Source organism: Salmo salar, chromosome ssa14 (genome assembly GCF_905237065.1).
Source record: "Salmo salar chromosome ssa14, Ssal_v3.1, whole genome shotgun sequence".
NCBI lineage: Eukaryota > Metazoa > Chordata > Actinopteri > Salmoniformes > Salmonidae > Salmo > Salmo salar.
Genome location: NC_059455.1, coordinates 16,995,217 through 17,067,305, shown reverse-complemented (window position 1 = coordinate 17,067,305; position 72,089 = coordinate 16,995,217). Strand labels below are relative to the sequence as shown.

Sequence of the window (72,089 nt, the reverse complement as noted above, 5' to 3'; positions counted from 1 at the left end):
CCTTGACTTTGTTGTCCTTAAGCCATTTTGCCACAACTTTGGAAGTATGCTTGGAGTCAGTGTCCATTTGGAAGACCCATTTGTGACCAAGCTTTAACTTCCTGACTGATGTCTTGATGTTGCTTCAATATATCCACATAATTTTCCATCCTCATGATGCCATCTATTTTGTGAAGTGCACCAGTCCCTCCTGCAGCAAAGCACCCCCACAACATGATGCTGCCACCCCCGTGCTTCACAGTTGGGATGGTGTTCTTCGGCTTGCAAGCATCCCCCTTTTTCCTCCAAACATAACGATGGTCATCATGGCCAAACAGTTATATTTTTGTTTCATCAGACCAGAGGACATTTCTCAAATGTCTCCATGTGCAGTTGCAAACTGTCGTCTGGCTTTTTTATAGCGGTTTTGGAGCAGTGGCTTCTTCCTTGCTGAGCGGCCTTTCAGGTTGTCGATATAGGACTCGTTTTACTGTGAATATAGATACTTTGTACCTGTTTCCTCCAGCATCTTCATAGGGTCCTTTGCTGTTGTTCTGGGATTGATTTGCACTTTTCGTACCAAAGTACGTTCATCTCTAGGAGACAGAACGTGTCTCCTTCCAGAGCGGTATGACGGCTGCGTGGTCCCATGGTGTTTATACTTGCATACTATTGTTTGTACAGATGAACTTGGTACCTTCAGGCATTTGGAAATTGCTCCCAAGGATGAACCAGACTTGTGGAGGTCTCCATTTTTTTGAGGTCTTTGAAGGTAGGCCTTGAAATGCATTCACAGGTACACCTCCAATTGACTCATATGTCAATTAGCCTATCAGAAGCTTCTAAATCCATGACATAATTTTCTGGAACTTTCCAAGCTCTTTAAAGACACAGTCAACTTAGTGTATGTAAACTTCTGACCCACTGGAAATGTGATACAGTGAAATAATCTGTCTGTAAACAATTGTTGGAACAATTACTTGTGTCATGGACAAAGTGGATGTCCTAACCAACTTGCCAAAACAATAATTTGTTTGAAAAACGAGTTTTAATGACTCCAACCTAAGTGTATGTAAACTTCAGACTTCAACTGTATGTAGCCTGCTGTATTTATCTTTTCATACAGTCATCTCAGTTTTTATTTGAAGCATCTTATATCCTTCACTTGTTTGTACCAATTGTAGTCACATTCGTTCTGAAGTAATCGGTGTTCAGAGAATTGTGTGCTTAGCTGAGATATTGGGTGAGTTGCACCAACATGGATTAACTCTTAAACTGGGTTAAATCAAGGTTTATCTATTAATCGTGTTGCACCAAATTTTAAACCTAGTTTTAAATTAATCCTAGTTATATTAAATCCTTCCTTTAATCTAAATTTAGTTTTCACTTGAAACCTAGATTAATTTTAAGCCTGTTGCTCAATGAATAAAAAATAAATATATAAACTTAGATTTTGGATGAGTTCTAAACTACCACTTGAGGTGGTTTAACTGATAGAATGGCAACATGCTGTAACGGGCCTGATAACGGTAACATTGTATTGAAGTACAATTTAACGTTTGTTTTAACGTGCATAATAGGCATTGATATTTACCCGTTATTTATGCTTACTAAATATTGGTGGGTCAAGTTGTCCGTCGTCACCATGAGAGTTATGGAGAGGGGCAAACTGCTGGAGAACCATCTCGCATATCTTCTGGGTGATAGGATCAATTCCCTTGGACGGAGGCCCCCCTCCGGCTCCGGTCTGAAATAGCCCCCGCCTCTCCTCTGCTGCATCCTTTTTGGCTTTCGCTTTGAATTTTTTTTCCAGCAAGCTTTCATCTGATTTGGGTCCCTGTTCTCTTTAAGCCATTACATTTGTCGCATAAAATGGCCCAGGTGTCTTGGTTCTTTTTGACAGTCGTGTTGTCTGTCTTTATCTTCCAGTACGTTACTAAATTCCTCCATCTTCAGCTCCGACAAGAGTTTTGTTTCATAAGCGGAGAAATGTGAACTTCTTTGATGTACCATGATCAGGTGGCAAGCGGACAAATAAAACATGGTTAAATCACTAAGTAATGACAATAAGAAATAATATTGTATGCTAGCTAGCTTGGTTTATAAACTAGCAGTACAGTAGCTAACGTTAGCTAACAAATTCGTTTTCTGTCTAGTACTGGCAAATAACAGATTTTATTTCACATCAGCCAACCCATGAGAACCTTTTACGATGGAGTTGCAGTAGTTCTAACGTTACATTTTTATAATTTTATGACAGCAACTTTGTGGTCTCATTTGTCAAGTAGGCTAGATACTTAGTTTCAACTCACGAAGTACCTCATATATTGGTGTAACATGTCACTAATCATAGTTTAAAACCGTTAATCATAGATTTACTGATCCAGATTTAAAATGAAGTGGTGCAACACATCTCTGATTAATTATAAACCTAGATTTACAAAACCTAGATTAGCTCTAATTTACACCATATTGGTGCAACCCACCCTTAACGATGTTCCTACAAAGGTTCTAATGATGTACATAGCCTTACATGCTGACCAGACCGGACATGTCGTGTGCGTGAGCGTTGCAAAATAAATGTAGAAATCTATGTTATTCAATTATTACACCCACACTGCTCGCGCGCGTGAGCGTTGCAAAATAAATGTAGAAATCTATGTTATTCAATTATTACACCCACACTGCTCGCGCACGCCAACGAGTGTCTGTGTTGCCAAGGGCTAAAATAGAACTCCTTTCTATTTCTGATGCAGATCGAGCTGCAAGTCCTGCCTCTCCCATCTCCTCATTGGTTTATAGAAGCAGGTACTCACGGTGCCATCTCCTCATTGGTTATACCCACGTGGGTGATTGAAAGACGAACTGTTTTGCAGGTTGTCGTGGTAATACTATGAAAGTGTAGATGGATCACCATATAAGTTCAAAGATGAAAAAGCCTGGAAGGAGGAGAAATGACTGGAAACGATTCGGTTGGCCGTTTTATGTGTGGATTAATTGTCGGAGTAGAGGACCTTGTGCATTTCAGGTAAAATAGCAACTCAATGTTTATATCCCAGGACAAATTAGCTAGCAACAGCAAGCTAGCTAAATAGGACAAATTAGCTAGCAAGTGCAAGCTAACTAGCTAAATTGCCATACATATTTAATGCTTTTCGAACTGTCAAATTAATGTCATTGGTTCAGAGTTTGTTTTGATATTTTAACCTGCGTGTCGTGATCGCATTTTGGTGTAGGGGGACAAAATAAATGTATGCACGATGGCGCACGCGCGCAGCCGGTTTGGATTCTGTGTTAAAGGCCCTTTCTCACCAAGTCCGTCATTTTCGGACAAAAACAATTCTAACCAGAACATGTTGAGAAATATCGTCCTGTCGCAATCCTTCAATAATTTATTCGGAGCAGGTTTCAGTTTAGGATATTCGCATGCAAAAATAAGCAGTTGATCAATAGAAATTGTTATCTGGGTCACTGACATAGATCCTGGCTGTTTCAAGTCAAAATAATTGCTGCCCCTACTAGAATAGTCCCAGTAAGCAAAATGACGCTGAAAATACGTCTAAAATAGGTATTTCCAGACATTGAAGTTAAGTTAAATTTAGATTCTGAATGAAAGGTGAAAGTTGTATTTTCCAGATGTTGGAAAGACAATTTTATGTGACCTGTCCTGCTTTTAGGATATGTTGTTAGTTATTAACGTTAGCACATTTTTTTTATTTGATTGAGTGCCATTTAGGTTAGGTTCTAGATTAGACTACTGCAATACTCTACTTTCCGGCTACCTAGATAAAGCACTAAATAAACTTCAGTTTGTGCTAAACACAGATGCTAGAATCTTGACTAGAAGCAAAACATTTGATCATATTACTCCAGTGCTAGCCTGGCTTCCTGTTAAGGCTGATTTCAAGGTTTTACTGCTAACCTACAAAGCATTACATGGGCTTGCTCCTATCTATCTTTCCGATTTGGTCCTACCATACATACCTACACGTACGCTACGGTCACAAGACGCAGGCCTCCTTATTGTCCCTAGAATTTCTAAGCAAACAGCTGGAGGCAGGGCTTTCTCCCATAGATCTCAATTTTTATGGAATGGTCTGCCTATACATGTGAGAGACACAGACTCGGTCTCAACCTTTAAGTCTTTATTGACTCATCTCTTCAGTAGGTCCTATGATTGAGTGTAGTCTGGGACAGGGGTGTGAAGGTGAACGGAAAGGCACTGGAGCGACAAACCACCCTTGCTGTCTCTGCCTGTTCCCCTCTCTCCACTGGGATTCTCTGCCTCTAACCCTATTACGGGGGCTGAGTCACTGGCTTACTGGTGCTCTTTCATGCCATCCCTAGGAGGGGTGCGTTACTTCAGTGGGTTGAGTCTCTGACGTGATCTTCCTGTCTGGGTTGGCGCCTCAGGTTCGTGCCGTGGGGGAGATCTTCATGGGCTATACTCCGCTATGTCTCAGGGTAGTAAGTTGGTGGTTGAAGATATCCCGCTAGTGGTGTGGAGGCTGTGTTTTAGCAAAGTGGGTGGGATTATATACTGCCTGGTTGGCCCTGTCCAGAGACGGGGCCACAGTGTCTCCCGACCCCTCCTGTCTCAGCCTCCAGTAATTGTGCCGCAATACTTCATGTGTCGGGGGCCTAGGATCAGTCTGTTATATCTGGAGTATTTCTCCTGTCTTATCCGGTGTCCTGTGTGAATTTAAGTATCCTCCCTCTAATTCTCTCTCTCTTTCTCTTTTTTCAGAGGACCTGAGCTGTAGGACCATGCCTCAGGACTACCTGGCCTGATGACTCCTTGTTGTCCCCAGTCTACCCGGTGGTGCTGCTGCCCCAGTTTCAACTCTTCTGCCTGCGGCTATGGAACCCTGACCTGTTCCCCGGACATGCTACCTTGTCCCGGACCTGCTGTTTCGACTCTCTCTTTCTACCGCACCTGCTGTATCTGACTCTGAATGATTGGCTATGAAAAGCCAACTGGCATTTACTCCTGTGGTGCTGACTGTAGCACCCTCTACAACCACTGTGATTATTATTATTTGACCCTGCTGGTCATCTATGAACGTTTGAACATCTTGGCCATCTACTATTATAATCTCTACCCGGCATAGCTAGAAGAGGACTGGCCACCCCTCAGAGCCTGGTTCCTCTCTAGGTTTCTTCCTAGGTTCCTGCCTTTCTAGGGAATTTTATTTGTGTCCCTGTCTTTGTCAAAGTGGGCACTGCTTATCACAGGGCGGCATCAGCTCTCACCTAAAAAGCTCATATGCCACTGGTTGAAAGAAATTGTCATTGTTTTTGGGCAGAATTATGTGATGTTTTATGTGTTGTTGGTGTGTCTTGGTCAGTTTAGCTCAGAAAATGTTGTCCTGCCTAATTATTTGGCCCGGCCCTGCACTGACAGGCAGCGCACTGCCAATGACAGATCTGTTTCGTTGTGTGAATAAATAAATTAATACATTTCTCTTTACCTGTTTTTTAAGTTTCAATGCATCAGTGCAGAAATGTAGGCCTTTCAATTTAGCCAATGTCATCACATCACACTATACATTGCTCTCGCTATTCAAACTTGCTGCCAGTTCATTACTCTGTAGCCTATTTTAGCCATTCAGTAAGCAAGAGGATCAATCGATGCTTCTCTCTTCGAATAGGCATAGATCTATTAGTTTGCTCTAAATAAGTTTTAAACTACACTACCGATCAAAGGTTTTAGAACACCTACTCATTCAAGGGTTTTTCTTTATTTTGACTATTTTCTACATTGTAGAATAATAGTGAAGACATCAAAACTATGAAATAACACATATGGAATCATGAAGTAACCAAAAAAATAGCCACCATTTGCCTTGATGACAGCTTTGCACACTCTTGGCATTCTCTCAACCAGCTTCACTTGGAATGCTTTTCCAACAGTCTTGAAGGAGTTTCTACATATGCTGAGCACTTGTTGGCTGCTTTTTCTTCACTCTGCGGTCCGACTCATCCCAAACCATCTCAATTTGGTTGAGCTCAGGTGATTGTGGAGGCCAGGTCATCTGATGCAGCACTCCATCACTCTCCTTCTTGGTTACACAGCCTGGAGGTGTGTTGGGTCATTGTCTTGTTGAAAAATAAGTGATAGTCCCACTAAGCCCAAACTATACATTGCTCTCACCAAGTTAGAAGTTAGGCTATATGAATGATGCATTCATATATTAACTATCTATTAGGCTATATATTATAGGCATGCTAAACTGAATCCAGGCAACAAAATAACAAAAATATAGGCAATCCTAAGACTGGGAAAAAAACTATATCTGCAAGTTTACCCTTATCAATAAGTGGTTGCAGATTTATATAAAGCACTCAAATTAAAATGTAGTGTCAACATAACCCCCCATTGCTTCACTAAAATGTATCAATGGCTGATCATTAGGCTATATTAAGGTTGCTTGCATGTGTTTCTATTTTCTAATTGTTGTCAATTTCATCTTCATATCCTATATCACAGCTGTCCATCTCCCCCTTAAAGCTTTCCTCAATTTATATGAAAGGCTACATTGATTAAGCATGTATCCTATAATGTAGAATAGGGCCCTGACTGTTTCTGCATTGCTCTTGGACTGATAATCTATTCATCGTGTTTACTTGGTGATCAATGTTATGTTGACCAGCGAAAAATAACATAATCAGCCCTATCCAGGCAGGTAGAAATAGTGAGGTACTGGAACCCACCAAATAGAACCAGGAATAGATGCAGGCAGCAAACTTCATCATATGGTGAAAATGGCGCCGACAGAGAGGGCTGCCTTGCTTCTTGCTCTTATGAAACTTTGCAGTATTTCGGTTTTTTATATATTATTTCTTACATTGTTAGCCCAGAAAATGTTTTGTGTTATTACATACAGAAGTGGTAATTCACCAGCACTACCAGCATCACGACCAGGAATACGACTTTCCCGAAGCAGATCCTTTGTTCGCACCCCCCAGGGCAATTGAACTGATTCCAGAAGCCGACCCAAAACAACTCCGGAAAAGGAGAGGTACTCGGAGTGGTCTTCTAGTCCGATTTAGGAGGCGCGCACACCACCCACCGCTTCCGAGTATTGTACTCGCTAATGTTCAGTCTCTGGATAATAAAGTTGACTGAGCTCGGGTCTCTTTCCAGAGAGACATCAGGGATTGTAACATACTCTGTTTCACGGTGTTGGGTTCTAATTCTCAGAGAAAAAACGAAACAGACACTATGAAAGCTTAACCAAGTTTAATTCTTCCCAGAGGATCAATACAGCTGCATTAGACAAAATGTTTCCACCAACCCAAGTATATATACTCCAATCTAAATGCACTCCTCCTTCTCTCCAACCCTTACATCTTTTATGGTTCGACAGGAAGACGGTCACATGTGCTCCCTCTCCGGCCTCTAGGTCACCATACAGCTCGTTATGGCGCACACCTGTCACCATTGTTACGCGCATCAGCGCATTATGACACTCACCTGGACTCCATCACCTCCTTGATTACCTTCCCTATATATGTCACTCCCTTTGGTTCCTTCCCCAGTCGTCATTGTTTCTGTTCCTATGTCATGTCTCTGCATTGTTCGTGTTTCTTATTTTGTATTATGTTGTGTTTATTTATTAAAACACTCTCAGCGCACATCGTTACAAAGACGAAGTGATGGGGTAATAAACCGTTCCTTCTCCTTTAAGGTGATCTGACCTGACCTCAACCCCCTTGATGCCTAATTCAAAGCACTCCACCCGTATCACCTATAGCAATCCTGTGACTGCCTCCCCTCTACCCAGCACATTCCAAAGCCATCTGGCTCCTACAGATAACCATTAACTTCTAATGTAAAAAACAGTCTCTATCACTCCTCAGATACTATAGTATTACTTCTGATGTATCATGTGTCTAGTATAACAATGTTCCAAGTTTAACCCAGAATCTAACAACGGAAACATGGCTCTCTCAGGATATACTGTCCGAATCGGTCCAGCCAGCTGGATTCTCAGTTCATCTCGCAGACAGGAATAAATATCTCTCCGGGAAGAAGAAGGGTGGGGGTGTATGTTTCATGATTAACGACTCATGGTGTAATTGTGATAACATCCATTTGTTCGCTCTGGATAAGAGTGTCTGCTAAATGACTAAAATGTTCACCCGATCTAGAATACCTCACAATCAAATGCCGACCGTATTATCTCCGAAGAGAATTCTCATCGGTTATAGCCACGGAAGTGTATATCCCCCCTCAAGCTGATACCACGACAGCCCTCAAAGAACTCCACTGGACTTTATGCAAACTGGAAACCACATATCCTGCGGCTGCATTTATTGGATTTTAGCAAAGCAAATTTGAGAAAAGGATGCCGAAGTTCTATCAACATATCAACTGTAGTATTCGTGCTGCCAAAACACTCGACCACTGTTACCCCAACATCCGGGATCCCTATAAGGCCCTCCCCCTTCCTCCTTGCGGCAAATCTTCCTATAGGCAGAAACTCAAACAGGAAGTACCCATGCTAAGGACGATTCAACGCTGGTCTGACCAATCAGGAATACACGCTTCAAGATTGTTTTGATCATGTGGAATGGGATATGTTCCAGGTAGCTTCTGAGAATAACATTGACAAATAAACTCAGTCACCGAATCAGTGTATCAGGAAGTGTATAGGAGATGTTGTACCCATTGTGACTATTAAAACTTACCCTAATCAGAAACCGTGGATAGATGGCAGCATTCGCACAAAACTGAAAGTGTGAACCACCGCATTTAACCATGGCAAGGTGACTGGGAATATGGAAGAATACAAACAGTGTAGTTATTCCCTCTGCAAGGCAATCAAACAGGCAAAATGTCAGTATAGAGACAAAGTGGAGTCGCAATTCAACGGCTCAGACACAAGACGTATGTGGCAGGGTCTAGAGACAATCATAGACTACAAAAGTAAAACCAGCCACGTCGCGGACACCGACGTCTTGCTTCCAGACAAGCTAAACACCTTCTTTGCCCGATTTGAAGATAACACAGTGCCACCGACGTGGCCCGCTACCAAGGACTGCGGGCTCTCGTCCTCCGTGGCCGATGTAAGACATTTAAGCGTGTTAACCCTCGTAAGGCCGGCGGCCCAGACGACACCCCTAGCCGCTGCCTCAGAGCATGCGCAGACCAGCTGGCTGGTATGTTTACAGACATCTCTCCCTATCCCAGTCTGCTGTCCCCACATGCTTCAAGATGGCCACCATTGTTCCTGTACCCATGAAAGCAAAGGTAACTGAACTAAATGACTATCACCCCGTAGCACTCAGTTCTGTCATCATGAAGAACTTTGAGAGACTAGTCAAGGAACATATCACCTCTACCCTACCTGTCACCCTAGACCCACTTCAATTTGCTTACCGCAACAATAGAGCCACAGTCGATGCAATCGCCAATCCTACTGCACACTGCCCTATCCCATCTAGACAAGAGGAATACATATGTAAGAATGCTGTTCATAGCTCAGCATTCAACACCATAGTACCCTCCAAGCTCATCATTAAGCTCGAGGCCCTGGGACTGAACCCCGCCCGGTACAACTGGGTCCTGGACTTCCTGACGCGCCACCCCCAGTTGGTGAAGGTAGGATACAACACCTCCACTTCGCTGATCCTCAACACTGGGGCCCCACAAGGGTGCGTGCTCAGTCCCCCTGTTCACCCATAACTGCGTGGCCAAGCACACCTCCAACTCAATCATCAAGTTTGCAGATGACACAACAGTAGTAGGCTTGATTACCAACAATGGCGAGACAGCCTACAGGAAAATGTTGATACTATTTTTGTCATTTTTGCATTGTAGCCCATCACCAATCATAAATATTTTACTTTTCATTTCAGTTTAGGTTCACAAGATCATGATAGGGTATTTAATCTGTAAATGTCATGCATAATGTATTTGATAATGGTATGTACAGCTAACTGCCAAAATAAAGGAAACACCAACATAAAGTGTCTTAAAAATGGACCAAAAGATTAATGCTAAACAACATTTGACATGTTTGAACGAACATAAATAGATTATTTACTAGGTTTTTTTAGCTTTTCGGCGTGATTTTACCAGCCCCCAACCACATTTTGTGGGAGCATAATGAACGCTAAGTACTTGGTGTTATTTGGACATAAATTATGAACTTTGTCAAAAGAAACCACATTTGTTCCGGACCTGGAATGCCTTCCGGACCTGGGATCCTGCCTTCTGATGGAGATAATCAAAGGTAAGGGGGTATTTACAATGTTATTATCGATTTTAGATGATGCTAACTGTATAGCATAGCCTGTTGTTCTTAGCATAGCACCCCGTTTATTGCAAAATGTGATTTCCCAGTAAAGTTATTTTGAGATCTGGCCATTCGGTAGCAATTACGAGATGATAATATATTATTCTTTGAATGACAATATTATAATTTACCAATGTTGTCGAATAGTAATTTTGTTATGTTCACCGGAAGCATTTCAGAGAAGAAAAAAATCTGAATTTCACGCTACTGTAAAATGCTGTTTTTGGATATAAATATGAACTTGATGGAACAAAAAATGCATGTATTGTATAACATAATGTCCTAGGAGTGTCATCTGATGGAGATTGACAAAGGTTAGTGCATAATTCTAGCTGGTTTCTGCTTTTGGTGATGCCTGACCTTGAATTGAAAATGGATGTTTGTACTTTTGTGGCTATGTACTGTCCTAACATAATCTAACTTTATGCTTTTGCCGTAAAGCCTCTTTGAAAATCGAACAATGTGGTTAGATTAAGGAGATGTTTATCTTTTAAATTGTGTAAAATAGTTGATGGTTTGAGAAATTGAAATTATTAGATTTTTGATGTTTTGAATTTCCAGCCTTGTTAGCAATCCCGACTCGGGGTTTATTGCTAACCTGTAGCCCCAACAGGTTAATAGCTTCAATGCACCTAAAAAGATCACAGTTTCGAAACTGCAGTAAAAGTGCAGTAACTGCTGTTGACTGCGGTATTTTGGATGCAGTAATTTCATAATAACTGCAGTTGAACTACAGTTATACTGCACTGCAACTGCAGTTACACAGCAAAGTTACTGCACTAAAAAAACAGTGTTATTTTGGACAGTATTTGCAGCATACTGCAGTTGTACTGCACTCTAACTGCAGTTATACTGCAGTGTACTGCAGTAATATTGCACTCTGACTAATATTTTTCATAGGGGCATAGATTCAACAAGTGTCTGGCATTCTATTGGAGCATTGCACTACAGTGGTAGGCTTGATTACCAACAACGACGAGACGGCCTACAGGGAGGAGGTGAGGGCGCTCGGAGTGTGGTGTCAGGAAAATAACCTTACACTCAATGTCAACAAAACAAAGGAGATGATCGTGGACTTCAGGAAACAACAGACGGAGCAGCCCCCTATCTACATTGACGGGACAGTGGTGGAGAGGGTGGAAAGTTTTAAGTTCCTCGGCGTACACATCATGGACAAACTGAAATGGTCCACCCACACAGACAGCGTGGTGAAGGTGCAGCAGCGCCTCTTCAACCTCAGGAGGCTGAAGAAATTCGGCTTGTCACCAAACACACTCACAAACTTTTTCAGATGCACAATCGAGAGCATCCTGTCGGGCTGTATCACCGCCTGGTACGGCTGCTGCTCCGCCCACAACCGCAAGGCTCTCCAGAGGGTAGTGAGGTCTGCACAACGCATCACCGGGTGCAAACTACCTGCCCTCCAGGACACCTACACCACCCAATGTCACAGGAAGGCCAACAAGATCATCAAAGACAACAACCACCCGAGCCACTGCCTGCTCACCCCGCTATCATCCAGAAGGCGAGGTCAGTACAGGTGCATCAAAGCTGGGACCGAGAGACTGAAAAACAGCTTCTATCTCAAGGCCATCAGACTGTTAAACAGCCATCACTAACATTGAGTGGCCGTTGCCAAGATACTGACTCAACTCTAGCCACTTTAATAAATGGAAAAAAAATTCAACTTATCACTAGCCACTTTAAACAATGCCACTTTATATAATGTTTACATACCCTACATTACTCATTACATTACATTTAAGTCATTTAGCAGACACTCTTATCCAGAGCGACTTACAAATTGGTGCATTCACCTTATGATATCCAGTGGAACAACCACTTTACAATAGTGCATCTAAATCTTTTAAGGGGGGGGTTAGAAGGATTACTTTATCCTATCCTAGGTATTCCTTAAAGAGGTGGGGTTTCAGGTGTCTCCGGAAGGTGGTGATTGACTCCGCTCTCCTGGCGTCGTGAGGGAGCTTGTTCCACCATTGGGGTGCCAGAGCAGCGAACAGTTTTGACTGGGCTGAGCGGGAACTGTGCTTCCTCAGAGGTAGGGGGGCCAGCAGGCCAGAGGTGGATGAACGCAGTGCCCTTGTTTGGGTGTAGGGCCTGATCAGAGCCTGAAGGTATGGCGGTGCCGTTCCCTTCACAGCTCCGTAGGCAATCACCATGGTCTTGTAGCGGATGCGAGCTTCAACTGGAAGCCAGTGGAGAGAGCGGAGGAGCGGGGTGACGTGAGAGAACTTGGGAAGGTTCATATATTATTCATATATTTTTGTACATATTCGTATTCATTCCTTTACACTTGTGTATAAGGTAGTTGTTGTGGAATTCTTAGGTTAGATTACTTGTTAGATTTTACTGCATGGTCAGAACTAGAAGCACAAGCATTTCGCTACACTCCCATTAACATCTGCTAACCATGTGTATGTGACAAATAAATTCGATTTTGTGACGCCATTCTTCCACAAGAAATTCCATTATTTGGTGTTTTGTTGATGGTGGTGGAAAATGCTGGCTCATGCACTGCTCCACAATCTCCCATATGTTCAGTTGGGTTGCGATCTGGTGACTGAGATGGCCATAGCATATGGTTTACATAATTGTCATGCTCATCAAACCATTCAATGACTACTTGTGCCCTGTGGATGGGGCCATGTGGGCATAGCCATGGTGAAAGCACTTGCTTTCAATACACTTGGTAACCCCTCATTTAATCAACTGTTTCCATTATTTTGGTACTGGCAGTTACCTGCATGTATGTATGTATGTATGTATGTATATATGTTTGTTGTTTACAATGATGTATGTAATCAAATCTGAAGGTGGTAGCTAATTCTTAATCTTCTACAACATTTGGTTAGAATAAGGCCAATATAACGTGTTCTTCTGCCGTACAAGTCTAACATTACACGTACAGAAGTCATACAGATGATTTCAGCGCGATTTGTACTTTGCAAAATATGCCAGTCTGCAAATATTATTGGCATATGGAGGGCGTGTTCGTAAATTCAATCTGGAGTGCCAGAGAGCGCTCTGAGCGTTAGTAAATTCAGAGCGTTGCCAGATTGTCCATTTGTAAATTCAGAGCCACACTGGACCCTCTGGCCGAGGAGTAGGATTGATCCGAGATTTCCGCTGTGTCTACGGCACTGCATCTCAGTGCTAGAGGCGTCACTACAGACCCTGGTTCGATTCCAGGCTGTATCACAACCGGCCGTGATTGGGAGTCCCATAGTGCGGCGCACAATTGGCCCAGCGTCGTGCGGGTTAGGCCGTCATTGTAAATAAGAATTTGTTCTTAACTGACTTGCCTAGTTAAGTGAAGGTTCAATACAAAATAAATAAACAACGGTACCAAAGCTAACTGGCTAACATTGGCTAGCTACTTCCAGACAAAAATACTCGCCCTAGCAGTGCTGGTTAGGCTGTTTTCATGTTATCCAGAGAGTTGGTGACTGTAACTGTGCTGCTGGCAACAATTTCATTACGCTTCTTTGCCAACGTTTACTGACACAACCATATTCAACTGGTGTTGAGCGTTCGTAAATTAATCAGTTGTTCTGCGCTCTGACACACTCAGACCAGAGTGCTCTGAAATCGGAGTAGATAGCCAGAGTGAATTTACGAACGCGCCTGCATACGGGTCTTTATCGGGATATGTGTTGTCGTCACCCATTCTCAGCCATCTTGTTGAAACGGAGAGAGCCACACACCTCGAATATAAACCCTGTGCTGTCAGTAAAAGCAGAGGTAAGACAGCGAAGATTAATTGCACAGTTTTGCTATAAAATAAAGCTAAACTATCGAAACAAGCATTCACGATGCTAAAGAGCCCAGTTTTAGCGATTTGAATGCGTTTATGAGGTTGTTATAGCAGCATGTTTGCTTGGCCTTGAGGCTTGGGACTCAAGTATGTGGGAGCACCGCATTGGATCGGAGCGAGGTGGGAGGTATTTCAGCGTTGTGGCGGAGGCCGCACGGAGGTTTGGGGGTTAAGGATTAACTTGTCAGTTCATTACTTCTGTGCGATTTGGTGACAGTATGCCTTTTTGATTGTTTTCCTTTCGAGAAACTTAGCATTTTTGTAGAAATGACTGCGCATTAATGATCGATTGTTGCTTAAAGCTTTGTAAAACTAAGTTCGCTAGCTGGTTAACAGTAGTTATGCTAAACAGTTAGCTACTATAGCTAGCAAACTAACCTCACTAACCTTATTGATATAACGTTAGTTAACTATTGGACCAGCTAGCTAACTGTCTTTATAATATTTGAACATGGTATCATTATTGGTGGTTAAATACAGTAGCTACAACGTCAATGATTCTGGAAACTGTTTGATTATCTACTGTACAGTAGCTGTCATGCTGTTACTTAGCTAGCTAGCATGTTACTACCTATTAAGCTAGTTTAGATACGTTAGTTTGCCAACCAATTTGGCAGCACAGTTGCACATTGACTAACTACCTAGCTAGTTACCGATAGTTGTTTTTAAATGTTAACTGTCAGGTTAGTTGCACTAACATTAGCTAATTAACAGCAGTATTGCTAGTTAGCATCTAGCTAAAGTTACGTATGGGGAACGTGCGTGAGTCAGTCGGATTAGCAAGCTAATTATGGTCAGCCAAATGGGAAGTTGGCTAGCTACTGTAGTTCATGTATCTGAAAAGAAATGACGGTGCGTTGTGCAAGTTTATGTAACTAGAAAAGTTTGTTGTTAGCCAGGTAGCTAATTTGCGAAAATTCCTTGTCTTATAACAACGTTATTATACAAAATTAATCAGACATAGACATGCATATAAAGTATTTTGAGCCTAGTACATTGTGTCGGCATGAAACATTAAATCCAATAGTATTTATTGGCTACTTGAAATGTGTAGGTTGAAACTTTAATGTTTTCCTTACAATTCCATTGGCCGCAATTTGTTACTTTTCACAACCAGGCTACAGTACTGACAGGGACATACTGTTTGGAATATAATAAATCATTTGTGACGGGTGTTTTGGTGTAGGATAATTATTTTTTTTTTTTTACAGGAGTTGGCAGTTTCTTTTGTTTCTTGTCACTATAAATAATCAATCAAATTCGAATGTTGATTGGATGTAGCCTGCACTTGGCTTGCAACAGGCGAAAAGTCCATCCCATGCACGCTTCCTGTTTATCCTATAGCCAGACAGATTGCAGTTTGAACATACCTTTAGGTAGCTGACTAAACGCCACAGTGAAGGAAGTTTCTGATCAACTCCACCAACAACGGAGTGGCACAGAGACCAGGCTTTGTGGAATTCAGATCAGACTACATTGACTGAACCAAGGTCAATATTTTAAAAATTCTATTATGAAAGCTCACCTTGTACCTATGTTTGCTGAAATCCATACTTTTTCTATAAATGTTAATCAAATACAACCACCGCCTGTTTCCTTGTTGATTTAATTGGCACATGCAAATTTGTGTGGAGTTGCAATTTTAGAGCAACAGCAATGAGCAAACAGCCAGTGGTTGCATTTTATTAAAGGAATACTTCGGGATTTTGGTAATGAGGCACTTTATCATCTTCCCCAGAGTCAGATGAACTCACGGATACCATGTTTATGTCTCTGCGTGCATTTTGAAGGGAATTGCTAACTAGCCCTAGCGCAATTGCTAACTAGCGTTGGTGCAATGACTAGAGGTATATGGGCATCTGCTAGCATTGAATCTGGGGAAGTAGATAAAGGGCCTCGTTGCCAAAATCCCAAAGTATCTCTAACATTTATTGGAAAAGTATGGATTGCCGCAAACAAAGGCACGCAACTACAGAGGAAAAACATACTGTAGGTCCAAGGTAAGAGTTTCATAGTTAACATAATTTGAAGTGTTGACCTTGAGCAAATCGATGTAGTCGGAGCTGAATTCCACAAAGCCTGGTCTCTGCTCCACTCCATTGGTGGAGTTAATCAGAAACTTCCTTCACCATGGAGTGGAGTTTATTCAGCTAACCTAGGGCCATTATCTAACTGGTCTGTGAACTTTAACTAGGTAGCCTGTATACAGCATACAATAACTTGTTTGTTATTATGGACATTTGCATGCAAACATCCAAGTTTATTGTAGTATTTCCAGAATAAAGCCTGTCTGGGCAGGGAAAGGGAGACAATGTTGTCAATTATTGCTGTCTGAGGAGCCTTTTTCCTAACTGGGCAACTTCCTAAAATGGCTTCAGTCAATTGAAATTGTACTCCTTGTGTAAGGGAGGGATGGGGCTATCCTCTGGAATGAGTTGGAGTACCACAAACTCACTGTAAGATCCAATCTGCCTACATCTAAAACATTAATCATTTAGGAAATTGATTGGCTGATGCAATATTTGTTACACCATCAAAACATTTTTTTAACATAATTTGGGTCTGTAATCTTTGATGACTAGAAATTGATATACGATTTTCAGTTGCATTGGCAGATCGATTACTGAATACATCTCCAAGAAAAATATTCAACCTGAAGTTTGGTGTTTGTTGTAATAGGCTAATAATGTTGGCCCTTTCCTCCCCATAGAAGTTCTAGAAAGAATGGCAGAAACTCAGACACTCAACTTCGGACCAGAATGGTTAGTAAATATGAATTCTTGTTGAGCTGAAATGTTGTATCAGGTTGATTAACAGGGATCTGGGTTGTTAGGCTGGTTTTTCGTTTGACACCTGGTGCAGTAGAGCCTCGCATTTTGTGGCCTGTCAGTTGTCCTCTAAACTTCACTTTTGTCTTTCTCCTTCTGTCCTTTTCCTATTCCTCCCCTCCCCCTCTCCCTTTTCCCCAGGCTCCGGGCCCTGTCTGGGGGTGGCCATGGGGGTGGTAGCAGCAGTAGCGTTGCCACCTCACCACCACTCTCTCCTGCATTGCCAAAGTATAAACTTGCGGACTACCGCTACGGGAGAGAAGAAATGCTAGCACTTTATGTCAAGGATAGGGAGGTGAGGCATATGAATTCTGATGTGTTCTAAAAGGATACAGAAATATGATTGCCATACTAATAAAGTGACTTGTATCGGCATGTTCTAAAAAGTGTGACATTTAGATGCATCCTTTTGTGGAGTAATTCATTTTTTTTTTTACATTCAAATATATAATGTCACTTTCCTGTAATTTGTGTATTAACCTGACATTGCAATGGCTCAGACTTTTTTTCTCCTTTTCATCTCCTTATCAGATCCCTGTAGACCTACATGATAAGGATTTTCTGCCCATTTTACAAGAGGAGCCCCTGCCACCGCTGGCACTTGTAGCTTTTACAGAGGAAGAGCAGGTTGGTGCTTTCACTGTTCATATAGGAGGCCATGCTAGAATGAATATGCAAAATTACAACTATGCCTTTCTCAGTGTTCTTACCCATTTTTTTGCTAACCAAATAAGTATAATTGTTGGCCATAGACATGTCTTTTTAGTCTTGTCAGTCTCCCTCTCTTTCTTCATCCCCCTCTATCTCCCCCCACAGAGAAATTTCTCCATGTCTGTAAACAGTGCAGCGGTGCTCAGGCTGATGGGAAGAGGAGGGGGTCCGGTGGGGCCAGGGGCACCGAGGGGTCGAAGTACTTCACGGGGAAGAGGTGAGGTGGAGTGTCTTGTTGTGTCAATGTGTGCATCCCAATAGTCTAACGTGACTTTGCTTGTCTCTTCTTCATCTGAAAACAGTCTCGCTGAAAGTGGTATGTAGAAGGCAAAGCATACAGTTGCTTTCAACTGTTAAATTATTTTAGTCAGTGCTGATTTTAAGGAAAGGAGAGGAACCCACTTTAGATTATATTGACTGAGACCCACCCTTAAGAATGTTAACAATCTTGTGCCAGCTGCACAGAAGGGAATTAACAGTATCACTCTGTTTCTACGCTTGATTATGCCTCTGTCAGTAGAAGCTATCGCAGCTGGTTGAATTCATCATCACCAGCTAGCGCCAACATTAAAGTGTTGTGTGTGTGTGTGTGTTCTAATCCTTCTCGAGTGTAGTGTGCTTTGTGGATTCCAATAAAGTATTTAAAATGTGTATCTGGCAGGACGGGGTAGAGGAGACGGAGGGTTTTACCAAAGAAGTTTTGATGACGTGGAGGGAGGCTTTGGCCGCGGAGGCAGGGAGATGCACCGCTCCCAAAGCTGGGAGGAGAGGTAATGGACTACCCTCACTAGAGACACAAGCGCAACTGGAATTTTACGCACATTAACCTTTGACTTCAATGGATGATATATGCAAATGTTGAGTGGGTGCATCTTAAGTTGGTTTCCAGGCTAGTGGAATGAGAATGGTCTGGACCATGGCTTTCCAACCCTGTTCTAGGAGATCTACCATCCTGTAGGTTTTCACTCAAACCCTATTCTAGCCTGATTCTAATAGTTAGCTGGTTGATGCACAATCAGGTTAGTTACAACAGGAAGGTAGCTCTGAAGGAACAGGGTTTAAGAGCCCTGGTCTAAACCCATTTGTTTTATGAGATTTACATATTGTCATGTTGCTTTGTCTGCTTTTACCTGCATGCTCAGTCATCCTTTTTGTCTTTTTTCCTTTTCTTTTTTCAAAGTCACGCTGAGTCTATTTTCTCCCCATCTAGGGGAGACAGAAGGTTTGAAAAGCCAGGAAGAAAAGAGTCAGGTTTGTGTCAATACTTTCTAATAAAGTAATCAATGCAGTATGAATGTAATGTACTTAAATGTCACTTACAGCATTTACAGGTAATAATTTATTTTTCTTTGTCGCTCCTCTGTCTCCATTGACTTGGCAGAAGTTGCTCCTGCCCACTTTCCGATGAATCATAGTAAGTTTGCCCTCCACGCCCTTGCACTTATACACGTCCCTTTCTTGTCAAGGGGAACTAGATGCTGTTTCTCCAAAGAATATAAACTCAGCAAAAAAAGAAATGTCCTCTCACTGTCAACTGCGTTTATTTTCAGCAAACTTAACATGTGTAAATATTTGTATGGACATAAGATTCAACAACTGAGACATAAACTGAACAAGTTCCACAGACACGTCACTAACAGAAATTGAATAATGTGTCCCTGAACAAAGGGGGGTCAAAATCAAAAGTAACAGTCAGTATCTGGTGTGGCTACCAGCTGCATTAAGTACTGCAGTGCATCTCCTCATGGACTGCACAAGACTTGCCAGTTCTTGCTGTGAGATGTTACCCCACTCTTCCACCAAGGCACCTGCAAGTTACCGGACATTTCTGGGGGGAATGGCCCTAGCCCTCACCCTCCGATCCAACAGGTCCCAGATGTGCTCAATGGGATTGAGATCTGGGCTCTTCGCTGGCAATGGCAGAACACTGACGTTCCTGTCTTGCAGGAAATCACGCACTGAACGAGCAGTATGGCTGGTGGCATTGTCATGCTGGAGGGTCATGTCAGGATGAGCCTACAGGAAGGGTACCACATGAGGGAGGAGGATGTCTTCCCTGTAACGCACAGCGTTGCGATTGCCTGCAATGACAACAAACTCAGTCCGATGATGCTGTGACATACTGCCCCAGACCATGACGGACCCTCCACCTCCAAATCGATCCCGCTCCAGAGTACATGCCTTGGTGTAATGCTCATTCCTTCGACGATAAACACGACCATCGCCCCATGTGAGACAAAACTGCGACTCGTCAGTGAAACACATTTTTTGGTAGTCCTGTCTGGTCCAGCGACGGTGGGTTTGTGCCCGTAGGCGACGTTGTCGGTGATGTCTGGTGAGGACATGCCTTACAGCAGACCTACAAGCCCTCAGTCCAGCCTCTCTCAGCCTATTGCGCACAGTCTGAGCACTGATGGAGGAATTGTGCGTTCCTTGTGTAACTCAGGCAGTTGTTGTTGCCATCCTGTACCTGTCCCGCAGGTGTGCTGTTCAGATGTACTGATCCTGTGCAGGTGTTGTTACACGTGGTCTGCCACTGCGAGGACGATCAGCTGTCTGTCCTGTCTCCCTGTAGCACTGTCTTAGGTGTCTCACAATGCGGACATTGCAATTTATTGCCCTGGCCACATCTGCAGTCCTCAAGCCTCTTTGCAGTATGTCTAAGGCACGTTCACGCAGGGACCCTGGGAATCTTTGTTTTGGTGTTTTTCAGAGTCGGTAGGAAGGCCTCTTTAGTGTCTTAAGTTTTCATAACTGTGACCTTAATTGCCTACCGTCTGTAAGCTGTTAGTGTCTTAATGACCATTCCACAGGTGCATGTTCATTAATTGTTTGGACAATCTCATCACTTATTTATTGTCATCAGAGACAGTATCAGGCTAAAAGATTATGTATTGCTACATATGTAATTGAGCAAAAATAAATAAAATGTTGAACTTGATGTTCCCCTTGTTATGAATTAAATTCAAGTTATTCAATTGTTTTCCCTCTCCAGTCCGTGCTAACTACGAGGACGTTGGGACCGGCGTGGGAGGCCTGCCTGTGAGGAAGCACGATTTTACACGCTCAGAGAGCGAGAACTGGCGCACGTCCCGCGACGAAGCAAATGGTGAGGACGGTGACGAGGGGGGGCTGGCGCCTGGCGGGTGCCTCGCGACGCGACAGCGACCGGTGGTGCCCCCCGAGTCCAGGTGTGCCCTGTAGTGATCCTACACTGCTGCCACCATATTGTCCCGTTGGCAGGCGGTGGTTTTAATTGCAGGCCTAACGCGCTACAGGTTGATTTTTAAAAAGGCAGTCTTATTCTGAACTCTTAAATCACAACGTACACCTCAAATCATACTACAGTCCCGTAAAATAGCTTGTCAATATGTCTCTTGTTTAGGACACCTAAGAGAATGGGTTTTCAACAGGGAGTTCTGGAATCCATTCAGACACACCATAACATCCCTCCAAAAAAGTATCACATTGATCTAAAGTAGTGGGCTTCAATGTGAGAGAATGCCTGGGGTAAAGCTGAGTGACAGGGTCTCTAAACCGCTCCTCTCCTCAGACGGGCTGCGGTCGGCAGTGCGGCGAGAGGTGCACCCGGTGGAGCAGCCACGGCAGCGCCGGTTCCCGTTCGACGCCAGAGAGGACGAGCGCGGCTACAGGCGTCCCCGGTCAGGCAGTGGCAGCCTGGAGGAGGATGGGGGCAGCCTGCCAGAGTGGTGCCTGGAGGACGCTGAGGAGGAGACGGGCACCTTCGATTCCTCCGGAGCCTTCCTCTCACTCAAGGTTCGAGTGAGTGTGAACTCCATATAGTCAAACAAACATCACTTGTTAAAGGGATGCGTCGGGATTTTTGCAATGATGCCCTTTATCTACTTCCCCAGCATCAGATGAACTTGTGGATACCATTTTGTATGTTTCTGTGTCTAGTATGAAGAAAGTTAGAGGTAGTTTCGTGAGCCAATGCTAACTAGCGTTAGCACAATGACTTTACTTATTGTAATTTTATTAGAACTTTTATTTAACTAGGCAAGTAAGATAAGAACAAATTATCGAACCAGGGTCTGTAGTGACGCCTCTAGCACTGAGATGCAGTGCCTTAGACTGCTGCGCAACTCGGTAGCTGCTAGCAGATACCCATAGACTTTGTCATTGCGCTAACGCTAATTAGCAACTTCCTTCAAACCACATGCAGAGACATAATAAATGGTATCCACGAGTTAATCTGACTCCTGGGAAGCAGTTAAAGAGCCTCATTGCCAAAATCCCATAGTATTCCTTTAATGAGTGCTGGGACAAATAAAGGTTGAAGAAATTAAGTAGGACCTGCACACATGTTTGAGGTCTATTGAGTAGATATGCAATGATTATTTGTTTTCCCCGATGGGCAATTTGTTTGCAGCTATTACAAAAAGTATGGCACACGGAGCACTGTGGCACATGGAGCACTGTGGCGCACTGTGGCACACGGAAACACTGGCACACGCACTGTGAATGAAAGGCTGCTATGCGAAGGACATATGTAGACTTTCATGACAATTGGTGTGTATACAGTATATATTTCTCTTCCACAGAAAGCTCCCAAGGAGCCCATCCTGGAGGAGGCAGAGCTGGACTTCAGACCCCTGGAGGAGTGTGACGAGGGCCTTGAGGAGGACGGACAGCCCCGGGAGACCAAAAACCCAGACGGAGAGGCAAGGAGAGACCCCGACAGAAAACAGGGTGAGTTAAGAGGAGTAGAAACTATGTCCGGCATACTGTATATTTTTTTCTCTCCCAGTAGTAAACTGTGGAGAGAGAACATCAATGAATGTATCTTGTCTTGTTTTTTTTCCCCAGATGTGGGGAGAGGGGTAGTGGAGGCGCCGCCTGCTCCCTCGCCTCCAGAACCCCGGCCCACCGCCCCTCTGCTGCCCCCCAGCCAGCCCGACAGAGCAGAGGAGCCTGAGAGGCCACTTGAGCGACCCCCAGCCCCGGAACACAGGCCAGAGGCCAACAAAGTCCCCCTGCACGTCCCCATGTCGATGCCCATGTCCAACACAATGCTGGAGTCCCTCCCCATCCCCCACACCGCAGCACACACTCTCACAGGTAGGCTTACACAAGAGCAGGGGAGGAGTACAGTCAAATCTGCCACATTTGTGCCCGCTAAAGGCTGATTGATGACACATTGTAATTGACAATGGGATTTCCTCCAGTAACCTTGTGCTTCAAATATACACACTCAGGATTGCATGTAGTTTGAGGTTGTCACCTGCACATAGTATCTAGAAGCTCCACCTCCATCTGTGACAGACTAACCCTACACCCTCTGTCCTGTCCAGTGTCTCCAGTGTCAGCCCCGTCGTCCACCATCCAGATGCAGCAGAAGCCCCCGGATGTGCCCGTGGCTATGCCCGTCCCGCTGCCCTTCAGCACCAGCCTCATGGCTCAGAGCACGTCTATCATGACCCCCAACATTATGGCCCCCAGCACGGGCCTCATGGCTCCTATTGGAAGACCCACGGTCATGCCACCACACCACACCATGGTTGAAGATGAGCGACTGAAGCTCTTTGAACAGGTAAGTAGACAGACAGTAGGCAGGTTTCTATTGACCCAGGTTTATTTGACAAAAGCTGTGCAGCAAGTAAAATTATTGCGACATTTGTAATAGACACGGCAGACGTAGGATCATTTTTCAGAAGATTAATTTATTTTGTTTAAGTTTATTGCGACAAATGATGGAAATTGTGTTTTTCTAATAAATTGATTGGTGAATAATTATGAAAGTAAGCGGGGCACGTGATGTTATCACATAACTATAAAGCTCCACCACATGTAATTATAAAAGCGTGTTGCTTGCAAAATCCATTTATTAAACTATAATAATGTTTATTTGCTAGACGAGGATTGTCTTGACTTTCAAGAATGCCTGAATTGCTTTGAATTGCAATTTGAAGTTTGACCATCAAATTGTTTGAGATCCCTACTATGACTGCATGTTACACTATGGCACAGACTCTGGCCATAATAAGTAGGCACATGAGAATTATTAGAATAAGGTATGGCAAATATTAGTCAATTCCTGCATTCTATCCATGCTGGCTTTTGCAGGCTATTGAGACATGAAACAGATGGGTGGGCAGGGCATATAGGCTGTCACTTTATTAATAAACTATTTGTCTATATGGATAGTGGAAACACTTCAACCACTTCATTTTTATTTAAATTCAGTTATTTTTTGCATATTTTTTTTAATTTTAGGTGTGACATCCTTACGTCCAACTGTTTTGATCTACATGACAGTTCAATGGAAACTCACTGTGGCAGCCAATTGGCACATCTACTTTCCATCCGGACTTTCTAAATGTTGACGAAAGAAATTACTGGACAAGTAAATGGAAACCTAGCTAATGGCGGTTTCTAGTAGGAGTTAGTTGGTTGCAGAGCTGTGTGTTGAGCAGGGTAGGGAAAGTTAACAAGCTGGTTTTGGTGAAACTGAATTTGGAGCATCTCTGGATGCTCCAAATTCTCTGGATATGAAAAGTGCAGTGTGGGTTCACCTCTGAAACACGCCAAGAATACGGAGAGGATGTTCATTGAATTGTAATGAAATGGAAAACACGCTTCCATTTCCGTTCTGTATATTCCTCTGGGATAAGCTGAGCTAGTGGTGTTTGTTTTGTGATACTGTATACTATCATGATGCTCTACAGGACTAGACAAACATTTTTGGATCCCATGTAAAATCTCCTGCTGTTGTGCTCTTAAGCAAGGAGCTTTACCCCCATCAAGTAAAATAATTGCACTGTTAGGCTACTGTATAAAACACGTGGTCAAGCCATCTGGAGAGCTACTGGGTGTACAGGCTTTGGATACAGCCCTGCTCAAATACCTGAGTCCACCTATCAAGGTCCTGTTGAGCTGCTGCTTTAAAAAAAAAAATGTAATAATGAGTGGGGCACGAACAAAAGCCTACACACCCAGTAGCTCTCCTGGAGGATGTAAACATTACAATTACCAACCAAATACAATGCAATAATCAATGACAATGTAATACTCAGAAAAACCCTACGAGAAATAAGAAATATGAAGGACACTAAGGAAGCATGGGTCAGTTCCAATAGCAGATTTACAGTTCATTCATAAAGTATTTAGACCCATTCACCTTTTCCACATTTTGTTACGTTACAGCGTTATTCTAAAATGAATGTTCTTTTTTCCCCCTCAATCTACACACAATACCCCCAATACAGGTTTTTAGAAATCTTTGCAAATGTATTAATAAAAAACAGAAACCTTATTTGCATAAGTATTCAGACATTTTGCTATGCGACTCGAAATTGAGCTCGGGTGCATCCTGTTTCCATTGATCATTCTTGATGTTTCTACAACTTGATTGGAGTCCACCTGTGGTAAATTCAATTGATTGGACATGATTTGGAAAGGCACACACCTGTCTACATAAGGTCCCACAGTTGACAGTCCATGTCAGAGCAAAAACCAAGCCATGAGGTTGAAGGAATTGTCCATAGAGCTCCAAGACAGGATTGTGTCAAGGCACAGATCTGGGCAAGGGTACCAAAAAATGTCTGCAGCATTGAACGTCCCCAAGAACACAGTGGCCTCCATCATTCTTAAATGGAAGAAGTTTGAAACCACCAAGACTCTTCCTAGAGCTGGCCGCCCGGCCAAACGGAGCAATCGAGAGAAGGTCCTTGGTCAGGGAGGTGATCAAGAACCTGATGGTCACTCTGACAGAGCTCCAGAGTTCGTCTGTAGGGATGGGAGAACTTTCCAGAAGGACAACCATCTCTGCAGCACTCCACCAATCAGGCCTTTATGGTAGAGTGGTCAGATGGAAGTCACTCCTCAGTAAAAGGCACATGACAGCCCATTTTGGAGTTTGGCAAAAGGCACCTAAATGACTCTCAGACCATGACGAACAAGATTCTCTGGTCTGATGAAACCAAGATTTGAACTCTTTGGCCTGAATGCCAAGCGTCACATCTGGAGGAAAGATGAACAGAGCAAAGTACAGAGATCCTTGATGAAAACCTGCTCCACAGCGCTTAGGACCTCAGACTGGGGCGAAGGTTCACCTTCCAACAGGACAATGACCCTAAGCACACAGCCAAGACAACGCAGGAGTGACTTTGGGACAAGTCTGATTTGTCCTTGAGTGGCCCAGCCAGAGCCCGGACTTGAACTATATACATGCATGCATACATGGGGGTACCGGTTAGTTGAGGTAGTATGTAGAGTTAAAGTGACTATGCATAGATGACAACAGAGAGTGGCAGTGGGGGGGTTGCAAATAGTCTGGGTAGCAACTTGACTAGATGTTCAGGAGTATTATGGCTTGGGGGTAGAAGCTGTTTAGAAGCCTCTTGGACCTAGACTTGGCACTCCGGTACCGCTTGCCGTGTGGTAGCAGGGAGAACAGTCTATGACTAGGGTGGCTGGAGTCTTTGACAATTTTTAGGGCCTTCTTCTGGTGTAGAGGTCCTGGATGGCAGGAAGCTTGGCCCCAGTAATGTACTGGGCCATTCGCACTACCCTCTGTAGTGCCTTGTGGTCGGAGGCTGAGCAGTTGCCATACCAGGCAATGACGCAACCAGTCAGGATGCTCTTGATGGTGCAGCTGTAGAACCTTTTGAGGATTTGAAGACCCATGCCAAATCTTTTCAGTCTCCTGGTTTTGTCGTGCCTGCTTCACGACTGTCATGGTGTGCTTGGACCACGTTAGTTTGTTGGTGATGTGGACACCAAGGAACTTGAAGCTCTCAACCTGCTCCACTGCAGCCCCGTCGATGAGAATGGGGGCGCGCTCAGTCCTCTTTTTCCTGTAGTCCACAATCATGTCCTTTGTCTTGACCACGTTGAGGGAGAGGTTGTTGTCCTGGCACCACACGGCCAGGTCTCTGACCTCCCTGTAGGCTGTCTCGTTGTTGTCAGTGATCGGGCCTACCACTGTTGTGTCATCGGCAAATTTAATGATGGTGTTGGAGTCATGGTGTGCCAAGCTTGTAGCGTCATACCCAAGAAGACTCGAGGCTGTAATCGCTGCCAAAGGTGCTTGAGCAAAGTACTGAAAAAAGGGTCTGAATACTTATGTAATTTTGACATTTAAGTTAGAAACCTTTCTAGAAACCTGTTTTTGCTTTGTTATGGGGTATTGTGTGTAGATTGATGAGGGGGGAAAACTATTTAATCCATTTTAGAATATGCCTTTAATAACAATGTGGGATAAGTGAAGGGGTCTGAAGACTTTCCAAATGCACTGTATTGATGAAAGTAATATATTTAGAGCCTATACATGGTCCATATTATCAGGCAGGTGTAGTCTTTTAGCAATAAGCATTAGCCTATCACATGTATCCTGATGCATCATAGTGGCTACATGACTTAAGCATGGTGTTGCTCCTCTGCATTGTTTACAGCAATGGGCTAATCATTAGTGAGATCGGTGTTTCCCTAACTGTGGGGCGCGTCCCTCTTGGAGGGGTCTCAGTCTGGCTTTTAAACTTACTCTTGAAAGTTGTGATCATAGAAAGCACAAGGTGCACATTCGAAATTGGGCACTGCATCATCAGTTCTCTTGTCATGTCAGTCAAGTTTGGGAACTCCTGAGTTAGATCAAACTCTAAATATGAGCTTGTTGCTTGTTTTTAATGTGCTTAAAAATAAATACCACTGGCACTAATAAAATTGTGATTTAAAAAAATAAAACAAATGTATTTACAAATAGTGTAATTGTGTGAATTTTACACTGGATATAGGCCTACCCTTTATTCAGTTGAATGGCGAATGGACGATGAGCCAGGCACTGATTTGTGAAACGCTGCCAATTGCTCAGTATTTGGAGTTGAGAAATAAATCATACAGCACTGGAAAGCTGGGATCCCGTTCTTTTCAAGTGATGGCGGTCTCTTCCCAAGATTGCATTTAGGAATGTTGCGCAGTGACTGGACTTAGTTGAACACATTGCTTTCCACGCAACAATCGGCTATATGAGGAGTTGCGCTCTCTTGCCGCACGACAGTTGACGTTCCGCTCGAACTAGGCTATATGTGCGTGTGATAAATAAATAAAATAGCTCATTAACATCTTCGGGAACTAATAATAGTTTAAAAAACAGATTAAGACTACAGCCCTCAAACTCCACTCTGGACCTTGAAGCCAGTTCCACTGCATTTTATTCATTGTTCACCATTGTTAGACCTGGGACACCAGGTGGCGTGTGTGTAATTAATTATCAGGTAGAACTGAAAACCAGTAGGTTCCGGACCTCGTAGGGTAAGAGTTGAATACCCCTGGACTAAAGAAGAGCATCATTACAATATATTTTTTTTCTCTGGCCAAAGCGGTGCCTGTCAATACAATACATGATTCTACTCCGATGCGCTCTGCAGATATTGGGAGAACAGTGCACAACACATTGCATTCGGAGGACACCTTTTGATACAACTCTGATCGAGTAATTTATATATTTATTTTAAATGTATAACTTAAATCTATATTCTACTTGTCCAACAATTTGTTTCACTTGTCCCGGACAAGTGTTAATTAATGTCGAGCCCTGCTCTACATGTACCCTTTGAATGTACAATAAAGGTGTCTACCCCCATCTCTTTCTCACTCTTCCCGTTTTCACTCTCTCTACTTGTGAAGGAAGCAGAGAAGATGGTGGCGTATCTACAGGACAGTGACGACCGGCTGGCTGCCAAGAGCTCAGCACCCAAACCAGCTGGCCTGCCGCTCACACATGAGGCTGCTCTGAAGTGGTTCTATAAAGACCCCCAGGGAGAGATGCAGGGTAAGACAGAGGGAGAGAGTAGAGGGAGAGAGTGAAGGGAGGGGGGGGCTTCTTTGAATGAAAATCTGCATGCTCTGCAACCAGTATCATTTCAACTAGTCACCACTGCTGGAGAGAGACTGGGTTCTTTATCGATTATCAATGGCGCGGACTGTTCAGAGTGCATACACGTGCATTTCATGGTATAAAGTAAATTATGAATCTGATTCGAAGGGTTTGTACAGCCCTGGAATATAATTTGAAATAGTCAGACTCAGAACAACTTTCATTTAAAACATAAAAAAAAATGTAATGGAGAAATGTAAAAGTGACATTTGTTAAATGTAATCATCTCCCCCTCTCCAGGTCCGTTCAGTAACCCGGAGATGACAGAGTGGTTCCAGGCAGGCTACTTCACAATGACCCTGCTGGTGAAGAGAGGCTGTGACGAGGTCTTCCAACCCCTGGGGGAGATCATCAAAATGTGGGGCAGGGTCCCCTTCGCCCCTGGACCAGCACCGCCACCCTTACTGGTAACCATCACACACACCTGAGCTCCATCTAGCATTCACTACTTTGAAATATTGTCAAATAATCTTGATAATAAACACTTCTGCGAGCAGGCCTTTCTAATCGACCTGGCCGGGGTATCCTGGAATGACATTGACCTCATCCTGTCAGTAGATGATGCCTGGCTATTCTTTTAAAAGAGCCTTCCTCACCATCTTAAATAAGCATGCCCCACTCAAAAAATGTAGAACTAGGAATAGATATAGTCCTTGGTTCACTCCAGACCTGTCTGCCCTTGACAGCACAAAAACATCCTGTGGCGTTCTGCATTAGCATCGAATAGCCCCCGTGATATGCAACTTTTCAGGGAAGTTAGGAACAGATATACACAGGCAGTTAGAAAAGCCAAGGCTAGCTTTTTCAAGCAGAAATTTGCTTCCTGCAACACAAACTCAAAAAAGTTCTGGGACACTGTAAAGTCCATGGAGAATAAGAGCACCTCCTCCCAGCTGCCCACTGCTCTGAGGCTGCTCTGAGGCTAAACACTGTTACCACCGATAAATCCACTATAATTGAGAATTTCAATAAGCATTTCTCTATGGCTGGCCATGCTTTCCACCTACCCCTACCCCGGTCAACTGCCCGGCACCCTCCACAGCAACGCGCACAAAGCCACTACCATTTCTCCTTCAGCCAAATCCAGATAGCTGATGTTCTGAAAGGGCTGCAAAATCTGGACCCATACAAATCAACCGGGCTAGACAATCTGGACCATCTTTCTAAAATGATCTGCCGAAATTGTTGCAACCCCTATTACTAGCCTGTTCAACCTCTCTTTCGTATCGTCTGAGATTCCCAAAGATTGGAAAGCTGCCTCGGTAATCCCCCTCTTCAAAGGGGGTGACACTCTAGACGCAAACTGCTACAGACCTATATCTATCCTACCCTGTCTTTCTAAGGTCTTCGAAAGCCAAGTTAACAAACAGATTACCGACCATTTCGAATCCCACCGTACCTTCTCCGCTATGCAATCTGGTTTCAGTGCTGGTCATGGGTGCACCTCAGCCACGCTCAAGGTCCTAAACGACATCATAACCGCCATCGATAAGAGACATTACTGTGCAGCCGTATTCATCGACCTGGCCAAGGCTTTCGACTCTTGTCAATCACCATATTCTTATTGGCGGACTCGACAGCCTTGGTTTCTCAAATGATTGCCTCGCCTGGTTCACCAACTACTTCTCAGACAGAGTTCAGTGTGTCAAATCGGAGGGCCTGTTGTCCGGACCTCTTGCAGTCTCCATGGGTGTGACACAGGGTTCAATTCTCGGGCCGACTCTTCTCTGTATACATCAATGATGTTGCTCTTGCTGCTGGTGATTCTCTGATCCACCTCTACGCAGACGACACCATTCTGTATACTTCTGGCCCTTCTTTGGACACTGTGTTAACTAACCTCCAGACGAGCTTCCATGCCATACAACTCTCCTTCTGTGGCCTCCAACTGCTCTTAAACGCATGCTATTCAATGCATGCTATTCAATTGATCATTGCCCGCACCTGCTCGCCCGTCCAGCATCGCTACTCTGGTCGTCTCTGACTTAGAATATGTGGACAACTACAAATACCTAGGTGTCTGGTTAGACTGTAAACTCTCCTTCCAGACTCACATTAAGCATCTCCAATCCAAAATTAAATCTTGAATCGGCTTCCTATTTCGCAACAAAGCATCCTTCACTCATGCTTCCAAACATACCCTCGTAAAACTGACCATCCTACCGATCCTCGATTTCGGTGATGGTATCTATAAAATAGCCTCCAATACCCTACTCAATAAACTGGATGCAGTCTATCACAGTGCCATCCGTTTTGTCACCAAAGCCCCATACACTACCCACCATTGCGACCTGTACGCTCTCGTTGGCTGGCCCTCGCTTCATACTCGTCGCCAAACCCACTGGCTACAGGTTATCTACAAGTCTATGCTAGGTAAAGCCCCGCCTTACCTCAGCTCACTGGTCACCATAGCAGCACCCACTCGTAGCACACGCTCCAGCAGGTATATCTCACTGTTCACCCCCAAAGCCAATTCCTCTTTTGGTCGTCTTCCCTTCCAGTTCTCTGCTGCCAATGACTGGAACGAACTGCAAAAATCTCTGAAGCTGGAGACTCATATCTCCCTCACTAGCTTTAAGCACCAGCTGTCAGAGCAGATCACTACACCTGTACACAGCCCATCTGTAAACAGCCCATCTACCTACCTCATCCCCATACTGTATTAATTATCTTGCTCCTTTGCACCCCAGTATCTCTACTTGCACATTCATCTTCTGCACATCTACCATTCCAGTGTTTAATTGCTATATTGTAATTACTTCGCCACCATGGCCTATTTATTGCTTTAACTTACCTCATTTGCACTCACTGTATATAGACTTTTTGTTTTCTTTTGTTCTACTGTATTATTGACTGCATGTTTTGTTTATTCCATGTGTAACTCTGTTGTTGTATGTGTCGAATTGCTATGCTTTATCTTGGCCAGGTCGCAGTTGCAAATGAGAACTTGTTCTCAACTAGCCTACCTGGTTAAATAAAGGTTAAATAAAAATAGTTCTATAGGCAATTCAAAATTATTCGGACGCACCGTCGACCACTTTAGTCTTCTCGTTGTCAAGACAAAGCAAGTTTGTGTTGGCCGCCTGCACTTCAGAAGGAAAATCTTGTGAATGTTGAAGTTATTTATTCTACAAGTCAGAGGCGTGTTAGCTGTACATGTATTGCGCTCCACAACGTTTTGCCATGTTGAACGCATCCAAGGTGGTCGTCCGCTTGCCGATCCCTATGTCTAACTCCCCGTCTGTGTTCACAGGGTGACGCTGGGGACCAGGAGCGTCTGAAACTGCAGCAGGAGCTGACTGCCCTCAACCTGTACCAGCTGCAGCAGCTGCAGTACCAGTACCTGTTAAGGCAGCAGTACGCCCAGGCGCTGGCCCAGCAGAAAGCCCAGGCCCTCAGCTCAGCACCACACCAGCAGCAGCAGCAACAGCAGCAGCAGATCAACCTGCTCCTCCAGCAATACCAGGCCCTGAAGATGAGGTCAGCGGAACACACGTAAGCGTACCCGTGCGTACACACCTCTACTGCAGTACCAGGCCCTTAAGATGAGGTCGCGGAGCATACTGTACGTAAGAACAAACACACACCTACAGTAATACCAGTGTCCGAGAACATGTCAGGCACACATTAACACAGAGTAGGGTGAAGTTGCCCCTTGACACTAATCTTGGGTCAGTATAGCATTTTCCCCACTAATGGTTAAGTTTAGAATTGTGGGAGAGGAAACTGATCCTAGATCTGTAGTTAGGTGAAACGTCATCTTGTAGAACCCTCACACACACACAGCAATACCTGAAGCCCTCAAGATGACATCACACATACAGATAATGCAATGTCGATCGTGTTAATGTTGGTAATGTAACTTGTTTCTCTGTCGGTCTCCCTGTCTAGAACATCCGAGAGTCTCTTACCTCCGGTGACGCGGTCCATGTCTGTACCAGACTCCCAGGGTTCTGTGTGGGAAATGCAGCACCCCTCCTCTCAGGTCTCTTGCACACCAAACATCCAGCAACCTGCCCCAAGTGGTACGTCTCAACCCAGAACACACAAACTTGCACAGAATTTGTTTTGGCTGATGTTTTATAGCATATAGAGCTTTTGGTAGTTTGAGGATCTGAACCTCAATTTACAAAAAGAAGAAAAACCTCAATTGTATGATCTATAATGGCCATCTGGCCTGACTGTCTGTTTTATGTCCTGTGCAGCGTGGGAGGGCAGCAGTGTGTGGGATCTGCCCATAGACTCCATGGCCCAGGCCCCCACCATAGAACAGATGCAACAGCTGGAGAAGAACAAGGCTGCTAAAGTAAGAGCACCGTATTGTCTATACTTATGCAATCCTTAGTTTCAGATCTAGACGTAGTGCTCAGGGGTTGGGCTCAATGAATGGGGGAATTGGAACATTTGAAACACTTTTTTTTAAAGCTAGACTAGATTCAGCACCACAGATACTGAGATACAACCCTTTGCTCTCACAGTCACACTGGAGCAAAACAGCGGTGGAGTTTGGCCTTGCGATTTCAATGATCTTAGTTGTTGCGGAAATCGGCCCGATATTGCTGTTTAATTAGTGCCTCGCTGAATCTACCTTTTAAACAATGCTATGAAAATGATACAATGTGATTTGCTTTTTTAAAGGTCTCTCCTCCTCATCTACTGGAGATGGAGCGGCGTGAGGCTGAGCTGAGGGCCAAGAGGGAAGAGGAGGAGAAGGAGAGGAAAAGACTGGAGGAAGCGTTACGGGCCCGACAGGAGGAGGAACGCAAACGCCTGGAGGAGGAGCTAGCACGTCATAAACAGGTTAGGGGGGGGGTGGTCATCAGACTGTTTCCTGCTGAAATAAGATGGTCATAATACCACGCTTTAGAGAAGTTGGTATGAAATGTTTAGAATTTCAGCTGCACCACACCTAGTCTTTGTTGATGTTCAGTACATGTTTGCCTAGAGTTGCAAGTTTGACCCAGTAGCCGGTCTATTCCTAGAAAGAGGCCTTGATTTCTGTTTAATGCAACTCATTTGATGGATTTTTACTATACACAGGAGGAGGAGTTGAGGCAGCGGGAGCAGGAGGAGGCACAACGCAGACAGAAGGAGGAAGAGGAACGGCAGGCACAGGAGGAGGCCCTCCGCAGACTGGAGGAAAGGAGGAGGGAGGAGGAAGAGCGGAAGCAAAGGGAAGAGTTCCTCCGTAAACAGGTACTGGGCTTCAGAATAAAGACCGTATCAGGGCCCATAATCATGAAGCGTCTCAAAGTAGGAGTGCTGATCTAGGATTAGTTTTCATTTTAGATCACATGTAAAAGTACTCCTTCACTGCGATGGTTATTTTCGAGGTCATTGTAGATCCGCAATAATGGTTTGGAGATGACATGGCCTAAAAAGGCGTCAGCATGCTTCAGTTCGGCTGGTCCCTAGCCGAACTCTGCTTACTGAACGAGTGTGCTCACATACTCCCTTAAGACCGTAGCTTGAAAAAAACGGCAATAGTACTGTTTGTCCATTATGGGACGCCGTTGGCAGAATACACTTCCTCAAAATAGTCAGAATGAATCAAAGGTAACTCACGATATGTCATTAATTTTGACGTTTTTGCCGAAGAGATCTGGCAATTTTACATCTAAGGTGTTTGGTGCAGTATTTAGCACGAGTCGTCTCGTTGAATGACAACAAAGACTTTACTGAAGAATCCCTACTGTTGACCAATCACAGATGAAGGGGTGTAGCAGTCGGCTCTTAACTTAAGCTTGCCTCCAGAAAAAAAAGCTGTGCCTTAACAACCGGGGAAAAAAACAAGTACATTAGTGTCTAGTTTGAGAAACGGACACCTCCCAAATCCTCAACTGGCAGCTTCATTAACCTCTCTAGGGTAGGTGGGACGCAATCGTCCCACACTATTCAACAGCCAGTGAAAAATCAGAGCGCCAAATTCAAAACCACAAAATGTCATAATTCAAAGTTGTCAAACATAGGACTATTTTACACCATTTTATAGATGCACTTCTCCTGAATCGAACCACGTTGTCCGATTTCAAAAAGGCTTTACAGCGAAAGCAAAACATTAGATTATGTTAGGAGAGTACATAGACACAAATAATCACACAGCCATTTTCAAAGCAACTACATGCATCACAAATACCCAAAACACAGCTAAATGAAGCACTAACCTTTGACGATCTTCATCAGATGACACTCCTAGGACATCATGTTACACAATACATGCATTTTTTTGTTCGATAAAGTTCATATTTATATATAAAAACAGCATTTTACATTGGCATGTGACGTTCAGAAAATATTTTCCCTCAAATACTGCCGGTGATCAGCACCACAATTGACAAAAATACTTGTCATAAACGTTGATAAAATATTAAACTGTCATTCAAAGAATTATAGATGAACATCTCCTTTATGCTAACGCTGTGAAAGATTTCAAAAAAGCTTCACGAGGAAAGCACACTTTGCAATAATCTGGGTACTGCGCTCAGAAAAATACACTAGGCAATACAGATAGCCGCCATTTTGGAGTCATCTAAAATCATAAATTGCATTAGAAATATTCCCTTACCTTTGATCTTCATCAGAAGGCACTTCCAGGAATCCCAGGTCCACAATAAATGTTGTTTTGTTCGATAAACTCCATAATTTGTCCGAATAGCTCCTTGTTGTTCGCGCGTTCAGTTCAGCTACTCCAAATGTAGGAAGCACGCCGAAAATGTCACGAAGAAAAGTAAAAAAATATATATATTTACGTTCGTTCAAACATGTCAAACGTTGTAAAGCATCAATCTTTAGGGCCTTTAGAACGTGAAACTTCAAGAATATTCCAACCGGACAGTTCCAGTGTGTTGAAAAATGTTTTGGAAAACAGGTCCCTTCTGACATGAATGCGCGCCAATGAACTGATGGGTCTACAAATTCCCAGCCTTCTTGTTCGGTCTCTGTTCATCATAGACGCCTCAAACAACTTTCTAAAGACTGTTGACATCTAGTGGAACCCTAACTCACTGTGTTCGATTGGCAATGACTTGAAAGGACTACAAGCACCAGAATTCTCACTTCCTGGTTAGATTTTTCTCAGGTTTTTGCCTGCCATATGAGTTCTGTTATACTCACAGACATCATTCAAACAGTTTTAGAAACTTCAGAGTGTTTTCTATCCAAATCTACTAATAATATGCATATTCTAGTTCCTGGGCCCGAGTAGTAGGCCGTTTAATTTGGGTGCGTTTTTCATCCGGCCGTGAAAAGTCTTCCCTGTGGCTCAGTTGGTAGAGCATGGTGTGTGCAACGCCAAGGTTGTGGGTTTGATTCCCACGGGGGGCCAGTACAAAAAAAATAATATTATATGAAATGTATGTATTCACTACTGTAAGTCGCTCTGGATAAGAGCGTCTGCTAAATGACTAAAATGTAAATGTAAATACTGCCCCCTACCCTAGAGGTTAAATAGTGCCCGCAAAACACCAGTCTCAACGTCAACAGTGAAGAGGCGACTCTGGGATGCTGGCCTTTTTAGGCAGAGTTACAAAGAAAGAGCCATATCTCAGACTGGCCAATAAAAATAAAATATTAAGATGGTCAAAAGAACACAGACACTGGACAGAGGAACTCTGCCAAGAAAGCCAGCATCCCGGAGTCGCCTCTTCACTGTTGACGTTGAGACTGGTGTTTTGCGGGTTCTATTTAATGAAGCTGGCAGTTGAGGACTTGTAAGGAATCTGTTTCTTGAACTAGACACTCTAATGTACTTGTTCTCTTGCTCAGTTGTGCACCGGGGCCTCCCACTCCTATTCTGGTTAGAGCCAGTTTGCGCTGTTCTGTGAAGGGAGTAGTACACAGCGTTTAAGGGATCTGCAGTTTCTTTGCAATTTCTCACATGGAATAGCCTTCATTTCTCAGAACAAGAATAGACTGACGAGTTTCAGAAGGAAGTTCTTTGTTTCTGGCCATTTTTGAGCCTGTAACCGAACCCACAAATGCTGATACTCAACTAGTCTAAAGAAGGCCAGTTTTATTGCTTCTTTAACCTGTTGGGGATAGGGGGCAGTATTTGCACTGCCGGATAAAAAACGTACCCGATTTAATCTGGTTACTACTCCTGCCCAGTAACTAGAATATGCATATAATTGTTTGATTTGGATAGAAAACACCCTAAAGTTTCTAAAACTGTTTGAATTGTGTCTGTGAGTATAACAGAACTCATTTGGCAGGCCAAAACCTGAGAAGATTCCAAACAGGAAGCGCTCTCTCTGACTATTTCTTGGCCTTCTTGATCATCTCTATCCAAAACAGGGGATCTCTGGCATAACGTGACATTTTCTAACGCTCCCATAGGCTCTCAGAAGGCGCCAGAACGATGAATGATGACTTTGCAGGCCATGGCTGAAAAACAGTAGCGCATTTGGATAGTGGTCGATCTGAGAACAATGAGACTGGGGCGCTCGTGAACGAGACTCCACCATGTTTACATTTTCAGTCTTTGAACGAAAACAACGACTCCCGGTCGGAATATTATCGCTTTTTTACAAGAAAAATCGCATAAAAATTGATTTTTAAACAGCGTTTGACATGCTTCGAAGTACGGTAATGGAATATTTTGAATTTTTTTGTCACGAAACGCGCCGGGCGTGTCACCCTTCTTTACCCTTCGGATAGTGTCTTGAACGCACGAACAAAACGCCGCTATTTGGATATAACTATGGATTATTTGGAACCAAACCAACATTTGTTATTGAAGTAGAAGTCCTGGGAGTGCATTCTGACGAAGAACAGCAAAGGTAATCCAATTGTTCTTATAGTAAATCTGAGTTTGGTGAGGGCCAAACTTGGTGGGTGTCAAAATAGCTAGCCTGTGATGGCCGGGCTATCTACTCAGAATATTGCAAAATGTGCTTTCACCGAAAAGCTATTTTAAAATCGGACATAGCGATTGCATAAAGGAGTTCTGTATCTATAATTCTTAAAATAATTATGTTTTTTGTGAACGTTTATCGTGAGTAAATTCACCGGAAGTAATCGGTGGGAATGCTAGTCACATGCTAGTCACATGCTAATGTAAAAAGCTGGTTTTTGATATAAATATGAACTTGATTGAACAAAACATGCATGTATTGTATAACATAATGTCCTAGGAGTGTCATCTGATGATCATCAAAGGTTAGTGCTGCATTTAGCTGTGGTTTTGGTTTTTGTGACATTATATGCTAGCTTGAAAAATGGGTGTCTGATTATTTCTGGCTGGGTACTCTGCTGACATAATCTAATGTTTTGCTTTCGTTGTAAAGCCTTTTTGAAATCGGACAGTGTGGTTAGATTAACGAGAGTCTTGTCTTTAAAATGGTGTAAAATAGTCATATGTTTGAGAAATTGAAGTAATAGCATTTCTAAGGTATTTGAATATCACGCCACGGGATTCCACTGGCTGTTGAGTAGGTGGGACGTAAGCGTCCCACCTAGCCCATAGAGGTTAATCAGCACCACAGTTTTCAGCTGTGCTAACATAATTGCAAAATGGTTTTCTAATAATCAATTAGCCTTTTTAAAATGATGAACTTGGATTAGCTAACACAACGTGCCATTGGAACACAGGAGTGATGGTTTCTGATAATGGCCCTATGTAGAGATATTCCATAAAAAATCTGCTGTTTCCATCTACAATAGTAATTTACAACATTAACAATGTCTACACTGTATTTCTGATCAATTTGATGTTATTTTAATGGATAAAAAAATGTGCTTCTCTTTCCAAAACAAGGAGATTTCTAAGTGACCCCAAACTTCTGAACGGGGGTGTATGTACGAACTCTACTGAACTGTTTCAGCTGCGAAGCATGCTGAAGCCTTAAAATAGAAGCATGTCTGTTCTACGAAATACATTACTAAATAAATGTTTTCTCTAAGGTTGTATTTTCTCTCTTAATGCTGTGTGCACTGAACTGGCGTGCATGATTGTTGCTGACGCTCCGATGTTTAGAAGAAGTGAATTAAACTGCGACGCTCAACTTGAACAGCGGTGTGTAGCCTTCTGTTGCTGCTGGCAAAGTCATTTAAAGCCTATACTTTATCACTCAGGATGTAGCTTTATTTACAGTTATAGTGTTTTTGCCATGTAATGTTAAAACAGTCAGACAACCCCATTGTAAAATATTTAACTGTGTTCTATGCCAGCCATTGTAAAATATTTAACTGTGTTCTATGCCAGATAAATATTCCTCTCGAGACGCATCCTATGGCTCTTCACAACATGAGAGGGAAACATTCATTCTGACCATCTACAATTATACTCATTTTGGAGTAGAATGTCCATTTTTAAAAGTTACCGGAATTGAGTTTCTCAGTCCTTCTACATCGGAATCTGTACTCCCTAAGCAAGGGGACTGGAATTGGTTACATTTGCAGTTTAATGCATGTACAAAATTATCCTTGTTCCCTAAAAGCATGAAAGGGGAGATCGACTTAAGTTTCAGTCATGGGGATTTTTTTTCCTTTAAAATAATATGATCAGAGGTGACCTGATCCTAGATGAGTACTCCTACTCTTAGTTGCTTTGTGAATACGGGCCCAGAGCTGCTGTGGCTAATGCTAAAAGGCATATTGCTACATCGTGTTAATACTGAAGTTGACCCTGTTCTAACAAGCACATTTCTCCCCAGGAGGAGGAGCGCCGGAAGCAGGAGGAGCAGCGCCGGAAGCAGGAGGAGGAGCGCCGGGAGGAGGAGCGCCGGAAGCAGGAGGAGGAGCGCCAGAAGCAGGAGGAGCTGGAGGCCCTGAGGAGGTGCGAGGAGGAGAAGCGGCTGGAGGAGGCGGCCGCGTTGGCGTTGGCACGGCAACAGCAGGAGGAGGCGAAGAGGAGGGAGCAGGATGCCGCGAGGCAGCAGGAGCTAGCCAGACAGAGGCAACAGCAGCAGGAGGCGCTCCGCCGACTACAGCAGCAACAGCAGCAGCAACAATTAGCCCAGATGAAGGTGACTAATATTATAACACTAACACAACACAAAATACACCTTACACTACAGCGCAGCAACAACTAGCACAGGTAAGGGTAACATACTTAGTATGCACACACACTATACACACCTACCACTACACTACACACCATATATAACTACCAAAGTAACTTTGTAGTCAGAACATCACTGAATACTGTATTTTAAGGTACCTACAATTTATCATGAAAAATGTACTGGTTACCGGACTACCTTCGCTCCTTTTCCCTGTCTCGTAGCTGCCGTCGTCCTCTAAGTGGGGCCAGCAGTCAGCAGTCACGGCAGTAGCCATCTCCCAGTCCCAGAACGCCCTGTCGCTCGCTGAGATCCAGAAAGTGGAGGAGGAGAGGGAACGACAAGCACGAGAAGAGGTGTGAGCATAGGGGCTGAGTTCGTAGAGGGATACAGAGGCACTGCAGTATAGTGCTACCAATCTGGACAATGCACAACAGCATTTTGGATACCATAATACAATTTCACTTTATATCAACTGTTGTTTAAAAAGGGTCTAAACTGTTAAATCCTTCTCAACCCAACTCTACCTTTGAGTTTTTCTCCCCTCAATCACCTGTCAATCACCAAACTGTTTTCGTGCAATGTTTATAAGGAGCGCAGTAGATCTCACTTTCCCTCTCCCCTCCCCTCCCTCCATGCAGCAGCGGCGCCAGCAAGCAGAGCTCCTGAAGCTCCAGCAGCAGCAGGCCCTGCAGGAGGCCCTGCAGCCTCAGGCCAAGCTCTCTGGTTGGGGCAGCGTGGCCAAGCAGCCGGCCGCCACCAAGTCCCTGCTGGAGATCCAGAGGGAGGAGGCCCAGCAGGTGAAGCAGAGGAAGGAGCAGGGGGGTGGGAGCCAGCAGCCCAGTCACCCCACCGTCACCCAGCAGAACCGCGCCCAGAACAGAGCTGTGAGTCACTCGTTGGTCTGGTCTGTTCATTCATTCATTTAATTCGTCTGCATTCATTCTGGGTAGGTCTTCCATGTCATTTATTAGGACTGTGTTGATAGTGGTGTCTAAAACGGTGTTTCTCAAACCTTTCTTTGAGGACCCCCAGATGTTTCAAAGATTAGCACACCTGATTCATCTAATCAAGGGATTTGATGATTAGTTGACAAGCTGAATCAGGTGTTCTAGTTCTGGATTAAATCAAATACGTTGAACGTCTGGGGGGGCCCAGGAGAAGAGGTCGGGCAAACACTGCTCTAAATCAGACTACCGTAATTTCCGGACTATTAAGCGCACCTGAATATAAATAAGCCACACATGTCTGTAAGCCGCAGGTGCCTACCGGTACATTGAAACAAATGAACTTTACACAGGCTTTAACGAAACACGGCTTGTAACAACAAATAAACAGGCTTTAACGAAACACGGCTTGTAACAACAAATAAACAGGCTTTAACGAAACACAGCTTGTAAAACAAATAAATAGGCTTTAACGAAACACAGCTTGTAACAAAAAATAAAAAATTTGCAGTAAGCTTTAGTTGTCTTTTTGCACTGAGTCAATTCCTCACGCTGCTGTTTCCAACGTCTTATCATCGACTCATTAAGCCCAAGCTCCCGTGCAGCAGCTCTATTTCCTTTTCCAACAGCCAGATCAATCACCCTCAACTTGAAAGCTGCATCATATGCATTTCTCCGTGTCTTTGCCATGATGAGGGTGACAAAATGACTACCGTAATCAGAATGATGGGAAGTTTGAGAGCGCTCGATTTAACCTCTTGGGGCTAGGTGGGACGCTAGCGTGCCACCCGTGGTGCACTCCATCAACAGCAGGTGCATTTCAAGAGCGGCAAATTTGAATCCAAATAAATGTCAAAATTCAAATTTTTCAAAAATACAACTATTTTACACCATTTGAAAGATAAACATCTCCTTAATCTAACCACGTTTTACGATTTCAAAAAGGTTTTACGGCGAAAGCATAAATTTAGAGTATGTTAGGACAGTACATTTACAAGAGTTGTGTGTAATGTTTTGTCAAGTCAAAGACAGGGTCACCAAAACCATAAAACCAGCTAAAATGATGCACTAACCTTTTACAATCTCCATCAGATGACACTCCTAGGACATTATGTTAGACAATGCATGCATTTTTAGTTCTATCAAGTTCATATTTATATCCAAAAACAGTGTTTTACTATGGCATTGATGTTGAGGAAATCGTTTCCCTCCAATAACCGGCAGTCAAGTCAGCGTCACAAATTAAATAATTAAAATTAGAAAACATTGGTAAAATATTATATTGTCATTTAAAGAATTATAGATTTACATCTCTTGAACGCAATCAACTTGCCAGATTTAAAAATAACCTTACTGGGAAATCACACTTTGCAATAATCTGAGCACTGCGCCCAGAAAAATACGCGTTGCGATACAGACTAGACGTCATGTTGGGGAGATCTAAAATCGAAAATACTATGTAAATAATCCATTACCTTTGATTCTCTTCATCAGATGTCACTTCCAGGTATCACAGGTCCATAACGAATGTAGTTTTGTTCAAAAAAGCTCATCATTTATGTCCAAAAATCTCCGTCTCGTTAGCACATGATGTAAGCCAGCCGGACTTCTCGTCATGAACGAGGGGAAAAAATATATTTCTGTTCGTTCAAACATGTCAAACGTTGTATAGCATAAATCATTAGGGCCTTTTTTAACCAGAACATGAATAATATTCAAGGTGGACGAATGCATACTCTTTTATAACGTATTGGAACGAGGGTACCCAACATGAACTCGCGCGCCAGGTGTCTAATGGGACATCATCGTTCCATGGCTCTTGTTCGGTCAGATCTCCCTCCAGAAGACTCAAAACACTTTGTAAAGGCTGGTGACATCTAGTGGAAGCAATAGGAAGTGCCAAAATATTCCTAAGCCCCTGTGTTTTTCAATGGGATAGGTTTAAAGTCAATACAACACATCAGGTATCCACTTCCTGTCAGAAAATGTCTCAGGGTTTTGCCTGCCAAATGAGTTCTGTTATACTCACAGACACCATTCAAACAGTTTTAGAAACTTTAGAGTGTTTTCTATCCATATATAATAAGTATATGCATATTCTACTTACTGGGTAGGATTAGTAACCAGATTAAATCGGGTACATTTTTTTTATCCAGACGTGCAAATGCTGCCCCCTAGACCCAACAGGTTAATCTAAACAGTAAACAAAAAAGTTGTTTGACCTTAACCCGTTCGGCAATTTCATTGGTCTAATGAAAGCTTCATGCCGCCAAAAAACTGAGCACGTCACAGAATGTGTTTTATTTTTTTTTGAAAAAAAAATTGAAAGCTGGAAAAATCCATATATTAGCCACGTCATTGTTTAAGCCGCGGGGTTCAAAGCGTGGGAAAAAAGTTGCGGCTTATAGTCCGGAATTTACGGTACTCTGTTGGAAAACTTCCCTTCGTTATTTGCCGAAATGACACTGGTTTACTTTAGTTAAGTTTATTAGGATCCACATTGGCTACTTTACATACAGCAGCTACTCTTCCTGAGGACCACATAAAACGTACAAATACATGACAAACACAGTAATAGACAAGAGCAACATAAGATATTACATTCAATTCAAAATAAAATAAATTATAAAAGTTAAATAAGTTATATATAGGAAATACAACAGAAATACTATTTACACACTATCCTTATGTACATTTAAATTAGATTTTTCAATTGAGGATAGGCACTCTGATGCCAGATGTTTTTTGAATCTGTTTTTTAACCTCTAGTAGCAGAGCATTCCACGATGACATGGCCTTGTACATAGCTGGTCTGACCAGGTTGGATCTCTTTTCCCCCAGACCACTGCTCTGAGTTCCTCAGTGTGGGGCTCGGTGGCCACCAGCAGCATGGGCGGCGGGGCTCCTAACTGGGGTGGGGAAAGCAGCAGCATCTGGGGCGATAGCACCAACTCCAACATGGGCTTCTGGGACGAGGCAGTGAAGGAGGCGGCCCAGCCCCCGCCACAGGCCCCACCCCCCGCCAGGAAGCCCAACGCTCAGAAGAACAACAAGGCCAACGCCAACCTCAGGTACAACCTTGGGACAGTTTTACAGCTCACACCTGCTTGTCTATTTTGGCTGCTAGACTCGAAAGGTCGTGGTCAGGACAATTCTCTACCACATGGCTATTTTTTACGTTTGAGGTATTAAGGGGAGAAGCCTATTTTCCACTTAGTCACATCAAATTTTATTGGTCCCATACACATGTTAATGCGAGTGTTGCGTAATGCTTGTGCTTCTAGTTCCGACCATGCAGTAATATCTAACAAGTAATCTAACAATTTCACAACAACTACCTGATAGACACAAGTGTAAAGGAATGAATAAGAGTATGTACATATAAATATATGGATGAGCGATGGCCGAATGGCATAGGCAAGATGCAGTAGATGGTATAGAATACAGTATATACATATGAGATGCGGAATGTAGGATATGTAGACATTACTAAAGTGGCTTTATTTAAAGTGACTAGTGATACCTTTATTAAATCCATTTATTACATTTATTAAAGTGGCCAGAGATTTGAGTCTGTTTTTGGCAGCAGCCTCTCTGTGTTAGTGATGGCTGTTTGGCCTTGAGATAGAAGCTGTTTTTGTCTCTCGGTCCCAGCTTTGATGCACCTGTACTGACCTTGCCTTCTGGATGATAGCGGAGTGAACGGGCAGTGGCTCGGGTGGTTGTTGTCCTTGATGATCTTTTTGGCCTCCCTGTGACATCGGGTGCTGTAGGTGTCCTGGAGGGCAGGTAGTTTGGCCCCGGTGATGCGTTGTGCAGACCTAACTACCCTCTGGAGAGCCTTGCGGTTGTGGGCGGAGCAGTTGCCGTATCAGGCGGTGATACAGCCCGACAGGATGCTCTCTATTGTGCATCTGTAAGTGTTTTTGGTGACAAGCCAAATTTCTTCAGCCTCCTGAGGTTGAAGAGGCGCTGTTGCGCCTTCACCACGCTGTTTGTGTGAGTGGACCATTTCAGTTTGTCCGTGATGTGTACGCCGAGGAACTTAAAACTTTCCACCTTCTCCACTACTGTCCCGTCGATGTGGATAGGGGGGTGCTCCCTCTGCTGTTTCCTGAAGTCTGCGATCATCTCCTTTGTTTTGTTGACATTGAGTGTGAGGTTATTTTCCTGACACCGCACTCCGAGGGCCCTCACCTCCTTCCTGTAGGCCGTCTCGTCGTTGTTGGTAATCAAGCCTACCACTGTAGTGTCGTCTGCAAACTTGATGATTGAGTTGTAGGCGTGCATGGCCACGCAGTCATGGGTGAACAGGGAGTACAGGAGAGGGCTGAGAACACACCCTTGTGGGGCCCCAGTGTTGAGGATCAGCGGGGTGGGATGTTGTTTCCTGCCCTCACCACCTGGGGACGGCCCGTCAGAAAGTCCAGGACCCAGTTGCACAGGGCGGGGTTGAGAACTAGGGTCTCGAGCTTAATGACGAGTTTGGAGGGTTCTATGGTGTTAAATGCTGAGCTGTAGTTGATGAACAGCATTCTTACATAGGTATTCCTCTAGTCCAGATGGGTTAGGGCAGTGTGATTGCGTTGTCTGTGGACCTATTGGGGCGGTAAGTAAATTGGAGTGGGTCTAGGGTGTCAGGTAGGGTAGAGGTGATATGATCCTTGACTAGTCTCTCAAAGCACTTCATGATGACAGAAGTGAGTGCTATGGGGCGATAGTCATTTAGTTCAGTTACCTTCGCTTTCTTGGGTACAGGAACAATGGTGGTCATCTTTAACCTCTCTAGGGTATGTGGGACGAAATTGTCCCACCTAGTCAACAGCCAGTGGAATCGAGTGGCGCGATATTCAAATACCTTAGAAATGCTATTACTTCAATTTCTCAAACATATGACTATTTTACACCATTTTAAAGACAAGACTCTCGTTAATCTAACCACACTGTCCGATTTCAAAAAGGCTTTACAACGAAAGCAAAACATTAGATTATGTTAGCAGAGTACCCAGCCAGAAATAATCAGACATCCATTTTTCAAGCTAGCATATGTCACATAAACCCAAACCACAGCTAAATGCAGCACTAACCTTTGATCTTCATCAGATGACAATCCTAGGACATTATATTATACAATACATGCATGTTTTGTTCAATCAAGTTTATATTTATATCAAAAACCAGCTTTTTACATTAGCATGTGACGTTCAGAACTAGCATACCCCCCGCAAACCTCCGGTGAATTTACTAAATTACTCACGATAAACGTTCGCAAAAAACATAACAATTATTTTAAGAATTATAGATACAGAACTCCTCTATGCACTCGCTATGTCCGATTTTAAAATAGCTTTTCGGTGAAAGCACATTTTGCAATATTCTAAGTAGATAGCCCGGCATCACAGGGCTAGCTATTTAGACACCCACCAAGTTTAGCCCTCACCAAAGTCAGATTTACTATAAGAAAAATGTTATTACCTTTGCTGTTCTTCGTCAGAATGCACTCCCAGGACTTCTACTTCAATAACAAATGTTGGTTTGGTCCCAAATAATCCATAGTTATGTTCAAGACACTATCCGAAGTGTAAATAAGGGTCACGCGCACGGCGCATTTCGTGACAAAAGATTTCTAAATATTTCATTACCGTACTTCGAAGCATGTCAACCGCTGTTTAAAATCAATTTTTATGCCATTTTTCTCATAAAAAAGCGATAATATTCCGACCGGGAATCTGCAATTAGGTAAACAGACGAAAGAAAATACAGGATGGGGTCGACTCGGGCACGCGCCTAAGCCCTTTGTCCTCTGATCGGCCACTTGGCAAAGGCGATAATGTGTTTCAGCCTGGGGCTGCCTCGATATCGTTCAGCTTTTTCCCGGGCTCTGAGAGCCTATGGGTGCCGTAGGAAGTGTCACGTTACAGCAAAGATCCTAAATGTTCAATAAACAGAGCCAAGAACAACAACACCTTGTCAGACAGGCCACTTCCTGCATGAAATCTTCTCAGGTTTTTGCCTGCCATATGAGTTCTGTTATACTCACAGACACCATTCAAACAGTTTTAGAAACTTTAGGGTGTTTTCTATCCAAAGCCAATAATTATATGCATATTCTAGTTACTGGGCAGGAGTAGTAACCAGATTAAATCGGGTACGTTTTTTATCCGGCCGTGTAAATACTGCCCCCTAGCCCTAACAGGTTAAAATCAATTTTTATGCGATTTTTCTCGTAAAAAAAAACGATAATATTCCGACCGGGAATCTGTGTTTTAGTACAAGAGAGAGAAAATAAAAACATGGGGTCGCCTCGTGCACGCGCCTCAGTCTCATTGTCCTCTGATAGACCACTTACCAAAGGCGCTAATGTTTTTCAGCCAGGGGCTGCCTCGACATCATTCAGCTTTTTCCCGGGTTCTGAGAGCCTATGGGAGCCGTAGGAAGTGTCACGTTACAGCAAAGATCCTAAGTTTTCAATAAAAATAGTCAAGAAGCCCAAGGAATGGTCAGAGAGGGCACTTCCTGTACAGAATCTTCTCAGGTTTTTGCCTGCCATATGAGTTCTGTTATACTCACAGACACGATTCAAACAGTTTTAGAAACTTTAGGGTGTTTTCTATCCAAATCAAACAATTATATGCATATTCTAGTTTCTGGGCAGTAGTAATAACCAGATTAAATCGGGTACGTTTTTTTTATCCGGATGTGAAAATACTGCCCCCTACCCTAGAGAGGTTAAGCATGTGGTGACAGCAGACTGGGATAGGGATTGATTGAATATGTCCGTAAACACACCAGCCAGCTGGTCTGCGCAAGCTATGAGGACGCAGCTAGGGATGCCGTCTGGGCCAGCAGCCTTGCGAGGGTTAACACGTTTAAATATTTTACTCACGTTGGCTGCGGTGAAGGAGAGTCCACAGGTTTTGGTAGCGGGCTGTGTCTTTGGCACTGTATTGTCCTCAAAGCGAGCGAAGAAGTTGTTTAGTTTGTCTTGGAGCAAGACATCGTGGTCCGCGATGGGGCTGGTTTTCTTTTTGTAGTCTGTGATTGACTGTAGACCCTGCCACATTCTCTCGTGTCTGAGCCGTTGAATTGCGACTCTACTTTGTCTCTATACTGACGCTTAGCTTGTTTGATTACCTTGCGGAGGGAATAGCTACACTGTTTGTTTGTATTCGGCCATGTTTCCGGTCGCCTTGCCCTGATTCAAAGCAGTGGTTCACGCTTTCAGTTTTGCGCGAATGCTGCCATCAATCCACGGTTTCTGGTTGGGTAAGATTTTAATAGTCGCTGTTGGTACAACATCACCGATGCACTTGCTAATAAACTCGCTCACCGAATCAGCGTATACATCAATGTTGTTGTTCGACGCTATCCGGAACATATCCCAGTCCACGTGATTGAAGCAATCTTGAAGCGTGGAATCAGATTGGTTGGACCAGCGTTGAACAGACCTGAGTACGGGCGTTTCCAGTTTTAGTTTCTGTCTATAGGCTGGGAGCAACAAAATGGAGTCGTGGTCAGATTTGCCAAAAGGAGGGCGAGGGATGGCGTTGTATGCATTGCTGAAGTTAGAGTAACAATGATCCAGAATTTTCCCAGCCCGGGTCGCGCATTCGATATGCTGATAGAATTTAGGGATTAGCCTTGTTAAAATCCCCAGCTACAATAAATGCAGCCTCAGGATATGTGGTTTCCAGTTTACATAGAGTCCAATGAAGTGCTTTCAGGGCCGTCGAGGTGTCTGCTTGGGGGGGATGTACACGACTGTGATTGTAATCGAATAGAATTCTCTTGGTAGATAATGCGGTCGGCATTTGATTGTAAGGAATTCTAGGTCAGGTGAACAAAAGGACTTGAGTTCCTGTATGTTATGATCACACCACGACTCGTTAATCATAAGGCATACACCCCCGCCCTTCTTCTTACCAGAGAGATGTTTGTTTCTGTCGGCGTGATGCGTGAAGAAAACAGGTGGCTCTACCGACTTTGATAACGTTTCCTGAGTGAGCCATGTTTCCGTGAAACAGAATGCTACAATCTCTGATGTCTCTCTGGAAGGCAACCCTTGCTCGTATTTCGTCTACCTTGTTGTCAAGAGACTAAACGTTGGCTAGTAGTATACTCGGGAGCGGTGGGCCCGTCTACGGAGCCTGACCAGAAGACCGCTCCGTCTGCCCCTTCTGCGGCGCTGTTGTTTTGGGTCGCCTGCTGGGATCCAATCCATTGTCCTGGGTGGTGGTCCAAACAGAGGATACGCTTCGGGAAAGTCATATTCCTGGTCGTAATGTTGGTAAGTTGACGTTGTTCTTATATCCAATAGTTCCTCCCGGCTGTATGTAATGAGACTTAATATTTCCTGGGGTAACAGTGTAAGAAATAATACATAAAAAAACAAAATACTGCAGTTTCCTGAGAACGCGAGGCGGCCATCTGTCGGCGCCGGATGTGGTACATCATATTTTATTAGTCTCCCATTGTTATTGACATCAATGTATGACTAAGTGAAAATTTGACTTACAGATGCAGCCAAATGTGTTTGGCACCCTTGTATCATTTACTTTTTGGCCATTTACATTTTGTTGACACCCTAGCTTATTTTTCAATGTTAGTTTGTGTTTGATGCCAGGGTTAGCCAAGAGATTCTCCACCGCTACCACGGCAACCTCCCGCCCCTAAAGGGGCAGCTGAAAATGTCTCACCTAAGTGACTCATATTTGAGGGTACATTATGCCTGACTGAGCATGGAACACTCCCCAAATTCTGGGATCATTTCTTATCATTATAACACTTATAACACATTATAACACCTCAAATAGTTTCATTGTTCTCATGTACTCCTTGTAAAACATTTCAGAGTAGAGACCTGTATGATTAGTGTTTATTTACATGAGTTGTTGTATTAAGTGAAACTGACAGCTTTTTAGCTACTTTGTAGATATGAAACAGGCAATCATATCAGTCAAAAATATCAAATTCCCAGTTAATGCTACAAAACCAACTTCATGAGAGGTTACATTTTTTAATATTTGACTCAACATTCCATGACGTAGAGTAAGGCATTGTTGGCGGAGTAGATGGATGCAGTTCAATGTATGATTAACATAATTCACCAACACATTTCTTGGCAGTCCAACAACTATTGCAACATGTTGTAAATCATGTTTGCTGCCTCCTGCCATTCAGGATGCTCTGTTTCAGTTTCACTAACTACATTTCCATCCCAATTGTTTTAGGTGATAAAGTCATACCGTATAAAAGAAAACGTGTTTCAACCAAAATTATTTTCCAATCGTTTCGTTCTGAACAAAAGCAAAAAATCAATTGTTCCGTTTCACTGTTCCACCCAGGAAAATAAAGTTCTGAAGCAGTTTATATCGTTCTTTGGCTTTCTCCTTTAACCCCCTAGTGTCAATGTCCGTGCCCCCGTGGAAATCAAATTACCATAAATATATAAAAAAGATACAAATCTGTCAGTTTAATCTAGATCTGTTTTTTTGCGTTGGATGCATCTCAATTCATGTCGCATCTGTGGTGAAAGGTGACGGAGCTAGAGCGGTGTTTGTCAGACCTTGTCAGATCGGTCGTCTCACAAAATCGTCGGTAGCATCCAAACGGTTTGGTCTACAAACTATTATGACTATTATGAGGTTTACACCACTCCAGCCTACACTTGACATTGTGCATGGTGATCTTAGGCTTGTGTGCGGCTGCTCTGCCATGGAAACCCATTTCATGAAGCTCCTGACGAACAGTTCTTGTGCTGACGTTGCTTCCAGAGGCAGTTTGGAACTCTGTAATGAGTGTTGCAGCCGAGGACAAACTATTTCTATGCGCTTCAGCACTCAGCGGTCCCATTCTGTGAGCTTGTGTGGCCTACCACTTTGCGGCTGAGCCGTTGTTGCTCCTTGATGCTTCCACATACTTTTGTGCGTATAAATAAATGTTTTATATATATATACTAAAAGTTTATCATGACATGCATTGATAATGTCTCCCGAGACAGGAATACATCAGTATTCAATGCACCTGTATTTGACAAGTTGTTCCATAGAGGTGTATAAAGACAAGTAAAACACAAATCTGGTCTCACTTCTCTAATACTATATATACCGTAAATTCCGGACTATAAGCCGCAACTTTTTTCCCAGGCTTTGAACCTCACGGCTTAAACAATGGCGCGGCTAATATATGGATTTTTCCCCGCTTTCAATTTGTCACCCTCATCATGGCAAAGACACGGAGAAATGCATATGATGCAGCTCTCAAGTTGAGGGTGATTGATCTGGCTGTTGGAAAAGGAAATGGAGCTGCTGCACGGGAGCTTGGTCTTAATGAGTCGATGATAAGACGTTGGAAACAGCAGCGTGAGGAATTGACTCAGTGCAAAAAGACAACTAAAGCTTACTGCAAATGTTTTATTTTTTGTTACAAGCTGTGTTTCGTTAAAGCCTATTTATTTTTGTTACAAGCCGTGTTTCGTTAAAGCCTGTGTAAAGTTCATTTGTTTCAATGTACCGGTAGGCACCTGCGGCTTATAGACATGTGCTGCTTATTTATGTTCAAAATAATATTTTATATATATATATTTATATTTATTATTATTTTTATTTTTTTATTATTATATTATTTTTTTCAGTTGGTGCGGATTATATTCAGGTGCGCTTAATAGTCCGGGAATTACGGTATATTGTGCATGTCATGATAAACTTTCAGTCCAGACCAAGGAGCCCTACTCCCCCATACCACAGGACATTATTTTGAAATATGTGTATTGTGTACTTGTTATTCTCTGAAAATAAGCAAATATTCGTTCACTTCATATGGACTTTCCACAAGTTTGACATTTTTGGGCCCTTACCAGTTTGCATCCCTGAATATGATGAATCACTTATAAATATAATGATGGTTTAACAGGAAGTCTTTAAAGTTTTGGGGCCAGTGTATCTAATTGTGTGTGTATGTGTGGTAACTGTGTGAGCAGCAGTCGGGCCAATAAGAAGGTGGAGGAGGAGGAGAAGCTGCTGAAGTTGTTCCAGGGGGTTAATAAGAGCCAGCAGGATGGCTTCATGCAGTGGTGTGAGCAGACCCTGCACACCCTCAACACCGCCAACAACCTGGATGGTGAGTATATAATATACGCACACACACCACCAACAACCTAGATGCGTCCGAAATGGCACCCCCTATTCCTTGGACCCTGGTCAAAAATGGTGCACTATATAGGGAAAGGGTGTCAATTCAGACGCACCCTAAAGATACCTTGAACCTAAAGTAACGTTGACTGTGTGTGATCCCACCTTTAAAACTCACCCGGCCCTCTTCCTCTAGTCCCGACATTTGCGTCTTTCCTGAAGGAGGTGGACAGTCCGTACGAGGTGCACGACTACGTGCGCGCCTACTTGGGGGACACGTCCGAGGCTAAGGAGTTTGCCAAGCAGTTCCTGGAACGCCGTGCCAAGCAGAAGGCCAACCAACAGAAAGAGCCCCAGGCCCCACAGAACCAGCAGCCGACTCTCAAACAGCGACAGCAACAACAGGTGAGAGAAACATGGCACAGCAGTTCATTGGTAAACTCGGGTGTAGCTATCTTGTAGTAACCAAACGAGACAAAAACGGAGAAGGAACTTCCTGATTTTGTCCAAAAGAAACTCGTTTTTTTTGCAATCTGTTTTCCATTGCAAAACCTTTTGGCGTTGTTGTAGTCTATAGTTGTATGATAATCGATTGGACTTATTGCGCTTTTCAAAGCGCTTTAAACAGTAGGGGGATGCTCACCTCATCCACCACCAATAGTTGAACTATCTAGTGTTGTCACGTTGGTAATATTTTATTATCGATAGAAGGTCAAGTAACGCGATACAACCGGGGAAACATTTCAGATATGCCTGGCATCCTGTTCACCTTGTCCCCTGACACTTGTTCACATATTTTCTTAACATGATGCTCATGTGCTATACAACACCTGTCACTGATATTCACATTTCTACTCAATACAACACATATTACTTTACACTGTTCACTTTATAATAGAATACTGCATAGAATGGCTAATTTGCTCATATTTGCAAAGGCCTACCTTTGATTTGGCTGGAAGAATGGAGGAAGGAATATATACTGAACACAAATATAAATGCCACATGCATTTTTACGGAGTTACAGTTCATATAAGGAAATCAGTCAATTGGGGCGCCAGGCCCAGCCAATCAGTGAGTTTTCTTCCCCTACAAAAGGGCTTTATTACAGACAGAAATACTCCTCAGTTTAATCAGCTGTCCAGGTGGCTGGTCTCAGACAATCCCGCAGGTGAAGAAGCCGGATATGGAGGTTCTGGGCTGGCGTGGTTACACATCGTCTGCGTTTTGAGGCCGGTTGGACGTACTTCCAAATTCTCTAAAACAACATTGGAGGCGCCTTATGGTAGAATGAACATTAAATTATCTGGCAACAACTCTGGTGGTGAAATGATATCCAACTATGTTCGCGCTGCTCCAATGTATCACAGAAGACTGATCAGGGTCTCCATCCACCCTCGCCATCACAGCTAAATTATATTTTAAAATCTGATGGAGGATTAGATGTGCATGAAGAGCGGACCGAGAGAAGCAGGTGAGTGAGGGCTGGAAGGGGATGCGGCTGGCGGATTACAGCTGTCAAGGTTGTGCGCTACTGGTGGAGAAGTCAGGTGCAGGAGAGCAGAGAGTTGTGAACAGGCACACACTTTATTTTAGGCAGAGGCAATAAAACAGACAGACGCCACTGCGTCAAAACCTCCAGCCAAAGGTAAAAGTGCAAGGCGCGAAACAGTCACAAAAATGATAAAATGTTTTACAATAAACATCCTTCGTGGAAAAAACACGGAATAACTGGGAAAAACCCAGCCTGGCGCGTACACACAACACGTAACAAAAACCAATTTCACACAAAGACATGGGGGGGGGGGGGGGTGGAAACAGAGGAATAAATACATGCAGTGTGATTGGGAATGTAAACCAGGTGTGCAGGGGACAAAACAAATGGAACAATGAAAAATGGAGCAGCGATGGCTAGAAAGCTGGTGACGTCGACCACCACCCGAACAAGGAGAGGAGCCGACTTCGGCGGAAGTCGTGACAACAGCTGCCACACGTAATATGCGCATGGAAGTGAAGTGTAAGTTATTGGACCAGCGTGTAAAAGAGACTAGTATTGCCAAAGCAGCAGCTAATCTTCCTGGGGTCCAGCAAAATTAAGGCAGTTTATACAATTTTAAAACATTACAATACATTCATAGATTTCACAACACACTGTGTGCCCTCGGGCCCATACTCCACCACTACCACATATCTACAGTACTAAATCTGTGTATGTATAGTGTGTATGTTATCGTGTGTGTGTGCGCCATTGTTTGTGTTGCTTCACAGTCCCCGCTGTTCCATAAGGTGTTTTTTTTTTATCTGTTTTTTTAATCTAATTTTACTGCTTGCGTCAGTTACTTGATGTGGAATAGAGTTCCATGTAGTCATGGCTCTGTGTGGTACTGTGCGCCTCCCATAGTCAGTTCTGGTCTTGGGGACTGTGAAGAGACCTATTGTGGCATGTCTTGCGGGGTATGCATGGGTGTCCGAGCTGGGTGTTAAGTTAATGTTTTAAGTATCCCTATATTTCTGTTATTACGGGGCTATCACTCAGTCAAGAGTGCGCCTGCGCAGGGAGTCTTGTCGTTGATGGATTTAGCCTAGAGTGGAATGGCTACCTTGTAGTGTGTTCATACGGTACAGTCAACTTTGTTAAACTGGAACCTTGTCGTTGTGTCATTTCGAGTTAACACTGGTAGCAGAGGATGGCTAATAACTACAATGTGCCACCTCGCTTCGACGAGAAGAGGTCGTACGAAAGTTGGAAAAATGAACTTGGAATCTGGACACGGGTTACTAATCTGGATGCGATAAAGCAAGCACTTGCGGTGGTATTATCGCTCGAGGAAAGAGCGAGAGATACAGCACTGGAAATATCCGTTGAGGAATTGAACAAGGATGATGGTATGGAACTTTGATCAGAGCACTGGATTCTTTGTTTCTTAAAGAAGAGAAAGACCGTGCCTACGAGGCATATTCACACTTTGACAGTGTTACGAGAGATATTTCGGTTGCAATGACAGCCTACATCATTGATTTCGAACAGAGGTACAATAGGATGCGCAAGTACCACATGGTTCTCCCGGATGCAGTGTTAGCTTTCAAGTTGCTAGATACTGCCTGTCTAGTTGGTAGGGAGAAACAGTTGGCTTTGACTGCTTGTACTGTACTGACTTTTGCATCAATGAAGTCGGCACTAAAAATTATTTTTGGTGAAAAGACGTCTGTCGCGCCAATAACAGATGGATTGCAAGTGAGTGACGCAGCATATTACAGTGAGCAGCAGAGAAAAGGCGCCAACAAGTCACGTTCTCAAGACAACCAGAAGGGGGCGCCAGTTCCCGGAACAAATCCACTGGACAAATATGGAAGGAGATCAAAGTGTGCTATTTGTCAAAGCACTTACCATTGGGTTAAAGACTGTCCTCATAAAAATGAACAAGTTAAACTAACAGAGGAAAATGTAAACACAGATATAGAGCAGTGTAACATTACACTGTTTTCAAATGAATCTGCTCCTGATACTGAGGTTTTTATAGTTGAATCCTTAGGATCTGCTGTGATTGATACTGCATGTACACGGACAGAGTGTGGTGCAAAATGGCTTGATAGCTATGTCAGTGAACTAAATATGAAAGAAGTACAAAATATGATTGACACACCAAGCAACAGAGCTTTCAAATTTGGAGATGGGAGAATTGTCCATTCTACCAAGAGTTAAGATACCAGCAAAAATTGGTCAGACTAAGTGTCACATTGAAACAGAGGTGGTCCCTACAGATATCCCCTTACTATTAAGCAAAGCTTCCCTCAAGAAGGCAGGGGCTGTACTAGACATAAAACATGACACGGCAGTGATGTTTAAACAACCAGTGATTCTTGAACTTACTACCTCAGGCCACTATTGTGTAAACATTTTAGACAAAGACATCACACAGAGTCCATGCAAAAATGAGATACTGATGGACACAGAGCACATGGAGATTCTGACAGTCACAGAGAACATGAACACAAAAGACAAAGTATTGTTAAAGCTTCACAAACAGTTTGGACATGCCACAGTTGACAGACTTCAAAGTTACTCAGCAGTTCAGGGAATAATGATGAGAGTATTTCCATTCTACAGCAGATAGTTAACAGTTGTGAGACATGTCAAAAATACAGTAAGCCTAAGCCCAAACCAGCTGTTGGTTTGCCACTGGCTTCCAAGTACAATGAAACAGTGGCTGTAGATCAACATGAGTTAGGACCAAGTGTGTGGTACCTTCACATAATCCACCACTTCACACGCTTCAGCGCTGGAAGCATTGTGAATACAAAGAAACCCAGTGACATCGTCAGGCACTTCATTCATCCCTGGATATGTGTCCATGGCCCACCCCAGAAATTGTACAGTGACAATGGAGGAGAATTCAATAATAATGAAATAAGAGAAATGGCAGAGAACTTCAACATGGAAGTAAAGACAACTGCTGCATACAGTCCATGGAGCAATGGACTTGTGGAGAGACACAATCAAACACTCACAGAGATCATGCTGAAAGTGAAGCAAGACAATGGATGTGAGTGGAACACAGCCCTAGATTGGGCTTTGATGGCAAAAAACTCAATGCCCAATGTTCATGGTTACAGCCCATACCAACTAGTGTTCGGGCAGAACCCTAATCTTCCCTCTGTACTAGTTGACAAGCCACCAGCACTAGAAGGGGCCAGTGTGAGTGCATGGGTGGGACAGCACCTTTCAGCACTACATGCAGCGAGAAAAGCGTTCACTGAAGCAGAGTGCTCAGAATTCGCAGGGCTCTGCGTGAACAGCTACGACCCGCCGATGACAAGTACGAAACTGGAGACAAAGTGTACTACAAACGATTTGACTGTCAAGAGTGGAAGGGACCGGGAGTAGTCATTGGCCAAGATGGTGTGGTGATATTTGTGAGGCACGGAGGCATCATTGTCAGGGTGCATCACTCAAGATTGCGTAAAGTAAATGATCAACAAGATAGAGGGGCTGTTGCTGAGAATGTCTCCTAATGAAAATGACAAAAAGGACACAGTAACAGACACAAACCTACCAGATGTCGCATCGAATGATATGGACACTGAAACTGACACAGGAAATGGAGCAGAGACCTTCAAACATGCCACAGATAATACTGTTGAGCGTTCAAATGAGGAAAACATTCAACATCAGCCACGTGTTAAGAGAACATGGTTGTTCCAATCTGAAAACTGGACAAACTGTTAAATACATGGACAGAGAAGTGGTATTCCACATACTGCAACCGCCATTGGACGAGCAGGAAAAGCCAAAGGAAAACACCAGAACTGGTACAACTTGCAGTACTCTGAACCAGCTACACTTTCTGGTACAACAGGGTCAGCTGACCTGTCACTTGTAGATAATCTCAGAATTGAACCAATAGAAAATCGAGATAAACAGTGACATTCAAAATGATGATGTACTTGAAACAAAGGACGTGTCATTTGACTCAGCTAAGCTAGATGAGCTCAGTAATTGGAGGAAAAATTGAGTGTTTGAGGAAGTCAAAGACATTGACCAAAAATGTGTCTCAACAAGGTGGGTGTGTACCCTTAAAGAGTCCTTAACTGGAATAGTGCCTAAAGCACGTCTAGTGGCTAGAGGTTTTGAGGAGCTGGCTGCTAAACAACTCCCAAAAGACTCACCGACATGCGCCTCAGAGTCACTCAGATTGCTGATGTCTGTGATCTGTCAGAAAAAAAATTGAAACTTATTTCCATAAACATCAAATTTGCATTTTTGCAGGGAACAGAGCTGTCAAGGGACATTCACATCCGACCTCCGCCTGAAGCTAAAAGCGAAGGAACACTGTGGAAACTAAAAAAGTGTGTGTATGGACTGGCAGATGCATCACTCTACTGGTACAACAAAGTCAAGGCAACAATGCTGAATACAGTTGGAAAAATGTCACAAGTGGATCCTGCAGTCTTCTATTGGCTTGATCAAGACTGCAATGTGACTGGAGTACTTGCCTGTCATGTTGATGACTTTATCTGGGGTGGCTCACAGACCTTTGCTACAAATGTGATTCCACACCTCAAAGCTTTTTACCAGGTCGACTACAAAGGAACAGCTTTCTGACTAAAAAAGCCGCATCCGGTCTTGTGCTCCTACGGGCTCTCAGTAATGGAAAGTGGCAGCTTGAGTAATACAAATAAAAACTGTCACTCAACCCATTTGTAATGGGGAACTTGAATAATACTTGGACATTTAATTATGTTGTTGATGTTTTATTTGTCTTTAAAGAAAAGGGGGAGATTGTTAAAACATGAACTTAAGTATCCCTATATTTCTGTTATTACGGGGCTATCACTCAGTCAAGAGTGCGCCTGCGCAGGGAGTCTTGTCGTTGATGGACTTAGCCTAGAGTGGAATGGCTACCTTGTAGTGTGTTCATACGGTACAGTCAACTTTGTTAAACTGGAACCTTGTCGTTGTGTCATTTCGAGTTAACACTGTGTGCCAGTAGTTTAGACCGGCAGCTCGGTGCATTCAACTTGTCAATACCTCTCATAAATAAAAGTAGTGATGAAATCAATCTGTCCTCCACTTTCAGCCAGGAGAGATTGACATGCATATTATTAATATTAGCTCTCTGTGTACATCCAAGGGCCAGCCGTGCTGCCCTGTTCTGAGCCATTTTGCCATTTTAACTTATTCCTTGCCACCCACTCTTAAACCAACTGCAGCTCTTTGTTGATTGTTGCAGTCATTTCAGTCACTGTATAGTGTTGTCATCCGCATGCATAGAAACTCTGGCTTTACTTAGTCAGTGGCGTGTCGTTAGTAAAAATGTTAAAAAGCAAGGGGAAAAAACAGCTAAACAGAATTCCTCATTCTAACTGGATAATATTTGATAGGCTTCCATTAAAGAACACCCTCTGTTCTGTTAGACAAGTAACTCTGTATCCACATTATAGCAGGGGGTGTAAAGCCATAACACACATGTTTTTCCAGCAGCAGACTATGATCAATAATGTCAAAAGCTGCACTGAAGTCTAACAAGACAGCCCCCACAATCATTTTATCATCAATTTCTCTCAGCCGATCATCATTTGTGTAAGTGCTGTGTTTGTTGAGTGTCATCTGATTCAATAAATGAAGGAGCCGAGTTGGCTTTTTTTCTCCAAATTTCATTTAAGGTGCCCCAAAGCTTTTTAATATCATTCTTTATATAATTTCTTTGTTTCATTTCTTTTTATTTAGTTTAGTCACATGATTTCTTAATTTGCAGTTCTTTTGCCAATCAGTTGGGCTGCCAGACTTAATTGCCATACCTTTTGCCTCATCCCTCTCAACCATACAATTTTTCAATTCCTCATCAATCTAAGGGGATTTAACAGTTTTTACAGTCCTTTTCTTAATGGGTGCGTGCTTATTAGTAGCTGGAATAAGTAGTTTCGTAAATGCGTCAAGTGCAGCTTCTGGTTGCTCCTCATTACACACCACAGACCAGCAAATATTCTTTACATCAACATATGAATCGCTTCAAAACGTCTTGTATGACCTCTTATACACTATTGGCCCGGCCTTTGGAACTTTGGTTTTCCTAGATATGGCTATTATTATATGTAACGATAATTAGTATTAAAAAATGCTGGGATCATATGTATTATGACGTTTTGGTACCGGTATACTGTGCAACACCACTAGTTAGTAATTATCTCACCCCTCATTTCCCCTGTGACTCCATTTCCCAGGATTCAGTGTGGGGCGTGAGCGGGACGGGCTCTCAGTCTCGGTACCAGTCGAACCACACAAGCCTCCAGCAGCAGGCACGTTTCGAGACCGTCACCTCAGGGAAGAAGAAGAAAAAGCAGAAGATGGTCCGGGCAGACCCCAGCCTGCTAGGTGAGGACAAATACAATTATGCATTTTTTGAAGGAGTTAAGAGTATGACAGTAATTTGTTATTGTATCACCTTCATTCCTATATCACCACTTGTAATTGATACAGCTTTAACCTGGCAACTCACAGCATCAGTTGATAAGAAGTGCTCTATCGTTTAACTGTTTGACATTGACTATAACGCAACTTTTCCTGTTCTCTCCTCTCCCCAGGTTTTTCTGTGAACGCGGCATCTGAGAGGTTGAATATGGGCGAGATAGAGACGGTGGAGGACTTTTAAAGGGACCGCTCTGCCGCCACTGACTCAATCCGTTTTGAACAACTGTCATTTTACCCGCCCACGCGTTCCGTCCCCCACCTCCCAATCCCTTTACTTTTCTTTTTTGAAAATGCATCCTCTTTCTGTTCTGTTTAAGTTAATTTAATGTTTGTCATTGGAAGCTGGGGATGCTTTCCAGTGCCAAAGGAGCCCAACCCCAAAAAACATCCCTAATGAGTATTTTGCCCTATGGGAGACCGGGAGAAGGCTAATGACGCAGCCAGACAATCAAACGGAACATTCACACAATGAAACATTGAATGAACTGAACAAAAAAATCTATGAATTGAAATCTGACTTCTCTCGGAGAAGAGAGCCGAGCTAAGGGGATGAGGAGGATGTGGATGTCTCTCCCCGTCTATGGTTGGCTGTTTAGTTCCCTCCTAGTCGCTGGTGTCTGAAAGTACCCAAAAGAGAGGCCATTTCCTGATGCAATCATCTACCCATGGAATTTTTTAACGCGTGGACATAAGGGTGGGGATGCGGGGGGATTTTCGGTGAAAAAAAATTGGCATTTATAACCCTTTTTGTTTTTTATTTATTGAAAGTTTTTCCTCCCCCTTCCATTTTGTTAAATTTTCCCTCCTCACTCCTGTTTTCTGCCAGTTGTTTGTGGATGATGGTTGCATTGTAGGAGCTAAGGATGTGTGCCCGCTGATGTCCTGTTTTAAGGACATGTTCGAAAGTTCCAAGTAGTTATCCATTTCTTGTAAAATACTAGGCTGTTTAAAGAATAAACTTTCAATTCTGCATCTGTATTATAATATATGAAAATGATGAACTACTGGAGTCATACTTTTCTATTGCGGTATGAAATAAAACAGTCTCTTGTGTGGGCTGTTCACACCTCTGTCTTTTGTATGAATGAACAACTTCAAAATACTGAAAGTGTATCATTTTGCCTTCTTGCCTGCACAATGTTTGTACTCCCAACCCCCTCTGATGCTGATGCACTGTAGACAGATAAAAAAAAAAAAACATTGAAACTTTTTAGGAAATGTGTTATCCTGTGTAAGATTCAAAGTTGTGTATTTATCTCATCCCAGTCACTGAGTTCAAATACTACTCTAATCCACCTCTGGTGAAGCAAAGCTCATATCTTCTCACAACCTATAGCTATCTCCAAGTGGCAACCTGACCCCCCCCCCCCCCCATAACCTCTTACCAGTACCACAGATAATACTACCCCCAATACGAACTTTTGTGAAAAAATACCTGAGTCTGTATCGATGATGTCTACCAACTGGAAGGCATGGGACGATGGACTGAGAGGCCTGGGAAGGTGTTGGGATGGTGAGTTTTCCTCTCCACGTAGAAGTTTCCCGTAGGTAGATCTAGGATCAGCGTACCGTGCCCCAGTCCTAACCCTAACTGTTCAGGTGGAAACGGTTTAACTAACCTTTTAATCAGCATCTACGGGTATTTCCTTGTTTTTCTGAGGAGTATGAAGTGGGTGGACCCTCATCCGAGGTGTTGACAAAGTCTGCACTGTCCAGACACTTCTGTCTCCATACACAGTCCCTCCTCCCCCTCTTTCACCTCTCTTCCCCCTTTTCCTTCGCTCCAGCCCTCACTAGCCCATGCTTCAGGAGCTCTGGAGACTCCCAGTCCAGTCATCCTCCTCACAGACACAGGAAACATGGCCAACTGCAGCAGCGTCTCCAGACTCGTCCTCATGGCCCTCCTCGGCCTCTGGGTAGCCACCCTCCACTCAGGTAAGCTCCCTGCCGGACAGTGTCTCCCCTGGTTTTCCTTGTATTAGTCATGGGAAGGAGTATAATATATGATACATACGTCTATTTGGTCTTTACGTTTCGAATATCCCAAGTCTGAATGCATCAAAAAGTTCACACTACGGTAAATGTATTTATTACAATGTTATGAGTGTTTAGACATTGCCTTTAGACATCACCGCAAGAGGACAAGGGTTGGAAAGATTGAAGGGACAAGGGTAGAACACTGGTTTGGTTGTTTAGTCATCTGTAGAGATGTGGATTAGAAATAAGTGGGTGTGCTTGTGAAAAACAGACTCAAGATTTGCCACCAGAAATGCAGGGGTTGTTGGAAAGTTGAAAGGGAAAAATATACTCCCTGCTTTTTCTTTTGCTCCAACAAGCACATCAACAAGTAGTCTAAATATGACGTGCAATTTCAGTGGCATTCAAATTTTATTCAAATCGACGTTCTACTTTATTTCAGTGGACAAATAATCAGAATATTCTAGGGTTTTTTTCCTGAATGTTTCTCATTTCAGTGGACATTGGGTAAGTATGGTCATATTTAGCTGTGCTCAAGGTGTGTGTGTGTACGTGTCATTTCCCCCCACTATTGACCTAGAGGCCCTGTTGCGAGAGGCCTTGCACTCTAAATGATGCAGTTGTTGGCGAAAAGGGACATTTAGAGACTGAAAGCTAGTCTTTGACGAACACAGTGACTCACTTGCTTTCATAATACCTCATGTTTTAGAACCTTTCTGAAACAGAATATTGGCTCAATCTGGATGTGGTTTCACTCTGCCAGGTGTCGGCAACCTTTTCTATGTGCTTCTTTATAAGGTTTTGTCATTTTTATAGAGAAAATTGTTAAATGTGAGAGGAGCTTATCAAAGTAAAGCTCACAGCTGACATTTTAATTACTTGCACTGATGAAATGGTTAAAAATTACAGCAAGTACTTGGAATTTATTTGATGTCCCTCTTAACAGTGTAAGAGTTTTTTTGTTTTTTTACAAGAACCGCAAGAGGACACTCTGTGGGTGTGGTCTTCCAGCGAAGGCTGATTCTGTATGTTGATCAGCAGGAAGTCTCACCCTCTCGTTTAGTTTTTCTCTATTTCCCCTTGTTTTTCTTTCAATCTTTCTCCCTCTGCTTTCTCCATTTCTCTTTCTCTCTCCCTCCATGTCTCTAGCTCTATATCCCTCCCATTTCTTTGTCTATTTTTCTTTCTAGTTCTCTCTCGGTTTACCTCTTCCTCTCTCATTTACTTCTCTCTCTTTCTCCCTTCAATTCGCTCTTGTTCTCCTACTCTCACACTTAAGTGATAAGCCTAAGGAGAGGCATGGGAATGAAGGGGATTCCACAAAGCTGAGGATTGTGAGGGCCTTAGGAAAGCAGTACTGAAGGCCCTACGGGTCAGGGCAAGGGTTAAAGCCATAGCAAGCCACCAGAAACATGCCACTTTTTCCTCCAAACAATGACCTGTGCACAACTGTCAGTAATCAGTGAGTGGAACATTGAAAGCAGTGTGCTTGAGACGACAATGTCTTGTCGTTGAGTCTAACGCTAGAATGATAGTTACACACCTAAAGGATTTTTAGGTTGAGCTGGTTGGTTTGATGAAATCTTCCCCCAAACGGTGACCTGTACAACACTGTTGCTTGGCATGCCCCAGGACAATGTTTTTTTATTTATTTTTATTTTACCTTAACTAGGCAAGTCAGTTAAGAACAAATTCTTATTTTCAATGACGGAACAGTGGGTTAACTGCCTTGTTCAGGGGCAGAACAACAGTTTTGTACCTTGTCAGCTCGGGGATTCGATCTTGCAACCTTTCGGTTACTAGTCCAGCGCTCTAACCACTAGGCTACTCTGCCGCCCCGTTTTTGTGACCAGGCTGAGCTTTTGACATCAATGTCATGCCGGAGAATGTAGCGCTAGGATGGCGTTGTCTATCGCTAGAATGATTTGTTACACACCTGTATCATCGTAGGATGAGCTGGATGGTTTGATAGAGGTTTGGTAGACAAGTGTTGAGGTGTTACTGAGCTCACCGTTTCTTTTATCTACGTTTACATGATCATGATGTTCAGTTTAGCATTTCAACTTGGGACCTTGTGCATTGTCTCTTTTTAAAACTGCACTTCCATTTATGATTTGTTCTTTTGATAATTTTGTATTTCCTGTAACAATGATATGTCTATGGTCTCACAAGCATAAGATTCAGTATCAGCACCACCACAATCTGTATTTGATAAGATCAGCAAATCTCAAAGATAACCCATGAGTGATGTGAATGAAGTCGTTTTGCACCCACGTGACTTCTGTCATGGCCGAACACAAGCTGTTAACTAAACCGTTTCCACCAAATCTTCCTTTTCTCATTTTTATTTCTGCTCTGACTCCTGACCTATCCAGCTCGTTCTTCTCTTAGTGGTCACGAAGAAAAGAAGACGAGGAAAGAAAAACAGTATTTGGACCCAAACAAAAGTACTCCTGTTCTCCCCTTCCAGAGAACCAAGCCCTCATCTTTTAGTGGTCGTGGAAGGGAAGTCAATAAGGACAGAAAGCTGTTTAGAATTATTTGGACGCAGCCATAGTACACTGCCTCTGTACTGACCTCATCTGTGTTTCAAGTTGTATTAGTCGTATGTACAGTTGAAGTCGGAAGTTTACGTACATTGAGGTTGGAGTCATTAAAACTCGTTTTTCAACCACTCCACAAATTTCTTGTTAACAAATTATAGTTTTGGCAAGTCGGTTAGGACATCTACTTTGTAATTTTTCCAACAATTGTTTAGACAGATTATTTCACTTACCTGTGGATGTATTTCAAGGCCTACCTTCAAACTCAGTGCCACTTTGCTTGACATCATGGGAAAATCAAAAGAAATCAGCAAAGACCTCAGGGAAAAAAATTGTAGACCTCCACAAGTCTGGTTCATCCTTGGGAGCAATTTCCAAATGCCTGAAGGTACCACATTCATCTGTACAAACAATAGTACGCAAGTATAAACACCATGGGACCACGCAGCTGTCATACCGCTCAGGAAGGAGACGTGTTCTGTCTCCTAGAGATGAACGTACTTTGGTGCGAAAAGTGCAAATCAATCCGAGAACAACAGCAAAGGACCTTGTGAAGATGCTGGAGGAAACCAGTACAAAAGTATCTATATCCACAGTAAAATGAGTCCTATATCGACATAACCTGAAAGGCCGCTCAGCAAGGAAGAAGGCACTGCTCCAAAACCGCCATAAAAAAAAAAAGCCACACTACAGTTTGCAATTGCACATGGGGACAAAGATTGTACTTTTTGGAAAAATGTCCTCTGGTCTGATGAAACAAAAATATAACTGTTTGGCCATAATGACCATCGTTATGTTTGGAGGAAAAAGGGGGAGGCTTGCAAGCCGAAGAATACCATCCCAACCGTGAAGCACGGGGGTGGCAGCATCATGTTGTGGGGGGTGCTTTGCTGCAGGAGGGACTGGTGCACTTCCCAAAATAGATGGCATCTTGAGGAAGAAAATTATGTGGATATATTGAAGCAACATCTCAAGACATCAGTCAGGAAGTTAAAGCTTGGTCACAAATGGGTCTTCCAAATGGACACTGACCCCAAGCATACTTCCAAAGTTGTGGCAAAATGGCTTAAGGACAACAATGTCAAGGTATTGGAGTGGCCATCACAAAGCTCTGACCTCAATCCGATAGACAATTTGTGGACACACCTGAAAAAGCTTATGCGAGCCAGGAAGCCTACAAACCTGACTCAGATACACCAGCTCTGTCAGGAGGAATGGGCCAAAATTCACCCAACTTATTGTGGGAAGGCTACCTGAAACGTTTGACCAAAGTTAAGCAATATAAAGGCAATGCTACCAAATACTAATTGAGTGTATGTAAACTTCTGACCCACTGGGAATGTGATGAAATAAATAAAAGCTGAAAGAAATCATTTTCTCTACTATTATTCTGACATTTCACATTCTTAAAATAAAGTAGTGATACTAACTGACCTAAGACAGGGAAGTTTGACTAGGATTAAATGTCAGGAATTGTGAAACTTAATTTAAATGTATTTGGCTAAAGTGTATGTAAACTTCCGACTTCAACTGTACAGGATACAGATGGTATACATTGTCCAATTACATGCTTAGTTTCATGTTCCTTCTCAACAATACAACAACAATAAGAAATAGTAAAAGATCATTTGAACACAAGGTAAATGGCTCAGTAGAATATAATACATTTTTTAGCATAAGTATAATACAGGAAGGCACAATTTATAGTCCAATATTTATACTATAATGTATTTATAGTCCAGTGATCATTGAAGTAAAGTACACAAGAAAAGGAAGCTGTTTTACAGTAATGGGACACAGCCATTGTGCACCTTCCTGGCCAACTTGTGGCCTTTACCAGCCTACAGGTGGTGACGAGAGGTCTGCTATAAATTCTGAACCTCACAAACAAACAGGATATTTGTAGCTATCGCCCTGTGTTTTGTCAGAAGGGGTGTGGAGCAAACCCCCACCTGGGAGGCAGTCAAAGGGGTGAGGCGAGGACACGGGCACAGGCAATGCCCCTTTTGGAGGTGGGCACAGCCGCAGGACTAGGTGCCCGGGCAGTGTGGTGTTCACATACACCCGTTTGCAAGCTCTGTCATCTCTCCAGGCTGTGTGAAATCCTGACTGGACTGGAGAGGTCAAAGCCACCAACGTCTGTCTTTGTTTTTAGTGTCTGAGATCAGCCTTTTCCTAATGTCTGTGGTTCGTTGACATGTCTAGGTCACACTACAGTAGCTCACAGGGAGAAGAGGCACATAAGACTGAGATGGCACGTTCCGTCATCATGGGTTTTCAGTGAGGTAGACTTCGGATGTGAGGCAGATTAGCTGTGTAGGTTAGTGGAGTTTGGACCTGTTCCTCTGGGCGAATGAGACATGGAGGGATGCCCTAGCTTAACTGCAAAACCATGGAAATGTTCACATAATGTCAATGAGTGACAGAGAGCCTATGGGCTTACTCATACTAGATGTGATACCCATGTTAGTGTCTTGTCACAGATTGGTTGTGTGTAGACCAAGGTAGAAGGGTTTGGTAGACTGGTATTACCTGAAACCGGTAGCGAGAACACCTTTGGAAACTGTGTCATGAGAATAGATGCAGCTCAGTGTTGATCTGTGGAAGATGAAAGACAGAGGATTCAGCTGGTCAATGGTAGCGCTGCGGTCAAATCTGGGAGCCATTACTGGAAATTACGGAGAAGCAAATTTCTCCTGCCCTCCTTGATGAGGCAAACAAACACCAACGGAAAAAAACATCACAGCGCTTTTTTTCTCTCTCCCCGTCTTCATTAAACAAAGCTGTCCAAGGAGGCACAGCCTTTTTACACACACACAGACTATTTGATAAACAACCTTGTTTGACGTCCAGTGCCCGGCCATTCTAGGGGCTGGGGCTACTGTAGGTTTGGGGCTGGCTGGCCGTTACCGGTTAGAGCCTGCCTCTACTGCAGCCTTGCAGCCGCCCTCCCTGAACGCACAAGCTGCCTTTTGTGCCATGGGCTGAAGGCCTCATTGATTGCAGGGCTGGCCAGAGGCCCAGGGCTCTGTACCTGCAGCCAGCCCCTGCACAGGAAGCCACATGCTAACACGAGTCAACACACGCAGCAGAAATACTCACCCCACCCGCTTGCCCGACCTATACCCCGCCTGGGTAAAGGCCGCAGTACACAGGCCATCACTGAACTCTGAAAATCTCCAAACCAAGCATTCCCACTCACCATAGCTAATACCTTTTATTTGATCATCTTGAAAATGCACAACCAAATGTATCAGTTCAAAAGATTGTCTGAGTACAGACCGGAGTACACAGGCCATCATCAACAGGGTTATCTATCACGAGTTTGTGTGTTGTTGGAATTATAAGTCGTAATGATGGGCCACAATGGACATAAGTTGTTGGACATTATTCTGTGTTTATCGTTGGTAGTTGGAATTGAATGTTCTAATGCGGGAGACAATCTTTTGAAGTGATGTTTTTGGTTATGCGTATTTTCAAGATCACTTATTAGCTATGGTGAGTGGGAATGTTTTGGTTGGGAGATTTCAGTAAGGTTATGAAGTTTCGAGTAGGTGTCTTCATAGCTGGAAGGTAAATGTCTGTTGTAAATAGCCTAGGTGTAAATATGTTTGAATGGTTTTGTTGGTATGTGAAGCGTGAGCTTGAGTGGGTTCAGTGAGTGAATGGGTGGGCTTGTGTGTGCATCATACGTGTGTGTGTGTGTGTGTGGACGGTTTGTTTTTCTTTGGAGATTGGGATCGAATATTCCCCGTTCCGTAGATTCATAAAAGCACGGTCGCTCAGCTGTGCGCTTAAAGGGGAACGGTGGTTTACAGTTAGTTAGCCGGCATTCTAAATCCTAGTGTTTCCATTGCCCTTTAACACAAGCCATCGGGGGACACAGTGTTTCATGTTGCAGTTTAGTCAATTTAATTGGCCGTATCCAGAATCCACTCTTAGTACTCTTGAGCCTTCCCTTCTACTGGGGTAGCGCGAGAGACAGCTTTTGTTTTAAGAGATCTGGATTCCATGGGTACTATGAAGGTGTGAAAAGTCACATACCACCTCAATGCTAGGACCTGTGGAATGTAGGTGAGAGGAGTGAGAGACGCAGGAGAGACTGAGGGGAGATGAAGGGTGGAGAGAAGAGCGAGGTGTGCGGCGGAGTTGAGCGAGCACACAGTGGAGGCTACCTGTACTGTGTACAGATAGTGCTGATCCCCCTACAAAGACTTCCTTTCAGGGTCTAAGGCTGCTAGCAGAGCAGCACAGAAAGCTAATAATTGTTCCACCAATTCTGTGTCTTTTGAGAAGTGTAACATGGGTAAAAAAACAAACAATTTCACCGCCATTTGAATATTCTGTCATAGAGCACACGTTCAGCTTCGTAAGAAATGATTTCCCTTTTCGAGAGGTTAAATAATACAATTACTGTAGTAAGTGCCAAATAAAGTAACAGGGTTGACTATTTGTTTCTCAAATCCCCCTGTGAGAGTGGGAATGGAAGCTTGTGTGCAACAGGGAGTGGCAAATGAATGCAAGCTTCACAAACCAAATTACATTGTTAACATTTTTTCAGCCTGTCTATCTATGGGTAACAGGGTTGACTTGTTATTCTTGAACCGCTCAGTTTTCCACCACAAAACACCAGGAAATGGTAGAACCAGCTCATCTGAAATCAGTCTTCCGAAATGACTTTTGTCAAAGTAACAAAATATCTAGGGCTTTACAATGATGGTGAAACTTGGAGACATTTTGGGATTAAGTGGGTCAAAATCTTCCTCGGAGTGATAGGGTTGACGGAGGGACTTGTCAAAATGCAGATTTATTGAATTTTCCGTGTTCTATATAAAAGGGCACGTCATTTAATATCATGAATTTAAATATTGATGCACAATTTCTACTTAAAATATCAGAGACGCAAAAAATAGGAACTATTTTCGTGGAATGAACCACTAGCTTAGCATCTTTCCACTGCAGCGTCAAAGACCAGGGCTAACATATAGCTCTGTAAGTACTCTTGCTTACACTCACAGCTCTGTCCCTCACATTAACAGCCGCCTCACCAGCAAAGCTACTCCTTAGACAAACTATTACGTGTAATATAACATTTCTCATTTTCAGTTCACACTTACCTCAGGGTTGGTTTTTTATATAACTAATAGTATCTGAATAGCTGAAACTGAAAGTGTAGGGAGTTGCATGTATGACTGAGCTTGTTGAGTTATCCCCAGGGAAATGTTTTGTTGAACCAGTTAGTCCCATTGAGGTCAGAATGTCTGTTTTCCAATGGACTCATGTTTTCCACACTTTTGCACTACAAATATGTACAAAATGCTACATTTAAACAGTTATAGACTCTTTAACTATTTGAACAAGCCCAAATTGTAAACACACACACACACACACTGTTGCACTGCTGTTGTTCACAGAGACTGTGGCAGACCCCACACCTACTTTACAAGGGGACAACCAGGACACGCTGTCCGGAGAGGGGGCATATGAAGTCACCACCAAAGACCCCTTCCAGGATATGACAGAGAGTGTGTTGACCTTCGAGTACGAGGACACCACCCACTCGCAGGCCGTGGACGAGGAGGAAAGTGAGACATTTCCCATCACCAGTTAAATAATATAGAAATGTTATTCATATAAAGAATTTGGGTTATACCCAGAGGATTTAGAAAAGAGTATATTCCGCAAACATTTGCATGTGAAGAGCCATTGGCCAAAGCTCACTGGTCAGGTTATTTATGTCTGTAAATCCACACCACAACCCCTGAATTGGTAATAAACCATACCATTGTAATGTGTATCGAGACTGTGATGATGCACTTGAAATCAAATTCGACCTTGACTTGACAATCCTACTTTATACTCGAGTGTCAGGTTGGTGGCCTAACCTCTGACCTTTGCTTGTTGTGTGTTCTCTGTGTGCCCCTGTATCCAGGTGTTCTGGGCCCTGGCGCCATCACAGCCATCGTCATCGCAGTCGTCCTGGGGGCTTCAGTCCTCCTCGCCCTCATCGTCATCACACTCAGGAAGTTTACTGCTTCCTAGAGCCACTTCCTCCTCTTTCTTTCAATCTCTCTTTCACTTTGTCACTTCCATTCATCTATCTTTATTGTTTTTCCCGTTCTCTAAATTTTCTCACGTTCACTCCGTTTCCCTTATACACACATTGTGAAAGTGAAACCCTCTACAACTCTGGATGCTATAATGGTATGTGGCAGGTCCCTTTGGCCTTGAAGAGCAACTGACAATGAAATATCTTCAGACTCTAGCTACTATAATCATTCTGTTCTTGTTGGCGCACATGTCCACTATTACATGCTGGTAGTTAGGAAGTTAGGATTTGCCCCTAAGAGGACATTCGAGACTGGCAGGTTCTTCCAGTGTAAAGTCATAGCTTTAATACGATTGAATAGTGAAAAATAAAATCCCTTTTTATTTACTTTACTTGTAATGATCTGTAGTTGATAATTGTGTGCCCAAATGTTTTGTGGAGCTTTGATTTTGTTTTTGCTGATCTTTGTAGAAGGGATTTTTTTTCTGCCGGTTGTGTTGTGTGTTGCTTGTATCCTGTCTCCGTCTGTGTTTGTGCATGAACGGGTGTGATGAGAGTGTCTTTGTGAAGATGAATCCACCATGTTCATTACGTTACTGAGTGCCTACACATTTGGTTAAAAGTTAAGTGTTATTGACAGTAGAATGAAAAATAAAATGATTTACCAAATGTACTATACAGAATTCACTTGTATGATCAAATGTTATTTGGAATGATCATATCTCATGAGAATATTTTCACAATGCACACAATGTGCTACCTTGTATTGGCAAGTAGTTTTTTTATTTAAGAAACGTTTGCCATTTTCCATTGGAACAAATATATTGATAGTGACCCAAAATTATAATATTTTAAGATAAATGCTGGCGTCGTCAATAAATAAACAAACAGGGTAATTTGTTTGTTTTTACCTGCAAAGCAAATATTAACCTTGCGTATAAAACGACAGAATGACTGTGTTTTTGGGGGGGATTGATGGGAAGCATTGTATAATATTTAGATTCTCTCTGTATTGCTCTTGCGTTTTACCAATCAACTAACTAATACTTATGTAAAACAAATATTCTTTAAGGTAATATCACCTGTTTGAACTATGTTTTATATTGTATAAATCACTTCCTACAACCAAATATTAGTCTTGTCATTTATTTAAAATGTATATGGTTAATATACTAGTACACTAAGTTTCTGTAAGGCAGAATAGAGGGCTTCATTCATCCAATCATAATACAAACAGGTGGTGTCATAAGTTATTGTATTGGACTGACACAATACCCACTGACGAGTGGAAGTCACTCGCAGGTGCCGGATCTGCTAGTCAGCAGCAGGTTTGACGCTTAGTGAAACTGGAACAAATGAGTCATGGGAGCACAATAATAATGTAAAACTGACCCCTGTCTGTGTCCTGATCATGTTCCTGATAACATGCGTCTTTTACAAACCAGAACACATAGGGCGAGTTCTAATCTGGAACAATGATGGAAAAGGTTAGAATGGCACACCAGTTGCTGGGGAAAAAGTAATGGATTATCATTCAGTCAGTCAGTGGTATAGTTGAGCAGTGGAACAGGAGAGATTGACCTCATCACTGCTTGTATTTATGAGTGGTATTGACATGCTGAATGTACCGAGCTGTCTGTTTGAATTACTGCCACACAGCTCGGACACCAATGCATACCCCACAAGACATGCCACCAAAAGGTCTCTTCACAGTTCCCAAGTCCAGAACAGACTGAGAGGCGCACAGTACTACATAGAGCCATTACTACAATGAACTCTATTCCACATCAAGTAACTGATGCAAGCAGTAAAATTAGATTGAAAAAAAAACATAAAAAATACACCTTATGGAACAGCGGGGACTGTGAAGCAACACAAACATAGGCACAGACACACACGATAGCATACGCACTATACACAC

At 43.2% G+C, this 72,089-nt stretch overlaps 2 protein-coding genes across 2 annotated transcripts; both read left to right on the top strand.

The window, feature by feature from the left end:
• Positions 1–13,901: 13,901 nt before the first annotated feature.
• Positions 13,902–60,669, top strand: gigyf2 (GRB10 interacting GYF protein 2). The gene is given in 29 exon segments (XM_014139587.2): positions 13,902–14,045; positions 16,829–16,880; positions 17,088–17,241; positions 17,478–17,573; positions 17,763–17,874; positions 18,319–18,427; positions 18,868–18,908; positions 19,039–19,071; positions 20,653–20,783; positions 20,785–20,848; positions 21,211–21,440; positions 22,223–22,370; positions 22,488–22,739; positions 22,973–23,211; positions 28,305–28,449; positions 28,795–28,961; positions 31,808–32,049; positions 32,446–32,579; positions 32,760–32,860; positions 33,193–33,354; positions 33,595–33,750; positions 39,207–39,518; positions 39,779–39,910; positions 40,196–40,441; positions 43,343–43,572; positions 51,480–51,619; positions 51,827–52,035; positions 59,353–59,503; positions 59,713–60,669. Coding segments are annotated over 28 exon segments (4,242 nt in total). The 5' UTR covers positions 13,902–14,045; positions 16,829–16,842; the 3' UTR covers positions 59,781–60,669.
• Positions 60,670–61,313: 644 nt separating this feature from the next.
• snorc (secondary ossification center associated regulator of chondrocyte maturation) lies at positions 61,314–71,298 on the top strand. Its single transcript, XM_014139590.2, has 3 exons — positions 61,314–61,534; positions 69,534–69,704; positions 70,052–71,298. The coding sequence occupies exons 1-3, from the start codon at positions 61,459–61,461 to the stop codon at positions 70,159–70,161; spliced, it is 357 nt and encodes a 118-aa protein (XP_013995065.1). The 5' UTR covers positions 61,314–61,458; the 3' UTR covers positions 70,162–71,298.
• The last annotated feature ends 791 nt before the right edge of the window (positions 71,299–72,089 follow it).

Excerpts from the sequence above, each read along its gene's own strand:
- snorc (XM_014139590.2), top strand. The coding sequence starts at position 61,459 with ATGGCCAACTGCAGCAGCGTCTCCAGACTCGTCCTCATGGCCCTCCTC. Across the intron at positions 61,535-69,533 it reads GGTAGCCACCCTCCACTCAG|AGACTGTGGCAGACCCCACA; the intron begins GTAAGCTCCCTG and ends TGTTGTTCACAG. Across the intron at positions 69,705-70,051 it reads GGCCGTGGACGAGGAGGAAA|GTGTTCTGGGCCCTGGCGCC; the intron begins GTGAGACATTTC and ends CCCTGTATCCAG.